This window comes from Peromyscus eremicus, chromosome 8a, assembly GCF_949786415.1.
Source record: "Peromyscus eremicus chromosome 8a, PerEre_H2_v1, whole genome shotgun sequence".
Lineage (NCBI taxonomy): Eukaryota > Metazoa > Chordata > Mammalia > Rodentia > Cricetidae > Peromyscus > Peromyscus eremicus.
In genome coordinates, this window is record NC_081423.1 from 92,266,310 (window position 1) to 92,338,398 (window position 72,089).

Genomic DNA, 72,089 nt, shown 5'->3' on the forward strand with positions numbered 1-72,089 from the left:
AAACAAAGTCAACACAGACAAACTGCAAAAAGATCAATAAAACAAAAACACCAAAACAACAACAAAGAAGTACACAGGGTGTCCATTTTGTGCTGGCCAACTACTTTGGGGCATGGGGTCTGCGCTACCGTGTGGTTGATGTACCCACATGTCCAATTCTTTCTTTAGGGTTATTCCTAGAATTGGAAGTCCTGGGTCAAAGGGCGTGTATGGATATGTGGTTAGGATATTCTACAGAGAGTCGGAACTCTCTCAGCTCTCCAGTGATATTTGGGAGTTTCTGTCTCTTCTTTTCAAGCATTATGGTAAATGTTGCCAAATGTGTCACTCTCCAGAAAGATCATATTTTTCCAATTCTTTCTTTAGGGTTATTCCTAGAATTGGAAGTCCTGGGTCAAAGGGCATGTATGGATATGTGGTTAGGATATTCTACAGAGAGTCGGAACTCTCTCAGCTCTCCAGTGATATTTGGGAGTTTCTGTCTCTTCTTTTCAAGCATTATGGTAAATATTGCCAAATGTGTCACTCTCCAGAAAGATCATATTTTTCCTCCTCTTGAGTTTAATTTGAAAAAAAAAAAAACCTTTGCCAACTTGATAAAAGATATTTATATTCGATTCCTACTTACATTTTTTTTAAAGTAATAAGTTGAAAATGTTCACTTTTCTTGACATTCCTGTTTCATTTGTTTCTCCCCCCTCATAAAATGTATCTTTAAAATCTTCACATAAAGATAAAATTATTTTTAAAGTTAGGCCAGAAAATCCCAAAACTGTAGAGGATAGATAATCATGGGTTGGGAGTTGGGTTCTATGTAACTAAACGATTTTATCCCTTGATGAGTTCTAATTTTATTTTGACCAAAATGTCTTGTGTACATTTCACATATTTTATAATGTAAACTCATGTTGTTTACACTGTCGATAGCTGTCCAGACTCACATAAAAACAATGAAAAAATATAATGATCTGCTTTGAATTCCAGACCGAGAAATGACCTATTTCTGGGTGTGCCTGGACTTTTAATTACCTCTACAAAGAAAAGTAGTCTTTCTTTAGTTTTGTAAGTCATTTTTATGTAGCACCTGGCTGTTTTGTGGACATTGTAGAAAATAATGAATTGTTTAAGTTTTAATTACAGGGCTAATCCCAAGGAACAATTGATTTAAATTTACTTCGTTAAAACAATTAAGGCTGCAGTTAATTTTGTTGACCTCACAAGTTATGTGCCAGACAGGTGTGATGTATTCTTAGCTTAGTTTACCCTTAGTAACCCTGCCTGCCTCCGAATTCTGGTTCTACCTGATGAGCTTTAAGAATAAGAAAGGAGTTTCCGGCACAGCCTTGTCACTCTAGAAAGGAGCAGACTGAGGCCTTAGAATCAATGTATTGCCACAGATAGTGCAGCTGCAAGTAAACACAACTCTCCTGATTCTTCACCCAAAGTTCTTGTCACTGAACTACACACCAGCACTCATAATCCACATTTATACCCCTCCCCCTCCCTCGGAATTTAGTGTATTTTACGTTTTTCTTTTTGTTTGCTTTGTGGGGAGCAGGCTGGAGGGGGGTGGGAGGGGACTGATGATACAATTATCAGAGCTTATTATTCTTTGCCCAAGAAATGGTGATCCATGAATCATGATGGTAGATTTCTTACCAATCCTCTGCCAAAAGATATTTTGCAAATGCTCACAGTCTGATTGCCAGTTGCCTGCAGAGTACAGCTATGAGTTTTAAGCTCTATAATTACTGTTTGCCTTTTATGGACTATTTGCCTTTGAAAGATCTTGCTGGGTAGATAACCTTCGCATATGTCTTTGCCTCTGTAACTTTCAACGTTCTGTTGTGTTTATTGATAATTGAAAATTGGTGTTATTAAATATATTATTTTTCATCAGTAAGGATAGTTGTTATTTTCCCCCAAAAGGTTTGGGGTAATTAAGCTATAAGCACAGTTGCTTTTACTCTTCCTTACTTGCATCCAAAGTCTCATTATCTCTTTGCTTGAACATTTGGAAGTTGCAAAAAATAGCACAGAAGTAGTGGCTGAAGGAGTGTCCTTCCTCCTACATAGCCCGCTAAACAGACTTAAAGGTTGCAGGGTCCTTTACTACCTTTTTGTTTTAAAACTATGCAGAGGGGCTGGGGAGATGGCTCAGTGGTTAAGAGTGCTTATTCAGCGATCATGCGGACTTAACTTCAAAGCCCCAGCACCCACATTAAAGACTGGGCAGGATTATATGTGCCCTCGTCCCTACTATTGGTGGGTGGAGACAGGTGAATTCCAGAGCTCCATGGCCAGCAGCATAGCTGAAATGGCTGCCTTCTGGTCCAGCTAGAGATCTTGTCTTAAGGTGATAAGGCGAGGAAGTGTAGTGATATACCTGCCCTCCTACTCTGAGTGCGTGCATAGGTGTGGCTACCTGCGCACTCACAGACATGTCTCCCACTTGTATAGCACACACACACACACACACACACACACACACACACACACACACCCCAAGCATATAGAACCACACACAAACAAAACAAAAGGGAAAATAATATGCTGAGGATATTGCTCAGTGGTAGAGAAGGTGCTTACTATGTGGCCCCAAGATGAATGGTCCAAAGGAGCATAGTTGGTAGGACGGAAATGGATGTCTCCATGTCCCTTGCTGCTTTCGGTTTCAAAGTCTATGGAGCCTTTGAAGGGTTATCAGAGGCAATTGAGAAAATGTTAGCAGTAGGCTTCCCTCTAATAAAACAGATCTACAAGCATAACCACCCAGTACTGTGTGTGTGTGTGTGTGATTCCTCACTTCCTCCTTGACTACCACTACTGCCGTTGGCCACCCCTGCCTGCCTGGATTTTGTTTCCTCAGACGCTCTTCTCTTCCTCAACTTGTCCAGGCAGTTTGATGTATAGACAACAAGCCCGCTCTTCTCATTTTGAAGAGGAGCTTCCGTGAGTTACTCAGTTAACCGTGCCCAGAGTCAAGTGTTAAATAGGCGTTTGTAAGGTTCCTTGTCCTTGGTTTTGCTTTTTAGAACGTCCATCCTACTTCAGTCAGCTCTGGGGGCTCAGTCTTAGAGGTGGCTCCCTCCATCACGTCCTCCCAAAACTCTGTCACCGTCATGTCTCCCATCCCCACTCCCCCACCATGGTTGTCAGTATTTGCTAGAGTCACTTTTCATGTTTAAGTTTTTAAAATATCAAAGAAACTCTATGGGCAGATACTAGTATCCTTCATTTACAAATGAGTAAATTATCTATATATAATATGTTTTCCCCCATGGACTGATGGGACATGGAGGTGGCAGGAGGCAGGAAGCAGGAGGCAAAACCAGGCCTGTTTCACACCGTTTTCCAGGCTTATAACCAGCAGCCAGAAAACTAGAGCCTCTGTGCCAAATCCTATGAACTAAACCAGATTCCCTGCTCATTTTTGATGGTGCCAAGGGCCTAACCCAGGGCCTCATGCATGTTACACCTGTCCTGTGGAGCTGTAGCCCAACTCCAATTTAAATTTTTTAGATTGGCTGGGTGGTGGTGGCCCATGCCTTTAATCCCAGCACTCGGGAGGCAGAACCAGACGGATCTCTGTGAGTTTGAGGCCAAGTCTGGTCTACAGAACGAGATCCAGGACAGGCACCAAAACTACACAGAGAAACCCTGTCTCAAAAAAAAAAAAAAAAAAAAAAAACCAAAAAAAAAATTTTTTTTTTAGATTGACACTTAACATTTAGGGTATAGTGTATAATTCAATAAATATATACAATGAGTGGTGATCAAACTCAGGTAATTGTCATTTATTTCCATTTCTGTGTACAGAGGATCTTTAGCCTCTGCTTGTCTAATTATTTTGAAATATATATAATACATTTCTTTCAACTATAATTATCTTACGGGGCTGGGACAATGCAAGCAATTCTTCCTGGACTGGAGAGGACGCTCAGTTGGAAGAGGCCTTGGTTGGCAGGCACAAAAACCTGAGTTTGATGGCCAGCACTGAATAAAAAGGGAGTGGTGGTGAGCACCTGTAACTCAGGAGGTTGAGGCAGGCGGGGCAGAAGCTCAAGGTACCACCCTCTGCCACATAACAAGTCTGAGACTAGACTTGGCTCTATGAGACCACATTTCAAAAATAACTAAATAAACAGATAAGTAATAAGCCAACATAATTAAGGAGGAGAAGACACAATTGCTTGCATTTTACTGTATTTTGGTTTTCATGACCAGCTTTCAACAATTGCAGATAGCCACAAAATGATATTTCATGCCACTGGGACAGATATGTAGCATTCAAATTCAGTATTTATAAATAAAATTATAAAATTTGTGAAAGAACTATGGTTGCTTCGTTTCTGTAGCTGGTATTTGCTCTGCAATATTGGGATTGGGTAGTTCTAACAGAGATTCCATGTCCCACAAAGTAGAAAATATTTATCGTTTGTCCTTTTCCGAAGAAGTTTGCTCTGACTTTACTCAGATGAGGAGTGGAGTCAGCAGGGTCTTGTTCTGACAGGGCTCCCAGATTGCATTCCTCTGTGACTTTAAGGGTGACCTGGGTCACCACTGGTCTGTCGTTCCTGCAGCCACCTTTTTGGCCCAGCCTGCAGGAGATGTCTGAGTAGCATTTCTCCTAGCTATGAGAATTTAGGCCATTGCTCCTTTCTGCCCAAACCAGCCACTCCCCCTTTAACCCACCAGGGATCCTTTTCCATTCTGTCTGTGCTTCCTGTTGGCTTTGCATTTCTTTCTTTCCTCTTCTTGAGAAGTTGTCCATTCATTTTCCTCCTCACATTCTCCACCCTCTCCTCCTTGAGCCCATGTGTTGTTTAGAAAGTGCATTCAAAGCTCCCTTCATGCTATCACCTACGTCTGGCTTCAGTGACTTTCATCATGACCTGACCCAGAGGGCTGCATCGATTCCTTTGTGTGAAGATGGAAGTCTTCTTCCATGCTAGAACAGTCTTCATGCTACACAGAGAGGTTTCTGGTTCTCATCGCCTAAAAATGCTGGGATGTTTTCTTACGTTTATCCCTAACCCTAGTGGCTTGTTTGACGGCAGCTCCTTGGTTGTGTTGTGAGTGTCTCTTTGCTTATAGAGTTACTCAGGTCGTATGGACTGTGTATATGGAAGAAGGACAGTTGACATAAAGGTTCTGAAAGTGAAGGAAGGTAAAAGGCACAGGAGGCCGGAGACATTTTGGGATGAGACCAGGTTTGTTAACCTAGGTTGATTAAGTGACATACAGTGAAGGTGCTAGTTCCCAGGATCCCAGAAGGGGGCGCTGCTGGGAGTTCTTTCTGTTTCAGACACTGGACTTCATGATGCCTGTGAATTATATCAATTCTCCCTTTTGCTCAGTGAGGTGATATCCCATTTTGTAGATGGAGAAACTGAGGCCACAGAGGTTAAGAACTTAGATGTCAGACTGACAATGGCAGAGCAGAGGTTTTAGTTAAGGTCAACACAAGTCTAGAACCTGAGCTCAAGTCTATTCCACTTTAGGGGCTCCTCCAAGATGAATTTGTGAAACCCTTTGTACAAAAGAAGTGGCCGCAGATGGAAACTCTGATCTGAGTCCATAGGAGCTTAGATAGATTTGGGCATGCCTGAGCCCAGCATGGTAATTAAGAAGGGTGACCTGTGTCTAGTTTTTTATAAGTTCCTTTTGACATGTCCCTTTAAGTGTCTGTTGAGCGTAGCTTGCTGAGTCTGAATCATTCCGACTGCTCAGGTTGAGTTCCAAGCGTACATTTCCATTTGGTTGAAGGAGGCCGATTACAGTGATCTCCTGACAGATATTGAACAGTGTCTCCTGGAAGTTCACACTAAAGCATTGGTGACACATGGTTCTGTTCGCTGATTATAGTCCGGACTATCGAGAAACTGGGTAGATTCAAACCTTGTGTGTGTCTAAGGGATACTGCTTCAAACCAGAACACAGCTAACCCTTTTGCCTTGGTGATTTCCTTTCTTCCTGGTTATTTCTATGTAAATATATCAAGTGCAATTTCCTTGAAGTTATGAATGAAACTGTATCTCCACTGTTTTCCTCTTGTATTGGACAGTGTGAAGAAACCTGAGATTACATTTGTGTAGTCAAGGAGCTAGAAGAATTTGGGAATGACTATTTATTTATTATTTACTTAATTATTTGAGACAAATCCTCCCCATATAGCCTAAGCTACTTTTGAACTAGGTATGTAGCCCAGGTTAGCATTGAACTCATGACGATCCTCCTGCATCTACTCTCTGAGTGCTGGATGATAGATGTATTCCACCATGTCCAGCTAAGAATCTCCTTTCAAATCAATGACTTCTTTCTTGACTTTTCTTTCAGCCAAAGCAAAGCTGTCATACCCATCCATCAAACTGTGCATAGAAGATGGTTATTTATTCTCTTCCTTTAGTCTCTCTCCTCTAATCACAAATGAGATGACATGAGTTAGGTATAAGAGCAAGGCTAGACTCTGAAGAACCATTGGGAGTAGGTTCATAAAAATCAATGCATGTGCAGAAGCAGCTTTTCTGGAGGTATTGGACAATGATGCATTGAAGACTTCTTTTTGTTTTTTTTTTGTTTTTTTTTTGAGACAGGATTTTTCTTGTAACAGCTCTGGCTGTCCTGGAACTCTCTTTGTAGACCAGGCTGGCCTCGAACTCACAGAAATCCACCTACCTCTGCCTCCTGATTGCTGGGACTAAAGGCTTATTGTCACCACCACCTGGCGTAGACCTCCTTTTTAATTTACCCCTTTCTATACTCCATACCCACTTTGCCATTTGATAAACAAAACAAAACACAGAACAATCCCAGACTCTGGATGTATCTAAAGAGGAGACTCAGGTAATGGGTTTGTTTGGAGCAATTCAACACACTACCTTTTGAAAAGTTGTTATGTTTAAGACATTGTGCTGCCAGGAGACATGTGAGTGGGTGAGTGTGATGCTGGGGAGATGATTCAGCAGTTCCGAGCACTTGCTTCCCTTGTGGAGGACCTGGCTTCAGTTCCTAGCACACACACACACACACACACACACACACACACACACACACACACAGCTCATGATCTCTAGCTCCCCCTCCCTCCAGTGTATCTCATGCCCTCTTCTGGCTTCCACGGACACGTCATGCACATGGTGCACATTCGTGCATGCAGGCAAAAATAACAAACAAATAAACAACTGAATAAATCTTAAAGTACTGTGCAGGGTGGAAGTAGAGATAATACACTTGGAGTCTGCTCTTCTTGTTATTCACTAGGAAACCTTGCAAAAATCTACTTTAAACCCTAGCTTCAGAGTCCTCCCCTTCTCAGTGGCGAGGCCTGACTAATTCATGGTGCTATTAGGAAGATTAAACAGGGTTATGCGTATAATATGCTTTGTTCCATGCTTGGCACTCATTCTTTTCACATGTGGCTTACTGAATGCATGTCTGTGTTGGAGGTACTTTGCTATAATCATCTCTCCATAATCAAATTTGTTTCACTCTTCCTTTCCTGTCAGTCCTTAAAGGCATTCTCATGTAGGAGGAGATAAAAATGTTTAAAGTTAGATTTGTCTAGTGTTGGGGAGCCTTGCGGGTAGCACGGAGACCAGGAGAGTCTTCATAATCGGTATGGGAATATTCATGTGATCTTCAGGGTTGTGAGGATTTGAGGCCCAGATCCAAAGTAGAGGTGGGGAGGAATCTTGACTTCTAATGCCGGTGGCAGAAACCAAATGCTGACAGAGGCAGGGCAAAAGAAAAAGGAAAAGAGGAAATGGCCAGGAAAATACTGGGGAAAGACCTCATTTGTCTTTTGGAAGCACTTCCTTTTCATACCAAGGGAAACACGGTACTGTTTGTAAGTGGAATGTATCCTATACCATGCTTTTTAGGTGTGCTTTCGGATTGTGGAAACTCCAGGAAGTCTGGTGGTTAATAGTTAAACAAGTATATCGTATCAGCCAGGTTTATAGGCACACTGTAATTATATAAGCAAGCTGTTGGTTCAATAATCAACGTCTAGCTGGGTCAGGGAATATTTTCCAGAGCACGGTTGCAGTGTAATTTTCATTTTTTATAACCTACTCACATGCCAGCCTGCCCTTTCAATTTCTTTGTGCCTTTCTCTTTTCTAGAATCATTTGAAAGAGGAGGAAAATCATACAATATACTTCTGAATTCTCACTTTAGAGTGGTGTTCTAGATGATTCTTTGTCTTAGTAAACTTATTCTCTCAAGACAGACATATATATACATGTACATAATTTACCTGTTAAACTATATTTTCTGGAAGTTATCTGTATGTATTATAATTGTACATATATATTATAATTGTACAATTGCAATTGTATCTATATAATTATAATTGTAAAATTGTATATCTATACACTGCATATAGATGATATAAAATGACATATAATTTCTAAAAAATACAGTTCGGAAAATAAATTATATTCTTTACAACTGATAGATTCAATTATTTTCTTTTGGTAGTTCAGCTTCAAACCTGGCTCCAAAGTGGGCTTTTTCTGCAAGAACCCGTGCTCAGTCACCATCTTCTCTTCAACGACTCTGTTTAGTTAAAGTCAGGACAGTGGGTAAAGGGACTAAGATGAACCACTCCCATTCAGAGCTGTGCAAACCATAGGGCTGGCTAGCCTCATCTTACTGAGTAGTTACAGAGAATGCAATGCCCAGCCAGCTACACAGGACACGTTAGCCATATTATTTCTTTCAGGTGGCTTGCGCAGTGATCTCCTGTGAGATTTTGCCCTTGAATGAGCTTCTATTTTTATAGGGAAAGTAGGAGAGGCTCCAGATTAAATTTTGGAAGTGGTTTCAGAGAAGAATTGAGAGATTTTTTGATATATTTGAGTTATAATATTTTTTCCCATCCCAGATTTCAATCTTTTTTTTATGCACGTGCTTGTGTGTGTGTGTGTGTGTGTGTGTGTGTGTGTGTGTGTGTGTTCATGTATATTCATGTGGGGGCTAGAGATCAACTTCAGATGTTGTTCTTTAGGGCTTATCTACCTTGGGGCTGGAGAGAAGGGCTAGTGGTTAAGAGCAGTTGTTGCTCTTGAAAAGGATCCCAGTTTGAGTCACAGCACGCCTGTTAGGTGGCTTACAACCTCCAGCTTCAGGGGATCTGACACCTCGGGCTTCCTTGAACACCTGCACTTGCACATGCATGCACATGTGCATAAATAAAAATCAAATAATTCTTAAAACACCTTTAATTAGAGAAAAGTCTTCCACCTCGTTTTGTGAGAAAATGGCTTTTACTGGCCTGGGTCTCACTGATCTGGCTAAGCTGGCTGGCCAGGCAGCTCCAGTGATCAGCTTGTCTCTGCCTCCCCAGTGCTGGTATTACAAGCATGAACCACTACAACTGGCTTTCTTTATGCGGGTTCTGGGGATAGAACCTTGGTCTTCAAGCTTGTGTGAAAAGTATTTTACCAACTGAACCATCTTCTCAGCCCTTGGATTTTAGTCTTTCTAATGTGATACATCTAAAGATATCAAAGGACGAAGTATCTGGTCAGTATTGAGGGGTGTGAGAATTGGAGGACTGTATCTTTCTTGGTTAGAGGCAATAAGCATTACTAACCAGCTAACCTGATCCTGTCCACCTTGTATACTGCTCAATGGATACAAAGATAGAATCCCATTTCTACCCTCTAGAAGCCTGTTGTCTAGTGGGATGCATTTGTATGTTAGGGCTGCTGGGACAAAGTACCACACAGTGGGTGGCTTGAATTCCAGATATTTAATGTTTTGTAGATCTGGAGATTAAAAGTCTGAAGTCAAGCTGACAGTAGGTTTTGCTTCTTCTGAGGGCTAGGAGGGAGCTCTGTGCCTCTCTGCTAGCTTCTGGTGGTTTATTGGCAAGCCTTCCTATGTAGACTCATCACCCAGATCTCTGCCCTTCGAGTCAAATGGCATTCTCCCTTGTCTGTGTGTCTGTATTCAAAATGTCCCTTTTTATAAGGAAGCTAGTCATACTGGAACAGGGGCCCACCCGATTCCAGGATGACATCATCTCAAGTAATTACATGCAACCACCCTGTTTTCCAGTTAGGTCACATTCTGAGGTGTTGGTAGTTAGGATTTCAGCATATTAAATCTTGGGGGACATAGCTCAGCCTATGACTTGGGAGAACAAATGCCAACAAACCCATGCTATGTGGTGAGACAAACAGGTAAGGTACAGAATGGAATGCTTCAGGATTCTAATGAAATAAGTCTTGTGGGAGATCGGGAAGGGAGGATATTAATTTGGCCTACTAGAATTTGAAGTGTGCTTCTCAGGAGAATAACGAGATAAAACAAGGTTCTTCCTCGCTGGAGGTTGGATGTGTCTAAACTGGGATGTGTTAAATTAGAAAGACAAACGGGCACACACATGTGTGAACACACATGCTGTTGCAATTGATTTTCAAAACTGAGTATTTATTAGTAGTGAGACTGATGAATCACTCTCCGTGGTTGCCACAGGCAACTTTGAGGTATAGAGACACGGGGCAGGGTTTTATGGGTTGAGGAGAGGGCTTCTTTCCCATTGTAACAAGTGGCCATAGTCTCAGTGGAGCAAAGCTTAGGAAATGAGAGTAGGTCCAAGCATTTGTAGACTAGAAACTTCTTTTTAGAAAATGCCTGTAAGCCTTAATAAAAAAAGACTGCATAAGTGTTACCAAGCTTTTGCAATATTGATTAATTTTTGTTTGTGGTGCCGGGGATAGATTCTGTGTGGCCTTGCACATAGGAGACAAGGATACTGCCACAGAGCTTCATCTCCAGCCCTTGACTATTACCAAAAGGCCGTTTGAGTTCTATGTACATGTATTTAAACTAACAAGCAGCTTTGTCACTGTAATGTAATCTGGATAATTAGCATAAGGTTATATAGTAGAATACCAGGAACCCATTTCACAAGAGAGACAAGTAAGAAAGAGTTAGTCATGTGACATAACAAATGCTAAAGTCAGTGGGAAGGGACTTTTCTGTTTTGGGATGAGTTTTTTTTTTTTTTTTAAAGGAATTTTAAAATTTATTTTACATACAAATCACAGATCCTCCTCTCCTCCCTCCTCTCGCCCAACCTGCCTCCCCCACAAACCCACCCCTCATTTCCTCCAACAAGGCAAGGTCTCCCATGGGGAGTTTGCAGAGCCTGGTACATTCAGTAGAGGCAGGTCCAAGCCCCTCCTCCTTCATCAAGGCTGTGCAAGGTGTCTCACCACAGGTAGTGGGCTCCAAAAAGCCAGCACATGCACCAGGGATGGATCCTGATCCTACTGCCAGGGGCTCCTTAAGCAGATCAAGCTGCACAACTGTCTTGCATATGCAGAGGGCCTGGTCCAGTCCCCTGGAGGCTCCACAGGTGTTGTCTAAAGTTCATGAGTGTTCATCATCCATCTACTGTCCCACTGGCAGCTGATGGCAAGTATGGATGCCGGATGGGTAGCCTAGAGAATGTCATAGAAATATGAAGATGGAGCTCATAAATCAGCACATGTACTGTTGGCCACTTAGAGATGCTGTGGAACCAGATCATCAGGGAAGAGGGCAGAGATGGGATGAACAAATGAACTGACATAATAAGCAGACCGGAAGGAAATGGATGAAAAAGAAAAGAAAGAAGAAAGAAGGAAGGAAGAAAGGAAGCAAGCAACCAGTATGCCTGGTTAGACCTATATTTAAATTAGTTGTAATGTGGAGTGTGAGGTGGTCTTGGGATAGGTGAACCAAATAACCAAAGAAGCCAGGCAGAAGGTTAAGGATGAAGAAAGTCAACATGGGAGGAGAATGAACAGCAAAGTCAATTACAAAGCATTGAGCGGGGCTGGAGAGATGGCTCAGAGGTTAAGAGCACTGCTTGTTCTTCCAGAGGTCCTGAGTTCAATTCCCAGCAGCCACTGGCTCGCAACCATCTGTAATGAGATCTGGTGCCCTCTTCTGGCCTGCAGGCATACATGCAGACAATACACTGTATACATAATAAATAAATCTTTAAAAACAAAAACAAGGCTGGGCAGTGGTGGCACACGCCTTTAATCCCAGCACTTGGGAGGCAGAGGCAGGCGTTCGAGGCCAGCCTGGTCTACAGAGCGAGATCCAGGAAAGGCACAAAACTACACAGAGAAACCCTGTCTCGAAAAACAAAACAAAACAAACAAACAAAAAAAACAAACAAAAAAACCAAACCAAACCAAAAGACAAAAACAAAAACAAAGCATTTAGCAGAGACCAGGAGTCCAAGAGATCAGGCTGGAGGTGGGGTGTTGGGCTGGGGAGATGGCTCAGTGGTTAAGAGTACTGTTTCCTCCTCCAGAGGACCTAGGGTTTGGTTTTTAGCCCTCACATGGTAGTTCTCAACTGTCTGTAACTCCACTGCCAGGGGCTCTGATGCCCTCTTCTCCCTGCCATCACCAGGCAGACAAAACACCCATACACATATAATAATAATAATAAAAACAACAACAATGAAGAAACCAGAGTGAAGAATCTAGCCTAGCACAAGCATTTATTACTTATGAACCCTGCATATGAAGAGTGAGCATCTACCTCACCTGTCTCTTTCATCTTCAAAAGCAGGTTGTTCATCTGGCTACTGTGTGAAGATGTATTTAGAAGAAGCCTGGGAGGTAAACGTAGACAGATACACAGAAACAGAGCAGCAGAGACCAGTTTGGGGCTTGTGCCAAACGAGCCCAGACTTACCTTCCATGCTGGGTACCGGTGCACAGTTCTCTAAGTGGGACCCATGGAGTCAGAGGCAGGTGGGAAGTTTTGAACAAAGCAATGCCTACCGGTTTTTCTCTCTTAGGTTAGGGAGTGCACACAAGGGAATGCACAAAGCCTCCCCAAGTCCTGAAGGCCCAGCAAGTGTTCTAGAAATTCTATCAAAAATCTGTCAGGGGGTTGCAGAGAGGCTTAGGTACTGAAGAGTTTTTGGTGCTTTCCAGACAGCGTTTCTGTGGATGGTCCCTACCCTGTAATAGTTGACTACCAAGTGAGTGAGTGCCTCCACTGTGCGGGGCTCTGCGACCACTAAGCACTTAGAGCTTTGAGGTATCTCCCGTGCTTGTAAAAGTCCAGGAAGTAGATGACGACGTTCCCATTTCATTAAGAAGGAAATTGGAAATCAACTGAATAGCCTCTCCCCCATCATACAGTTAGTGGACACAAGGCTAGCATCTGAATCTAGTTTATTTAGATCCCTTCTTGCCTTCCTCATTTCCCTTTTTGATTAAACCTAGGACCTTTAGTATTCTAGGCAAGCATTCTACTACCAAGCTGCATGCCCAGCCCCGATGCGCTTAAATGCCAAAGTTCATCCTTCTTTGTATGCCACTAGTATGTTAAAACAGTGGACAAAATAGAGCATGTTATACGATGGTGAAGGGATAGCCTGTCAGATGCCTGTGGTGTCACAGGGTGTAAAGGAGGTAGAGTAGTGTTAGTGAAATGGCTGCTCCTGCTGAGGGAGAGCAGGTGCAAACCTTTCTGGAGTGTGGTAACAAATGAATGTATGCGGTTGTGTATTTGTGTGTATTTTGTTTTAGCATCAAGTAAAAGAGTCTTCATTCATGAGAGTTTCATTGAGTCCAGTGTAAGAGGCACAGCTGGGCCTGGTAGTTACTAAGTAATTGTTCTCTGACTCTTTCCCTCCACCTTGCTCTCTCTCTCCAGAGTCCTCATTATGCCTTTCTCTGGGATCATTTCTACCCTCTGCCTTCCACTGTGGACCTGAATTTTGCTTACTCATCAGTTGCACATGGGTGAAAACAGCCACTGGCCCAGAACTGATATGACTTTGTAGTTTCTTTAAAAAAATTTTATTATACTTACTTACTTACTTAATGCCATGCCAAATGTGTGGAAAGCCCAGGGATTGAACTCAGATCTTCAGAGGCACTTCAGCAGGTACTTTTACCTAGTAAGTCATCTCACTGGCCCAACTTTGTAGTTTCTGTATTTACTGTTCCTGAGTGACTTATGGTCTGTGGTCTGAGATAGAATTCTATGTGTTTCAAAACAAATCCTGTCATGAATGGCTGCTGTGTGATTGGCTAGGTCTAAATCAAGTATTCATCAAGTGTTCATAAATTGTCACACACACATCACTGTCCACTTAGGGGTGCTGTGGAACCAGATCGTCTGGGTAACTGGGGGGAGATAGGACAAGCAAATGGATTGATACAATAAGAAGGCTGGAAGGGAATGCGTGAAATGAAATGAAAACAACCACAATGCCTGATTAGACTCACATTAATTAATTAATTAAAATTGTCTATAAATTTCATTTTTGATCTTATATTTGTGAGTGTTTTGTCTGCATGTGTGTGTGTGTGTGTTACTCCATATATGTGCCCGGTTACATTTATTTATTTATATATATTAAAATTGTCTTTAATTTTATTTTTGATCTTATATGTGTGAGTGTTTTGTCTGCATATGTGTGTGTTACTCCATATGTGTGCCCAGTCACATTTATCTATCTATTTATTTATTTATTTTTATTAAAATTGTCTTTAATTTCATTTTTGATCTTATATGTGTGAGTATTTTGTCTGCATATATGTGTGTGTTACTCCATACGTGTGCCCGGTACCTGAGCGCATCTGAAGAAGGAATAGATCCCTTGGAATTAGAGTTATGGGTGGTTGTGAGCCACCATGTGGGTGCGGAACCAAAGACCCCTGCAAAAGCAAGAAGTGACTTACCCTCTGAGCCATCCCTCCAGCCCTAATGGTTAGACTTACGTTAAATAAAGTGGCATGAGTGTTGTGAGCTCTGATGTTTTATCTTTCTTTTCTAAGGAGTTATTAAGAGTAAGAACTTACTTATGAAGTTGAAAGTGTCAATAATAGGACTTGGCTATTGAAAAGATATATTTCCTTAGATTGACTCATGTTCGCCACTGTGTGTAGAAAAGGCCATGGGTACAGGCACAATCATTTATTCTGTTGCCAGTTGCCTTTATAAGGAGGCCATTAAAGTCATAAAAAGAATATTAGTAGGGTTGGGAAGATGGCTTGCCTTGAAAGGTCTTGAGCCCCAGAACCTAGGTAACAGAGCCAGGCCTGGTGGCACATGCTTGTCATCCCAGTGATGGGGAGGAGGTAGAGACAGGTCTATATCTAGGGCTTGCTGGCCAGATGTCTTGGCCCACTTGTCAAGTTCCAGGCTAGTGAGAGATGCTGTTTCAACAGCTATTGATAATGGCACCTGGAGAATGACATCCAAGGTTCATCAGTGGCTTTCATGTGAATACATATACGTGTGCACACATCCACATGCACACACACACACCAATAATATCATCTGATCAATCAACTAAGGTCATGCCCTTGACCAAAGAAAATAAAACAGAAAATCTCACTGGTGTTTTCCGATGCTGAAGTGACAAGTGCAAGGTTGTCCAGTGGTGTGAGAATTGTCTAAATAGTCTGCGCCGTAGATACCAGACAAGATAGAAAGACAAGACACTGGAATCATATACTTACATCTTAGAAAGCATGTGGGCAGGACACCTTATTTTAGAGATGAAGCCATTCTAACCAAGAGAAAGTAAGTAGAAACGCCAAGGTATTGGTGAGGCCTCAATGGAAGGAAAACAGGTCTTCTAAAATTCACACCTAGACTGCTGGATCTCAGGAACATCTTGATGCTGAATCAGACTTTGACTGACTAAGGAACCCTTGTATGTCTCCTGTAAAAGCAGAAGCTAAATCTTGGGGCTTAAAAGTAAAGAAGGAAGAGAGTGTCAGGGACAGTAGAAATCAGGGTCTCTTTTGATTCAGTCATCAGATAATTGGAGGGGTCCAGTCTGTCATTCTGTCATGCACTCATCAATTCATTCTTCCCCTGGACATTTATTATCTGGTTCTCTTTGTGGTTCTTGGAGAAGCACTGAGGAGTATGTAGAGAAGAATCTCTCCTCCCTCCGTGTGTGTGTGTGTGTGTGTGTGTGTGTGTGTGTGTGTGTGTGTGTATGCAAAGTATGAGTGTGTGGGTTTGCAGAGGCCAGAGGTCAAAACCAGATGTGTTCCTTTATCACTCCTCATCTTATTTTTTGAGACAGTGAAGCTCACATCCCACAGGGCAACAGATGTGCCTATTGACATTTGGGATTTAATGATAACCCCAAAGAATCAATTAACCATATAGATCTTGCAAGGTGAAGGACAGAACGGGGATTGGAAGGGAAGAGGTAGTGAGAGCAGATCCACTTGGTACGTAGATAAAATGAAACAGCAATAGAGTCTAGAAAATCCTAAAGTTCTGTGTGGCTGGAATGGAGGGACCACCAGGCAAAGCGGTCAGCGGTGAGCTAGGAGTAGGGCTGAGCTATGCCATGAAGTATGACTGACAGGATTTCTTCCAGCAGCTAAGCATAATTTAGTATTTTGGACTCAACTATTCTTCTACATCCCTTAGCAACAGGGTTTTGTTAATATTCTGAGTTTAGTATGGAGAAGAATGCCAAACTGGCTTTGAAGAGCTTTCTGTTGACAAGTCTGCGGCTAACTTTATCAGGAGATCAAGAAAGACACCAACCTTTAGAGGAGAGAGAGTTTGTTTGGGCTGGTAGTTATTGGATGTGGCTGTCTTTAACCAATGTTTGATGATTCAGCTTATAATGGCACTTTGCTGGCTTCTCACCAATTTGCACTTGCCCCTGTTCAACAGGGCATGCCTTGAGGTCTGATTATACGGGCATGTCTCCCACCCTCCTTTTTGTTTTTTGGTGAACTGACTTGACATTTCTGCCTGCCAAGAGCCAGGGAGTTTGCTGGCTCTCCACTGTGTACTTCCTCCATGAGGTCACATTGATGTTGCCTCATTTGAATGTCTGCCATTCTGGAGGTTTCCTGAAGCAGAAACTCAGTCAGTGTGTTCTAGAGCTGGGGACCTTTGGGACCTTTTGAAATCACTCTTCCTCTGGGGGAAGAGGAAGTTCTAGGAAGTCTTACAGAAGTGCAGGAGGGACTTAGGGCGGTAATGAAATGCAAAACCAGGTGTAAGGGGATCTCTTTCAGATTTCATAATGCGTTGAAGATTACTTTTGTGGTACTGTTTTTCAACTTGAGATTTCCAAAGTCTGTATCCATAGCTTTGCTTCATTCTTAGCAACAGACTTAGCAACTCAGAGAAAAACAAACTGACTAGTTGTCTGTATTTTTAAAATTCATTTTTAGATCTATTTATTTCATGTGTCTGAGTGTTGGACTGTATGTATGTGTACATGTATGTGACCTACATGTATGTGTACCACATTCCTGTCTGATGTCCATGGAACTCAGAAGAGGGTGTGGGAACTTTGTGGAAGGTTGTAAACCAACATCTAGGTGCTACGAATTGAACCTAAGTCCTCTGCAAGAGTAAGTACTCTTAACTGGATCTGTAATCTCATCCTCTAACTTCCTCAGGCTTTGGTGTCCTCCTCTGTAACTGGAAGGTCTCTTTATTCTCTGGCTCTAAAGAAATGCTCAATATGGGGGGACACAGAGAAGCTAAACTATGCAAAGAGCACACTGAAATTTACATGCAGAAGCACAGACTCAAGATGCCTTTGTGCTAGTGGGTGAAATATGGTATCCGTCTCACTTGTCTTTCTTTCCAGTTTGACCTGAGGAAATCACTTCCACTTCTTTTATTTTTGGTTGAAGTTTGGAAGAAATGAGCTACTTAAATCATAGTCTACTGGTAACCTGAATTTATACATAACTGAATTTGGTTGGCTTCTTAAAACAGATAAAGTATTATCTGTCTTCAGTCTGCTAAGATAAAAGATAAACCTTGGTGTTAATGCAAGAATGGTGTCTATAATATGACCATACAGTGTGTGTGTGTGTTTGTGGTTTTCTTTCTTTTTTTTTCTTTTGTGTGTGTGTGTGTGTGTGTGTGTGTGTGTGTGTGTGTGTATGTATGTATGTATGTATGAAGTCTTCATAAAAGGACAACATCCCTTCAGGAGTTGGTTTCTCTTTGATGTCCCTAAAGGTTAAAGAATAATGATCTAAAATGTATTTCAGTCTTTGGAATTGATTTAAAGGGAATAAAAAAGATAGGTCACTGCCAACAGTCTTAGATCCTTAGACAGCAAATGTCTCTTTAAAAGAAGCGAACAGCTGTGGGCCTTCTCTGTCCTCTGCAGAAAATGAGCTTTGGAAAGACAATTGCAAATGAACACATCTCATCTAGATTTCATCCTTTTTTCCTGGAGCTTCTGTCCTCACCCCTCCCTTTCAAAAGTAGAGCGCTTTAATTCTGTTTCTCCAGAGGATTCTGCTTTTCTTTCATGGGTAGGCTTAGGCTTAGGGTTAGAGGATAGGGATACAGTTAGGGCTAGGGCTGAGGGTTAGCATATAGGATTAGGATTAGAGGTTTAGGGTTAGGATTAGGAGATGGGGATAGGGTTAGGATTAGAGACTTAGGGTTAGAAGGTCAGGGTTAGGGTTAGGAGTTGGGATTGGGGTTAGAGGATAGGGTTAGGATTAGAGTGTTAGGGTTAGGGGTTAGGATAATGGGTTAGTGGGTAGGATTAGGATTAGAGGGTGAGAGTTAGGATTAGGGCTAAGGATAAGGTTAGGGATTAGGGGTTATAGTTAGGTTTAGGTCTTAGGCTTAGGAGTTAGGCTTAGGTGTTAGAGTTTGAGTTGATGATAGGGTTAGAGTTAAGTGTTAAAGAGTTAGAATTGGGTTATGATTAGGGTTAGTGTAAGTATGAGGGTTATAGTTCATGAGAATTTGATGAAAACTAATGAGAAAAATATCAACATCTGTTTATTAAAGAATTTAAAGAGCTATTTTGTTTTTATCTGGATTGCAATTGTATCCTCAAAATGAAGTTGATCTGGACATAGCAGCTTGTACCTGTAATAGAAGCGCTGATGAGGATGAGTTCTGAGAATCACCAAGGGTCTAAGATGAGCCTGGGCTATATCGTGAGTTCCAGGTCACCTACGCTACAGTCAGACTCTGTCTCAAATCCCAACTCCTACCCCTTCTCCACACCTCTATCAATTTCCCATCCCAATAACTGGTATAAAGTGCTGATCAGCAAATACATTAAAACTTCGTTCCTATCAGGATCTAGGGCTAGCCTAAGTGAACTTGTAATGCTGACTAAAATCATTTTGGTAAATCCAGCCTCCTGTTCTAGTCTTTTGCTTCTCACTAGTGAACCTCTCGTCACATGGGTACAATCCCGTGCATCCTCTTTCTATAGATGCATGTTTTATTGTCATTAAATCATATACCATAAGATTCTCTTTAATACTTCTAAAGCATAGAATCTGGTCATTTTTAGTAATGCAGAAAGCAGTAAAAAAATATCACTATTGAGTTGTAAAACATTTAAAACACAAGTGCCAAAGGAGCCATTAAGCAGGCATTCTTATCCCCTCTCCTCCATGTTTCTGGTAACTATGAATCTGTTTTCTGTCTCTATGGAATTTGAACATTTTTATGAATAAAATCCTATGGCATGTTACCTTTTGCATCTGGCTTCTCTTAGCTTAAGGTTTTTAGGGTTCACGTATATTGTAGCATGGATCAATGCTTCATTCCTTTTGAAGGCTTCATAACATTCCATTGTATTTATAAACCACATTTCTTCTCTTTATATTTCTGATCATTATCTAATATCTAGAGAATTTTGGCAAAGGTAATTCATAAATACATGTGTAAGTATAGCTAATATAACTGAAATCAAGAGCCCATCTATAGGATTTTTCACCATTTAAGTGTAAAATAGTCTGAAATAAAGTAATGGATTTTAAATCTCAGGATGAACCAGGTGGGTTGGGACATCATTAGTCCCAGCACTGGGGAAGCAGAAGCAGGTGGATCTTTGAGCTAGAGGCCAGCCTGCTCTACATAGTAAGTTCCAGGCCAGCCAATGCTAGATTGGGAGACCTTTTCTCAAAAACAACAGCAGCAGCAACAACAATGTCATCTCAGGGATGGAGGGACATTTTCAGGTAGACAGGGTTTCTCAATACATGGAATTAGATAGTGACAGCTAACCACTGACCCTATGATGGTTTTGGCATGAATTTCTTTGATTTATGCTGATTGGATTTGCCCAGTAACCTATAAATTTATAAATCTATACAAGAGTAGATTTATAGGTGTATGTGTATAAAATTTTTTCCCTTAAATTGGGAAAATGCCAACAATTATATCATTAATATTTGTGTGATTAACACTAGGCTCTTTACTCTCTTGTTTGAGACTCCTTGACAAAAACATGTTTTTTTCTTTTTTTTTGTTTCTTTTTCTCTTTGTAGTCCCACATGTCCCTAAGAATTTGTTCTTTATTTTCCTTTCCTCTCACCTTGTCAAATAATTTCTGTTGAGTGTCCTCAAATTCACCATTTTTTCTCTTTGTATCCTGTGTTGCACTACTGAGACCATGTGTTGTATTTCAGGAACATTTTTGCTGCACGTTCTAGTTCTCAAGTTTCTGTGCTTCTCCAACTTTGTGCTGAGATGCTTGTATTCTGCCGTCTGTTTAACATCTACTGTTTGCTCGCTGAGTGTTTTGGTGACAACCGCTCTACTCTGCAGACAGTTCTAACACCTGTATCATCTTAGTGCTTATTGTTTTTTCTCATTCAGTCAGAGATATTTCTGTTTCATGCTCCAAGAGTGATGCTTGATTGAACCCTGGGCATTCTGTATATTATAAGACCTGTTCTTTTCTTTAAAAAAGTATTATTATTATTATTATTATTATTATTATTATTATTATTATTATTTGTGTGTGTGTGTGTGTGTGTGTGTGTGTGTGTGTGTGTGTGTGTGTGTAGGGTTCTGAAGAGGCAAAAGAGGGTTTTATATTCCCTAGAGTTGGAGTTATGGGAGTTTGTAAGTCATCCTACATGGATGCTGGGAACTGAACTCAGGTCCTCTGAAAACATAGCAAGTATTCTTAACCACTGGGAAATCTTGCCAGCCCCCAAAGTGGTGCTTCTTTGAACGTTGCGTTTTAGATATCCTCTGATGTCACTGTAGTGTGTGTGCTGGTTAGTTTATCTCAATTTGACATAAACTAGAGTCATCTGGGACGAGGCAGCCTCAACTGAGGAATCATCTTCAGATTGGCCTGTGGCTGTGGTTATGGGGTACATTTTCTTGATTGATGATTGATGAAGGAGGGTCCAGCACACTGTGGGTGCTGCCACCCCTGGGCAGATGGTTTTGGGTTGCATAAGAAAGCAAGCTGAGCAAGCCGTGAAGAACAAGTCATTAAGCAGCAATCCTTCATGGTTTCTGCTTCAGTATTGGCCTCCAGGTTCCTGCCTTGACTTCCCTCAGTAATGGACTGTTACCTGGAAATGTAGTAGTAAATAAACTCTTTTCTCCTCTGAGCTGTTTTTGGTTAATGTTTTATCACAGGAACAGAAAAACGAACTAAGACAATAGATAGAAGAGGGGACTTGCTTACTGCTGCCTGGTGAGGGTCAAAGCATGGATTTTCTCTCTTGGTTTTACTGATACCCAGAGTGAAGGGTTCTTGTCACTGCTGAGTGGCATTGCTTCAGGCTCCTTAGCAGGTGTTAACTGGTACTTCCATGGTTTGGAGGGGCACCTGGTTACTGCTTCCATCATAGTTTTTACTGGTGCTGTAGAGGACATGGCTCTGTTGTCACTTTGTGGAGACACCTGGCTTCATATGAACTTGTCTAACACTGTTGTTAGTGGAGAGAGGAAGTGACTTTTAAAAATCAATAACTCCTTTGGATTGTACTGACTACCCTAATTTATTGGAAATCCACTTAATTATTATGTTGATAGAATGCTCTAATTTTTCTATTCATTTGATTATTCTCACATTACTTCTTCATGGCTCCCATATCTACTTCCCAAATGTGGATCTTTTTCCAGAACGGGTTTCTCTTGAGGCAGGACTTCCACCATGAGCATATCACTGTGTCCAGTCCTCTGGGTTCTCTTTCATTCTATGACTGCTAGACCTGTCCCCTGAGGTCCTCCCTTTCCTTGGAGCTTTAGTCCTGGCAGTCTTCTCCCTTGAGTAACATTTGTGTTTCTACCTCTGCCACCACTTTGCATGTGACAACTCCAACATAAAATGTGTTTCCTCTTGTCTTCAGTTATATCTTTGTTACTAATTTCCCAACCATTGTCCATAATGGGCCTGGGGCATTAAATCATCTGATGCCTTACTCTATCTTATCCATTTGTCCTTACCTAGGGTTGTATTTAGGACAAAAACCACACATTAAATATACTTCTGCTACTCATAAGCTGTGTAATGTTGAAAGCTTTATCAATTGATCTTCCCTGTCTAGGAAATGGAAATGATGATAATCGGAACTACAGAGACTTGATTTAAGGATAGAATGAGATCATTTGTGTACAGTATCCAAACATTATTAACGCCTTGTAAGGACTCAGTGATTGCAATTCTGGGGCCATCTGTTAATATAGGATGCTTTTCTCTCTACCCTATTGCTCAATCCCCAACCTTGGGTTTCCCTCTCCTTGGTTTTCTAAGTTGCTTCATTGTCTTTTCCTTCCTAAACCATCAAATGTATATTCAGCTTCTTTTCTACTCTTTAATTTGCATTTTTAAAAATGCGGATGTGTTTTGTGTCTTTGAAAAGATTTCTTCATTTTTATTTTGTGTGTATAACTGTTTGTCTGAGTGTGTGCATGTGCACCACAGTGTGCAATGCAGTGCCCTTGGAGGCCAGAAGAGGGTACTGGATTCCTTGGAATTGGACTTACCAGCTGTTGTGAGCAGCCTGATGTGGGTGCTGGGAGCTGAACCTTGATCCTCTTCCATAGCAGCCAGTGCTCTTAATTGCTGAACTATTTCTCCAGATCTCTTCTTTAAAGAAAATCACTTAAATATATTATTATATCCCCCTTACAGTTTTGCTTGTTCCTTGAATGACAGTTTTCTTTTTTCTTCAAATTTTATACATTTATCTGGCCTTAGCTCAAGTGCCAGAGTATTCTGTAGCCTCTCCCTCCTGTCCTAGTTTTCCCTTTTAGAATTTACTTAGAACTGGATTCACCAAACTAGAAACTGTGGCAACATAAGGTGCCATTTCCTTCTTCCCTCTTGGCCAGGTTAAGGGGCCTCTGTGCTTACCCAACCTATGTGTGTCAGTGATAGACTCTGCCCACTCTATAGCCTACTAATCTCTGAAACTGTGTACTCTTTTGCATTCTTCACTACTCAATTGACCAAACTCTGAGTGCTTAATCCTGGGAGTCTGTGAGATAGTAATAGAAGGAAGATGGATAAGGGCCAGTTTTGAACTTGCTCTTGACCCTCATTGCCTTACCTGAACTTCAAGTAAGACATCAATTGTTCCTGTAGCTCACAAACTATTGTGGATGGGGGGAAAGGGTGCAACGACACCACAGTTGAGATCCAGCAAAACTGAGGAAGTAGTAATTATGGAGGAGTGTGGTGAAAACTTCACCAGGGGGCTGGCAGGATGCATCCAGTAGGTAAAGGCTCTGGCTCCCTGCCTGTCACCATAAGGTGGATTCCCAGGACCCACCCACTTGTGGAAGGAGAAAAGTGACTTCTACAAATTGTCTTCTGATCTCCCCCCAGCACATGTGCACACACACGAGAGAGAGAGAGAGAGAGAGAGAGAGAGAGAGAGAGAGAGAGAGAGAGAGAGAGAGAGAGAGAGAGAGAAATCCTGGGAAAAGCAAAGGAGGCAGAGATGCGTCCTATACTGTTTATGAACTCCTTGGAAATGGAGCTGCAGTGTACTACCCTGAGGACACTGAAGGAGGAAGAGATAAAGGATCATATGGTTTTTGAGCTAGAAATCCCATACTATTCTTGTAACATCCGATTCTACGTCTGTATGCAAAATCTTAGTAGCGTTAGCCCTAAACTATTTTTTTAAATCTAATCTAGATTTGTCTTTCTGTGCTATTAAACTACCATTTAGCTACTTTCGTTTGTTTTCCCCCTTCTGTCTCTGTGGTTCTCTGATATAAATTGTGAATGGAGAAGTTGAACAGTGCCATGCTATTTTATGACATCTCATTTGGACATCTCTGGACCCAGCAACATGCTCGTCTGTTTCTGATTGACTTTGTGGCCTTGAGAATGATTTCTGGGCCAATGAAAGCCCCTTGTAAGAAGTTACAGAAAACAAACCTTTCTGATTGGGGGGGGGGGGAAATAACAAAACAAACAAACAAACAAACAAACAAACCACTCAATGAGAGAGTTTGGGTAGCTCTTCCAGAAGGTCTGAGAACCAGAGTAGGAGACAGCAGAGCCGGAATGAAGCCCTGGAACACATAGTCCTAAGGGGTCTGAGGCAGGTTCCACTGTTGTGGTGGGTACACATATCTGCCTGTACCACTGCTAGTAGTCACGGGATGTCACCATACCAGGACTGCTTCTAGGCGAGCCTCCCCAAACCAGACGGCTGTCGTCTTTGTCGGGTGCTAAAATGGATCCCCCTAGTGTTCCACCATTCTGACTTTACAATGATTGTTCCAGGTTCATGCTCTCTTTCAGAGAATGCTGGGAAAGTGAATATCCAGCATGTTAACCTCTGTAACGGGTGGCAGCTTGTCTGCCTCAAAAAGGGGGGGATTTCCCAAACACGAAGGGGACTCCCATGCCCAATACCGCAGTCACAAAGCTGTCTGTCCTGTGTCTGCTGTCAGAGTGTCCCTTAAGGAGTCTCTTAAGTCTCTGGGAAGTCCAAAGTACCTGTGCCTGAGGAACAGATTTTACGAGCTCCCCAACATAGAGGAAGGGAACTTGACTCAGGGAAATCAGGCATCGGAGAGAAAAACTCTTGGAGTCTTAGATTACTTACTGACCTCAAAAGCAGAAGGGCTGGCTCAGCCTTAGCTGGGATGGCAGTGAGCTAATTCTGGCTCACTAAGCAAAAGTGAAAATGGAATGTGGACACCATCGCCTTGATTTGTGAGCAGTTCTCAGAGATCATGAGTAAAAATCCGACATGCATCTTGTTCGCTCCACATTGCAAACCTGAAGAAACAGAGCAATGCTGTCCCCCTCCTCGATCCCCCCCACCCTTTTTATGCCGTACAGAGCGGGGGACTGTTGAATGCTGATGTGAAATGCCTTTTTTTGGGAGTTACATAACCCCCAGGTAGTGACCCAAGGTTGGGACCCTGCCTTTTAGCTCTCTTTCAACATTTTTTTCCCATTGTACTATGAGTACTTCCCCATAAGCATCCCCTTCCCCTTTATGTAATAAATAAGCTGTGCATGAAGCCTGAACCATAAGGAACATTACAAGAGCCTCTGGTGTCATGCGTGGTAATTGTGCTGATGGGATATACACATGGACTTTACTTCTTGGGGATGGCTATCTGGATGAGTGACGTTTTGTGTATTTTATTAAAAAGTAAACCTGGACAAGGCTTCTCTTCCGTAGTTTGAAGAATTGATACTATTGGTTTCGCTTATAAATATATTGACCTCAGGTTTAGTTCAGATTTATTTTACATTATTAAAAGAACCATGTCACATTGCGTAGGAAATCACAAAGGTATCTATATACCTAAGGAGTTAAGAGTTTAAGCCAAGAAAAAAAAATTTTTTTTCCTACCCAGCAACAAAGGTATTTTGGGTACAGAGCATGCTGCCTTGCCAGCTGCTCCTCCTTGGCTGTTATATTTACCTTCACAGCCTTCATCTCTTTTGGTGATTAATAGAAACTGGGGTGTGGGAGGGTGGATCTATCACTTTAAGAATATTAAGTTGATATAATCAAGTCAATAATCGGCAATTGGCTATTAAGCGACAGTCCCCAACATTCCCTTAGGGAACGGGAGTGCTGATACAAGGAGACAGCCTTGATTTATATTAGTCAACAAGGTTTTTTGAGTGGCACATGAGAAACATGAACTTGTGCTAAGTTTGGAGAGATTGAATTGCTGGGTTCACACCCCTGTAACACGGGCTAAGTCAGTGGCAGCAGGGCAGGCCAATGGGGCTAAGCTGATTTTGTACCTCAGTTTCTCCAGTAAGGTCTACGCTAAGTTGTTGTGTGTCTGAGTCTTCAGCTGTATTAGCTTATGATTCCTTCATGACTAAACCATTAGGAACTTGTCATTCCCCCTTCTTACAGAGGAGCAACCCAAAGCTGAGGGGGCTGGGGAATTTTCTTGCAGATCCAGAGCTAGCTAATAACGCCGTGGAGTGCAAACTTAGGTTGGGATGTTGTGGAGACATGTTGCCTCTGACTATCCACTGTTCATCATTTTAGTATTTACCCCTTTCCCCACAGACACCAACACACATTTGAATCCTCCCCGCCTTGCTACAATTACAGAATTTGGTGTTTAGTTGGGGGAATGGGTGCTTCAAAAACACAATTGGTGGACTTCCCAATGACATTTTTTTTTTTTTTGTCCCTGAGACAGGGTTTCTCTGTGTAGCTTTGGTGCCTGTCCTGGATCTTGCTCTGTAGACTAGGCTGGCCTTGAACTCAAGAGATCCACCTGGCTCTGCCTCCCGAGTGCTGGGATTAAAGGTGTGCGCCACTGACGCCCGGCTGACATTTCCTTTTGAGAGATTTAATTAGTATAATTCTCTGTAGCACTCATTAACTTGATACTTGTAACAGGTGTGATGATGTGGGTGATACATACAACGTCTACTTTACTGTAATCTTTGTTTCTGTGTAGAAAGGAATCATATATAAAGGTAGATTTGGGGAACTATGGTGGAAGGCAGTCTAATGAAGGGGTAGGTGCCAGAAGAGGGAAGGGATTCGTGGAGGATGAATTAAAGCAGTGGGTTTGCTTGGGGCCCTGGGGAACTTCCTGAAGGGTGAGCCATGGTGGACTAAAGGAGAAGGCTGTTAATACCAGCACAGCAGGAGCAAGCAGGAGCTGGGACACACAACACAGGGCTCCCAGACGAAGGAGGTTTGCTGAAGTGGAGCCTGTGTCCAAGCCAAGAAATAAAGAACTACCAGATGGTTGAGGTCACTTGGCTGGCCAGCCTGCTTCAACTCCATACTGAGAGGCTGCATCTGGAGCACAGCGGACAGAGGGGACAGGTGACTCTTAGGAAGGGACACAGGGAGTGAAAGGAGTCTTCACTAGCTGCCCTCAGGGTTACAGCACTGTAGCTCTCATGTACCTTGCTGTCTCCAATTTCTAGCCCCTATTCTCCATACTCTCCCATTAAGTCAAGCAATGGTTCTATTATCTCAGGCTGTAGGGAAATACTCTAATAGAATTGTTTATAAACTCAGATTTAGCTCTCTAAATTCCAAAGCTTTGTTTGAGCAATTTGCTTTTCATTATATTCTTTCTAAAAGATATTTATTGTTCTTGTCAGGTAATTCGGCTTATTCAGAAATAGCATTTTTTTGTTCATAGGTGTGTGGTGTGCATGTATATATATGTGCATGCTTCATGTGTATGCACATGTATGTGCATATGGAAGCCCGAGGTTGATGTCAGGAATCTTCCTGGATGGCTCTCCCATTTTATTCATTGAGGCAGGGTCTCTCAATCAGACCCAGAACATGCCTATATTGCTAGTTAATCAGCTTTTCTTTCTCTTCCAAGGCTGGAATTACAGGCGGGCCACCAGGACCTTCTAGCATTTATTGGGCTCTGGAAATCCCATTTTATTCATTGAGGCAGGGTCTCTCAATCAAACCCAGAACATGCCTATACTCCTAGTTAATCAGTTTTTCTCTTTCTTCCAAGGCTGGAATTATAGGTGGGCCACCAGGACCTTCTAGCATTTATTGGGCTCTGGAAATCTGAGCTAGAGACTTCATGCTTGCACAAGAAGTTCTTTAACCACTGAGCCAACTTCCTGGCTCAAGAAATCCTATTATTTTGCTGGTCTACAGTGCCCAAGAGACCCTGCTAGGGATTGATGAGGGGCGGGCCTTCCTGTTCCCAGCCTGGGCTTAGGTGTCTGTGTCCCCTCCGATCTCCTTGTCCCAGTCAGAATGGCTGCCAGGCCCACCCTGGCCCTGCTCTCAACTGCTCTTTGTCTTCCCTAGTATTTCTTTTCCACACCTTCGTCTCAGCTGGAGCTCCACTCTGGATCTCTACAAGTGAAGTTTGTAGCTATCTTCAGGAAATGAGAGGCTCCTGTCTTGTGGGGCTAGCTGATGGTATGCAGGGCTGCCGGATGTCCTCTGGGTGCTTGCGTTCATCTGGACTCTTTACACCGTGGCACAGAGGACTTGTTTACATTGCTAGAGGCATGGGTCCTTCTTTTTCTAGGTTGCCTCATTCTGTCCCCAGAATCCTGGCTTCCCCTGACACTGATGTTGCTAAAAGAAAGACTCCGTGATAACTGAGGGCCTAGAAAGTCTTGTAGGGCTGGTGGGGCTTAGATGTTGCTGTTATCAATCCTTTGTGTTAGGTCAAGGTGGCGGGCAGAGGCCAGTGCTCCTAGGATATAGTCTTTGAAAAGGTCATCAATCCTTTGGTGGCAGTGCCTAAAAGTTATACAGAAACCTGCTTTTCTCTTTCTGTTAGTGCTATCCAGGGCGTGGGATTTGGGGCCAGGCTACCCTTCATACCTACTAGCTGTGTACCTTAATATCTGCTCTTAAATAGGAGCTAATACTAGTACTCAGAAAATAGAATTAATATGAACAATATATGTTATATGATATGCATTATGTAGAATATACCATGTGTCTATTATTTATATATGAGCAGTCTCTAGGGACAAGTTTTTTTTCAGCAAGCAGATGTTGCATAGGGAATCACTGTTATTTTTCTTTATGAAGGTTTTCCGGGGGCACATTTTAAGTTTTATTAGTGTATATTCATTGTACATTTGTGCTGGCTAGTTTTACGCCAACTTGACACAAGCTAGAGTTTTCTGAAAGAGGGGGATCTCAATTGAGAAAATGTCTCCATAAGATCCAGCTGTAGGGCATTTTCTTAATTAGTGATTGATGGTGGAGGGCCCACCTCACTGTGGGTGGTGCTATCCTTGGGCTGGTGGTTCCAGGTTCTATAAGAAGGCAGATTGAGCAAGCCATGGTAAGCCAGCCAATGAGCAGGAACTCTCCATGCCCTCTGCATCAGTTCGTGCCTCCAGGTTCCAGCCCTGTTTGAGGTCCTGTCCTCACTGCTTTTGATGATGAAAAGTGATGTGGAACTGTGAGTGAAGTAACGCTTTTCCTCTCTAAGTTGATGTTGGTCGTGGTGTTTCATCACAGCAATAGTAACCCTGGCTGAGCTATACATACTGGTAGGAATTAGTTACTTCCCTGTTGCTGTGATAGAACGCCAGTAGAAGAAAGAGTTTATTATTCTGGCTTATGGTTCCAGAGGGTAAGAGTTTGTCATGGCAGGGAGGCAGGGCAGCAAGAGGCAGGTACGGTGGCAGGAGCAGGAAGCTTAGAGCTCACACCTTCAACAGCAAACACAAAGCAGAGGATCAGCCAGAAATGGGGCAGGCTGTGGACTCTCGGAGCCTGCCTGCCTGCCAGTGATGCATGTCCTTCAGCAAGGTCACTCCTCCATATAACCTCTGAAAAAGTGCACCAGTGAGGGACTATAGGTTCAACTACATGAGCCTATGGGGGACATTTCTCATTCAAACCCCCGTACTAGGTGCCATTAAGATGTTTTCATTGAATTATGTCATGCACTTTGACCAAATACACCCCTTGTTACCCTTTCTTGTTTCTTCCTGCCCTGTACATTTTTGTTTGTGAATGAAAAGCGAGTCTGGTTAGCATTTCCCGGATGCCTCCGACTGGCACATGCTGTATCTGAACTGATTTTAAAGATGCAGGAATTTCCAAGTAGGAGGTACCCATTGTGGTCATTTGGCTTGCAGTTGAAGCCTGGTTAAGTTAATGGCTGGACTTGGAGCCAATAGCATTTAAAATGGTTGCTTTCCAGAATGCCTGTCTGGGAGCTAAGAAGGGGGTGAAGCTGGGCCCCTCTCGTGGCTGCAGAAACTGCTCTCGTTTCTGTAACTGCTTCTCTCTCGCCGTGAGGGGCCTTTGGGTGTGAGATGAAGCCTTAGAGAACCTGGTCTGCCTCAGCCATCGTGTTTGCCTCTGTGCAGCATTCTGGAAGCAGAGCATGGGAGCTTAAGCCTAGTATTCAAATTCAGAGCAATCAAATCTTTCCTTGGATATGTCTAAAAATTCTGTACTCCGTGACAGTATTGCAAGGTCACCAAATATTTGTGTGTGTGCGCGCGCGTGCGTGCGTATGCGTGCGTGCGTGTGTGTGTAGGTGCATATGTGTGTGAGTGAACATGTGTACAGGTATATGTCACCTGTGTGAATGTGTGGGTGGAGGCAGAAAGGTGATATCAAGCATCTCCCTCCATTGCTCTCCACTTTCCTGAGGCATAGTCCCTTGCTAGCCTGCAGCTCATTGACTCAGCTTACCCAGCTAGCCAGTTTGCCCCAGGATTCCCGTCTCCATCTCCAAGTGCTGGGTTTATTGGTGGGCTTCTATGTTCCCCCACTTTTATGTGGGTAATGGTTGACTAAACTCTAGTCATCACTCTTGTGTGGTAAGCAGTTCTTACCATACACATCTGTTGAGCCATCTCTCCAGATTTCACACATTTTTTTGGCTTTCTTTCTTTCTTTCTTTCTTTCTTTCTTTCTTTCTTTCTTTCTTTCTTTCTTTTTCTCTCTTTCTTTTTTTCCCTCTCCTTCCTTCCTCCCTTCCTTCCTTCCTTCCTTTCTTCCTTCCTTCTGCTATGTGCATATGTATGGTTTGTACACATGTTCAGTCAAGCGGGAACATGTGCATGAGATGGTGCATATATTTGCATGTGCACGAAGAGGCCTGAGGTTGATGTTGGGAATCTTTTTCAGCTGCTCTTCCAGTGTATTTTTTGAGCCAAAGTCTAAATCAAACCCAAAGATCACAAATAGGGCTAGTCTATCAAGCCATCTTGCTCTGGGGATCCCACCTTCTAAGACTAGAATTGCAGGTAAACTGCCAAGCCCACTCAGCATTTACATGGGCTCTGGGGACTTGAACTCTGGTCCTCTTGCTTGTGTGGTAAGCACTTTAATAACTGAGTTATCTCTCCTGAGACTGGAATTACAAATGATGGTTAGCTGCCATGTGAGTGCTGGGAACCTAAACTGAGCTTTCTGGAAGAGGAGCTGGCGCTCATAACCACTGGCCCATCTCTCCAGCCCCTCACAGATGTATTTAAAACAACAAAATCTGTGGCAGACACTAACTAGAGAAACAAGAGTACTTATGGTCAAGACAACAGAATTTCAATAACGTGCACTAGGAACGCAATGCTGGAAAATGTAGACACATGTGGGCATAGAGCAGTGGTTCGCAACCCTCTTAATGCTGTGGCCCTTTTATACAGTTCCTCATGTTGCGGTGACCCCCAACCATAAAATTACTTTCATTGCTACTTCATAACTGTAATTTTGCTACTGTTGCGAACGTAAATAATTTTGGAGATAGAGGTTTGCCAAAGGGGTCATGACCCGTAGGTTAAGAACAGCTGGCATAGAGGGAAGAGGGCTTCATTTAACCTTTCAGGGAAATGGGATGGGTGGAGGTGAATCCTGAAATTCAGAGCTGCATTTGAACTGAATCCAAGGCATTGAGTACGTCTGCATGAGTCAGACTGGGAAAGGAAGCCCGTGAAAGACAAAGAAAGGAGCAACAGTAAGGGCAGAGACTCTCAAACCAGGCTGGCGTCTGAGAACAAGGCTCTGTCCTGGCTGAAGTGAGGAGAACAGTGGCAGAGGGCTGTCCGTGGCATGCTGGTGCTGGCTCATGGCTGCTCCTTGGGAGGCAGTTATTAAACAGCCAGTAATTTTGTAAGCTGGTAGTTAAAGCATTGGCAGCTTGAATGTACAATGGAGGAAATATTTATATCATGGCTGTCAGCAGATTCAAGGCCTTCTCGCCTCCTTCCCCAAAGGGGAGGCATGCATGGCTAGCACAGCATGAAATGCTATCCCTAGGGCCCCTCCTGTAGGTGATGGGCAGAGAGCACAGAAGGGTTGGAAAGGAAGCGAAGTGGTCAGGTTTGCAAATAAGAAAGCCACCTCTGTGTTCTGGGCTCTGTTCTTCAGAAAACAGACTCCAGTGAGGGAGATCTACTAGCAGGAGGTTTAGCCCAAGAGTGTTTTGAACTAGACTCTGAAGGGCAGCTGAGGAAGCAGTTTGGGGCAGGAAGAGGGGTTGAATGATGATACAGCAGTGACAAATCCCTCCAGAAAGCTCCATAGCCCATCAGAGCCCCATCCAGAGATATGAAGTTGGGTACCGCACACAGGCTGCCCTTGTTGGGGAGGGGTCATGGAATGATGGTGAAACATCTTTCTCCTACAGGGTTCCTGGAGGAGAAAGGGGTCAGGTTAAAGGCTATCTGTGGGGAGAGAGTTATCCCCATGTCTGCTATGAGTGGAGGAGGCGTGAGTTTGGCGGATATGTGATAGCCTTGGCATGGGGCTATAAGAAAGTAGGCTGAGGAAGCCATGGGAGAGCAAGCCAGCTACACTTCTCCATGGCCTCTGCAAAGAGACTGATTGAGAGTGGATTAGTCTGATAATCTCTGCTGAAGCTCAGGCCTGAGCACTGGGACAGTGGTGGGGATTGAGGAGGTTGGGATGGTGTAACTCGGGGAAGGCAGAGTCAGTGTTTAGACTAGTTTCCATATTGCAGGGGCTCTCAACTGAGAGTACACGGTTGCCCCCAGGGTACATTAGGCAATGTCTGGAGACTTGACAGGGGAGTTTCGTTTCTATTAGTTAACAGTTCTTGGGGGAAGGGAAGTCATTTTCTTCTGTGGTCCAGCCATTGGTAAGTTGCCCACACTCCTACAAATAACTCCCTATCCATGCTCATGCCAACAACCCTAATTAAACTCAGTGGGTCACAAACAAACAAACAACAACGAACCCAACCCAAGAAATAAAAGATAAGTAAAAATAAAGATAGGAAACTGAGAGGGATTGTTGAGAAGAAGGAGAAAGGGTTTAGGGAGTGAGAGAGGGTGATGGGATGAAAAGGACTAGAGTGCTTTATACCCACGCACTGTCAAAGAACTTTTAAGAAGTCTGAATGTCCCCACTGAGTGCCATAAAATAACTTTTTGGTGAAATTAAAAACTGGTGCTTTGGAAGTGGATGAAAACAAACAGGAAGGAGGGTGCTCTGTGAATAAATGTCCTCCCTCCTACTGGAAGGCTGGGTTTTTCAAGAAGTAGGAGAAAAAGGGTAAATTTAAGGCACTTTGGGCACTGAGGTCTTGGTCAGTGTCAAGTGAGTGCTTCGCAGACACTGAGCTCCCAGTTCAGTCTGCAGCCCCCAATGAGTAAACACAGACAACATGCAAAGGCGTTAGCGGGGTGATGACCCAAATGGTGAAGATGGAGAGGTGAAGCGGGACCTGGGATTTCGTTCCTGGAGAAGCACCGTGCAAAATGCATACGTTGTTTGATTGACATTTGTGCTTTACGCTGCCCTTCATTTCACTGTGAGTTGGTTATTTCAGAGTGATAGCCTGATTCAGCCAGAGGCACAAAATGTCCATGAAATGTCCCAGGACTCCTTGAGACCCTGGCAGTACCGCTGCTGAGACTGAGAGGGTGAAGGGTAGGTGTTGGGCAGAGGTGAAGGTGTAGATGTCTGGGATGGACACCAGTGAGAGAAGAATGAAAGGACAGTGCAGTGATGGCTTGACCAGGAACTACGTTTCAGACTAGGGAGATGATCTGCAAACCTTTTGTCTACAGAGCTGCATAGGAAATGCTGCAGGGTTGGTAGGCCAGAGGGTCTGGGTCGCACTTCCTATGCAGTAGCGTGAAAGCAGGCAGATGACCTGCAATTACATTTGAGTGTTTTATTCCAATAAATCTTTACTTAGCAAAAGAAATGGTGGGCTAGATTTGTCTCTCAAGGGTACTTGACTAACCCTAGACCAAAGTCATGAGAAATTGATTAGCACTGCTGTCTGTGGGAGGTGTGCAGACAGGGATGGAAATCCAGAGGTAAGGTTTATAGTGAAGGAGTCCAGCACGTCACTCCCTGTCTCTTCTGTCCATGTAATACCTTTCTTAACTGATCTGAAATGCCTATGCATGTGTGCTGGCTGGTTTTATGTCAACTTGACACAAGCTAGAGCCGTAGGACAGGAGGGAGCCTCAGCTGAGAAAATGCCTCCTTAAGATCTGGCTGTAGGCAAGCCTGTAGGGCATTTTCTTAACTAAAGATTGATGTAGGTTAAGCCACCCCTGGGCTGATGGTCCTGGGTGGTATAAGAAAGCAGGCTGAGGAAGCCATGGGAGAGCAAGCCAGTAAGCTAACTCCTCCATGGCCTCTGCATCAGGTCCTGCCTCCAGGTTCCTGTTTGAGTTCCTGTCCTGACTTCCTTCAGTGATGAACACTGAGGTGGAAGCATAAACCAAATAAACCCTTCCTTCCCCAGTTGGTTTGGTCATGGTGTTTCACCACAGCAATAGTAACCCTAAGACAATATGTACATTTAAAAATTACTTATTATTTGTTTAATATATATGAGCATTTTACCTGATATATGTATGTGTACCACATGCATTCCTTAGGCTCACAGAGGCCAGAAGAGGGTGCTGGATCTCCTGGAATTGGAGTTACAGATGGTTTTGAGCTAGCCTGTAGGTGCTAGGAATTGAACCTGGGTCCTTTGCAAGATCAGCCAGTGCACTTAACCACTGAGCCATTACTCTAGCCTCTATATGTGCATTTCTAGGTATATAGTTATGCATTTGAATTGCTTATTGATTGATGATAATTGATTTCCTATTAGTTTTGGGAGTGTTAGTAGGAAGAACCTTTCCTAACCCTCTCTCTTACCTCTTTTTTTTTTTTTTTTTAAAGATTTATTTGTTTATTATGTATACAATGTTCTGTCTGCATGTATGCCAGATCTCATTATGGATGGTGGTGAGCCACCATGTAGTTGCTGGGAATTCAACTCAGGACCTCTGGAAGAATGGCTAGTGCTCGTAACCGCTGAGGCATCTCTCCAGCCCCCGTCTCTTACCTCTTTTTATAAATACAATTAGTTATTTTTCTCTTGGGTGTAGCTCTTAGTCACATTTTCTTCTATTTGCCTTTGACCTTGGGTCAGTTCTCTGCCTTGACTGTGTATTAGAATCTCCTGGGGGAAATTTTAGACCTCAGAATACCCAGACCCAATGTGCAACTATTAATCAGAGCTCTAGGGACTGGCCCAGGCATCATTATGTTTTTATAAAGCTCCCTGGTGAGGAGGGGGAGGGGTTCTCGGTGTAGCCAAGGTTGATAGTCACTTCCTGGGATTTAAAGAAGACAAAAAGACATCTTTAACACTTTCTTTAGCTCTTCAAGTAAATTTTGTGTAGGTAAAGGTTAGGGCCCCACAGTTTTAAAAATGAAAACGGGATACTTACAGTTTTAAGGGCTGTCTGTGTTCAGACATTCTTATTTCCTAGAGACAAAATTGAAACTCTTTTTTTTTTTTTTTTTTTTTTTTTTTTTTTTTTTTTGTGGTCCTGTAGAGGCAATAAAAGAAATACCAGGAAGCTTTTGTGACATGGCTTATATTTCTGTGTTTCTAGCCAGAAGCAGTTTTTCCATCACCAAGCCTGTGTATGACAGCCTTTGAGGCTGGTGAAAGCATCCAGGTTCCGGTGATTAATTTATTACTCACAGAAGCCAACTGTACCAGAGGAAATGATGGGGACAGATGTTCCCATGCGGAGAGAGGGGCCTTATACTGTTGTGGCTGTGTATCTATCTCATGAGCTTTCCTAAGTATAGAGCTAAAAAGCTGAAGGGAGATTTCTCTTCAAGGCAAGAAGTAAATTCAAGGGAACATTTATAAAAATAAATTTTAATTAATTTATAAAATAAATTGAAATTAATTTGAATATATGGAGAGAAGTATTGCATTTTGTGAGTTGGATATTTTTACAGGGATCCTCACTGGAATATTGCTGAACACAGTATCCTTTTCATGTTATATGCAAGGGCTGGATATACCTCAGTTGATAAAAAGCTTGCTTATCTCTAGACCATATTAAAAACACAACTACCATCTACAAAGTTCCCCAAACAAAAAGCCCCTAAACTGGTGTGGTGGCACATGCCTGTAGCCCTAGAAGTTGGGAAATAGAGGTAGGAGGCCTAGAAGTTCAAGATTATCTTGGTTGAACAGTGAGTCTAAGGCCAGCTTGAGCAACATGGACTCTGCCTGAAAAACAAAAGAAGTGTGAGGTTTCAGCCTATGGCACCAGATCACTCAAGCATTTAATAGGCCCCATTTCAAACACCTAGTGCTTTTTTTCTTAACCAAGGTTTAGTCATGGGTGTTATTTGGTGTATGTGCAGTGGGCCTGGGTAGGTGCAGTGTTGTGACGAACTTTCCAATTGGAACCAAGCCATTTTGTCTCCTAAGCTTCCATTATGCTAAAGCTGTGAAGGTTCTTTGGTAAGGGACAATGGATAGACTTTAGAATCTTTGCTTTCTTGTTTAAAGATTTAATTTTCACTTTATTTTATGTGTATGAGTGTTTGCCTGCATGTGTATCTGCACCATGTGTATGCAGTGCCCTTGGAGGTCAGAAGAGGGCATCAGATTCCCTGGAGTTTGGAGTTACAGATGTTCGTGGGCTGCCATGTTGGTTCTGGAAATGGAACCTCTGCAAGAACAGGAAATGCTCTCAACTGCTGAGTCGTCTCTCTCCTCCTCCATCCCTTAGGATTCTGTCTAGTGCATGCAACTGGATATTGACAGAAATAGTTGCACTCATCATTTTTTAGTACTTTTCTCGTGAAGATAACTGGACCATCACAATTCTGGATAGTTTAGTTGTTCAGCTATGCCCTGGCTCTGTATGGTGTCCCTGGCTCTGTATGGTGTCCCTGGGTTTCTTGATTCCCTTGGCTTTTCTTTCTTACCACAGGATGCTACTGTAGCCCTGTATATCATGACATCACATTGTCACAACACAGAGCAGGAAGAAAAGTGAAGTTCTTCTCTTCTAGTTCTTGGTATTATTTCTTTAAGCCAGGAAGGAATGTCTTTCCCAGGAGTATGCAGCAAACCCTTCCTCAGGTTTCAAACCTGCAGCCAAAATGTTTGCCTCTTGTTCTGGGTGTTCAACCCTTTGCTTGTAGTGGGTTGCATAGGGATTAATAAGCTTTTCCTGCAAAAGATCACATTATAAATGCTTTAGACTTCGTGGGTCACATTTGACTTCTGTTGCATAGTGTGCTGGTTAGGTTTTGTCAGTTTGACACAAAGTGAGTTACTTGGGCAGAGGGAATCTGGATTGAGGAATTGCCTCTAACAGACTGGCTGGTGTGCAAGCCTGTGGGGCATTATCTTGATGCCCAGCTCACTGTGGGTGATGCCACTCATGGGCAAATGGTCCTGGGTCCTTTAAAAAAGGTAGCTGAGCAAGCTACAAAGAGCAAGCTAGAAGTCAGCAGGCAGCATTCTTCTGAGGCTTCTGTCTCAGTTCCTGCCTCCAAATTCCTGCCTTAAGGACTTGCCCCGGCTTTTCCTCTATGATGAACTGGAACCTATATGCCTAATAATTTTTTTTCTCCCCTGAATTGCTTTAGATACATGATTTTTTTTGTTTTTGTTTTTGTTTTTTTTTTTTTGTTTGTTTTTTTACAGCAACAGAAAGCAAACTAGAACACACACCCTTGACCCTGAGAAGATATAAGGTCCATGAGGAGCACAAGGGGTGTATACTAGGATATGGCACCAGCATGAACTAAGCATATTTTATCTTCTGAATCTAGGGAGGGGGGCTCCCAACGTCCCTTCCCATGCCGTGGCCAAAACTGTGTTTTGTTTTGTTTGAGACAGGGTCTCACTATATAGCTCTAACTGGCCTGGAACTCACTACAGTGACCTAGCTAAACTCACAGAGATTTACCTGCCTCTACTTCTGGGAGTTCTGGGGTTAAAGGTATATGCCACCATCCCTGGCTTTAAACTGTGATCAAAAGCAGTTTTTAATTTAAAAAATTACATGCATATGTGTTTATGTCTATGTATAAGTCTGTATATGTGAGTGAATGTACCTGAACAGTACAGAATAGGTGTCGGAACTCTTGGAGCTGGGTTGCAGGCAGTTGTGAGCTGCCCATTGTGGGTGCTGGGAACCAAACTAGGGTACTCTCTGTAAGAGCAGTATGTGCTCTTAACCACTGAGCCATCTCTCCATCCCCAACCTAATTTTGTTAACAAATTGAATGAGAGAGCCAACAGTTTTTGCTGTGGAATAATCCTTCTGTTCACTGTGAATATATATTACTCTCATTGGTTAATAAAGAAATGGGTTAATATAATTTGTAAGAGCTAGTTAGTAATAAGCCTGAGCTATTGACCAAGCATTTATAATTAATATTAAACCTCTGTGTCAGTTATTTGGGAACTGGGGGACGGTACAGAAACTTCTGCCTACAAGTTTTTGCTTCAGAATCTAATTTGTAAACAAGGTAACTGAATGTGGTGGATAGTATTGATTGTCAGTTTAATGGAGTTTATAGTCAACCCAAGAGACACACAACCTCTATGTCTATGAGACATTCCCAGAAAGGCTTAGATGAGAAGTGAAGACCCACCCTGAATGTGAGCTGGGGTCCCAGACCTGATAAAAAGGAGAAAGCGAGCTGAGCACCAGCATTCATCTCCCTCTGCTTCCTGACTGCAGATATCATGTGACCAGCTGCTGTATTCTCCTGCCATTGTGACTTCCCTGCCATGAATGACTGCACCCTCAAACTGTGAGACAAAACAAAGCCTTCCTTCTTTAAGCCTTCTTTGTCACGGCAAGGAGAAAAGTAACTAATACATTGAATACAGTAAGAAATTAGCTGTGGAGGAAAGAAAATTGGTTTAAGAGCGACAGGTTAGATGCAAGACTGGTTAAAACCCATTAGGGCTCCCGAGGCAGTGATTATTGGGGATATTTTTTGCTATCAGAGAGAAATGATCCCCATCTATGTAAGTATTAATATAAATTAATATATAACCTTGGGAAGTCAGACAATTGGTGCCTTACCCAGGGGTTCTGGCACACCAAGCTGCCTCAGAGTCACCTAGGACTTGCTGCATGCACAAGTGTGGCCAAAGCCCAGTTTCTTATTCAGGAGTGTGTTAGTTACTTCTGCAGTTGCTGTGACCAAATACCTGAGGAAGAACTTACGGGAGCTGAGGGAGACCCATCATGGTAGAGAAGGCTTAACAGCAGGAGTGTGAGGCAGCTGGTCAAGCTGCATCCCCGGTCAGGGAGCAGAGAGATGAATGCTGTCACTTTGTCACTTAGCTGGCCTTTTCCTTTTCTACTTTTTATTCAGTTTTAGATCTATAGTCTATAGGATGATACTGTTCACATTCTGGGTGTCTCTTTCCCCTTAGTTAATCCTCTCTAGACACTTTCCCACTGACATATTCACAGGTATACCTCACTTATTCTCTATATCTTTCCTCTCCATCTCTCTTCTCCTCTCCCCTCCCCCTCCCTTCTCCTCTCCCCACCCGATTCCCTTATCTTCCCTCCTCCTCTCTTTCTTTTCTCTTATGACCTTCAATTTTTTGATTCTCTTGCCTCACCTTCCAGAGCCCTGGGATTGCAGTCATACAGTACCAAGGCCAGTTTTTTTTTTTTTGTTTGTTTGGTTTTTTTTTTGGTTTTTCAAGACAGGGTTTCTCTGTGTAGTTTTGGTGCCTGTCCTGGAACTCACTCTGTAGACCAGGATGGCCTCGAACTCACAGAGATCTGCCTGGCTCTGCTTCCCGAGTGCTGGGATTAAAGGTGTGCCACCACCACCCTGCACCATGCCCAGTTTTATCCTGAACATGCATTTCTCCTTCTTTCCTTCCTTCCTTCCTTCCTTCCTTCCTTCCTTCCTTCCTTCCTTCCTTCCTTTTCTTTCTTTCTTTCCTCTTTTTCTTTTTTTTGTTTCCTTTCTTCTTTCTTTCTTCTCTCTCACTCTTCTCCCTTCTTTTGCTTGCTTGCCTTTTTTTTTTTTTAACCCTGAAGGTACTAGGGATTTAATTTAACCCAGAATTTAAGAATGCCAGACAAGTACCCTAGCACTGACCTGCTGTGGGATAATAATATTGTACACTGTAAAGATTTGTCACTCGAATTGATTTAATAAAATGCTGATCAGCCAGTAGCCAGGCAGGAAGTATAGGCGGGGCGAGCAGACCAGGAGAATTCTGGGAAAAGGAAGGGTGGAGCCAGGAGTTGCCAACCATATGCAGAGGAAGCAAGATGAGAATGTTGGACTGAGAAAGGGTACCAAGCCAGGTGGCTAAACATAGATAAGAATTATGGGTTAATTTGAGTATAAGAGCTAGTTAGTAATAAACCTGAGCTACAGGCTGAGCATTTATAAGTAATATTAAGCCTCCAAATCAATTATTTGGGAAGCATCTGCTGGGTATTTGGGAGTTGCTAGCCAGACACAGAAACTTCTGCCAATGTGTGACACCCAATGTAGGGCAAGAACCCGTGACCCTGAGATTAAGAGTCTCATGTTCTACCAACTGAGCTAGCTGGGCGTATTTCAACATGCATAGCTTAATCTTTGAGATAAGCATATGCTAATGGCAGGATCAACCAGGTAATGTGCCAGCTCTACCCTGGGAAATTACTAATCCCATTAAGTTGACAATCAAAATTAATCACTGCAGGGGTTGGAGAGATGGCTCAGTGGCTAAGAGCACTGGCTGCTCTTCCAGAGGACCTGGGTTCAATTCCCAGCACCCACATGGCAGCTCATAGCTGCCTTTAACTCTAGTTGCAAGGGGGATTGGACACCTTCATACAGACATGCATGCAGGCAAAATATGAATTCACAAAATTAACCACTACAATAAATCTGACATGGTAATAGTTATTTATTTTCTTTCTTTAAGATTTACTTTTTAATGACTTATGTGTGTATATTTATGTCTATGCATGAATATACATACATGCATGCAGATGCCCACACAGGATAGGAGAGGGGTGCTTTGGATCCCCTGCAGCTGGAGTTAAAGGAACTTGTGAACCACCATGTGGATGCCTGGAACTGAACTAGGGTCCACTGCAAGAGCAATTTTTTTTTAAAGATTTTATTTATTATGTATACAGTGTTCTGCCTGCATGTATATCTGATGCCAGAAGAGGGCACCAGATCTCATTATAGATGGTTGTGAGCCACCATGTGGTTGCTGGGAATTGAACTCAGGTCCCCTGGAAGAGCAGCAAGTGCTCTTTACCTTTGAGTCATCTCTCCAGCCCACAAGAGTAATTCTTAAGCATGGAGCCATGTCTCCAGTTCTCCTATGTAACACGATCTTAAAAGGTCTTATTAATAAAAACAAACCCGGATCCTGGTATTGGGGTGAATTCTGAAAAGCAGAGCAAGCCACAGCTAACCTCACCCCGAAAACTCCTTATTAGATTCTGTTTCCACGAATCTTCAGACTGAAAGTTTGAGTCCTCATTTGAATGGATCTCAGCTGAACTGCTGCTGAAACCCTAAAAGCTTAAAGGGCTTCTAGTTCCTGGTCCACATGCCTTAATATACCTTTGTGCTTCCTGCCATCACTTCCTGGGATTAAAGGTGTGTGTCTTTCCTAAGCAATACATGAGATCTCAAGTGCTGGGATTAAAGGTGTGTGTCACCATGTCTGGCTGTTTCCAGTGTGGCCTTGAACTCACAGAGATCCAGATGGATCTCTGCCTCTGGAATGCTAGGATTAAAGGTGTGAGTGCCACCATTTTCTGGCCTCTATGTCTATGTAGTGGCTGTTCTGTTCTCTGACCCCAGATAAGTTTATTAGGGTGCACAATATATTGGGGAACACAATATCAGCACACCCCTACCTTAAAAAAAAGGTGTATTTAAGGCCAGTGAGATGACTCACTGGGTAAAAGTGCTTGTTGCCAAGTCTGATGACCCGAATTCAATCTTTGTGTTTCAAAAGGTGCAAGGAGGGAACTGGCTCGCGTATGTTATCCTCTGATCTATACATGTGACCTGTTGCATGTACCTGCCCACACATGCATACACAAGTATGAATAAATGTAATAAAAATATATAGACAAAATTTACATTCACAATGACTATCCTAGGCCTGTTAAATCAATGTCTTATGGGGGGGGAGAGAGAGAGAGAAGCAAGCTTCTGCATTTAAAATAAATATATACTTTGGAGACCGATAGCACCCTGAGGCTTACTCTGTCTGTCTGTCTGTCTGCCTGCCTACCTACCTACCTACCTACCAATCTATCTATCTATTTATTTGGGAAAGGGTCTCACTATGTAGCTCTGGCTGGCCTGGGGCTCATCAAGTAGACCAGACTGACCTTGAACCCACAAAGCTCTGTCTGCCTCTGCCTCCCAAGTGCTGGGACCAAAGGTATGCGCCACCATGTCTAGCCTTACTTGGAGGTTTTAAGAACTGTGTTCCAGGGCAGATCTTAGCTTGAGTTGTCTGTTATTTCCTCTAAAGCTTTAGAATAAAGAAGCCCTAGCTGAAAACGAGTGTTGCCTGTGCTGAGGCCGAGGATGCTCGCCCACCTCGGCTGGCTCTGTGTTGCCCTTAGTAGCATCTTTGTCCCACTGTTGGCCCCCGATTCTCACCTGGCTTTCATTTCCACTTCGATTCCCTTTGCCAACTGCTTTTTAGAAAATGTAGCATCTCTGGGTTTGGGGGGAAAAGGAAAAGGAGTTTTTCTTCACATTTTGTCCATTACTAGATAAAAAGTCTATTTTTGTGTGTGTCGCTTTTGGGTCAAGTTCATCATGTGTCTTTGCTGTTCTGGATTTTCTTTCTGTCCACTTACATCTTAATAAGTAAGAACCTGGCTCCTCTACACTTCTCTAAAACACTTCTTGCAGGACTAGAGAGATGACTCAGTGGTTAAGAGCACTTTCTGCTCTTTCAGAGGGCCTGAGTTCAGTTCCTATCACTGAGGGCAGGTGACCCACAACTGCCTGTAACTCTAGCTCCAGGGGATCTGATACCCTCTTCTGGTCTCCAAAGACACTTGCGTGTGCGTATACACACACACACACACACACACACACACACACACACACACACACACACTCTTATCCACATAGGAAAATATAAATAAGCCTGTGAATAAATACATAAAAAAAAATCCCTCTTCTTTCAGAAGTTACCAGAACCTACCATATTTTTAAGTTCCCTGACCTTTTGAAACACTTTAAGCAAAACCCTGTAGAGGCTGGCACACTCATTTTAACAACTCTGTGTTGGTTCTGCGCTCCTTTGCTGGTGTGCAACACTGAGCATGAATGCCTGTGTCCATGCCAGGGAGAAGTTGGACTTCACTCTGCTTTTGTTTGCCAACCTCCAGGCAGCAAAGTAGCCAGTCCCCGAACATTTTTACATTAAGAACATGTTCTACAAATTTGGATTTGCTACCATTTTATTTCCCTTTTCATCGTTAAGCCAGTTTTTTAACTCCCAATCCCTTCATTTGCAGAATTCCTTCAGATGAGTTCGTGGTTTTTCTTATGATGTTTTATTAATAGTCTATAGTTGATTCAGATGGGCATCTCCCTTTGTTTTATAAGGTGCGCCTAGCTTTTCCTGTTGCTGTAATCAAACACAGTGACAAAGGTAATTTAGGTTCAAGGTAATGGTCCATCACGGCAGGGAAGTCAAGGCAATAAGAACTGAAAGCAAGTGGTTAAAGCTCCTCCACAGTGAGGAGCAGAGAACAATGAGTGCATGCCAGTGTTCTGCTCACTTTCTTCACTTCATGTAGTTCAGGATCCCCTGGTGAGGGAAGGGTTGTACCACAATTAAGATGAGTCTTCCAGTATCAACTCACTGAAGGCAGTCTCTTACAGATGTGTCTGCTGGTAATTCTGGGTTGTGTCAAGTTGACAGTGCCAACCAGGGTCACTAAATAAGTTATTATTATCCCTTTAGGAACCTGTAAAGAGACGGCTGGAGAGGGGACTCTGCAGTGGAGAGCACTGGTTGCTTTCCCAGAGGACCTGGGCTTGATTCCCTGCACTCATATGGTGCCTCACGACCGCTGGTAACTCCAGTCTCAGGGAATACCCTCTTCGGGCCTCTGCAGGCACCATATGTGTGTGGTGCACAGATTCATATTCAAGCCAAACACCCGCACACATAAAATAAAATTAAATAAAAAAAAAGAATCTGTAAAGTAGATCCTTAAAATTTGAGGAAAGGAAAATATTTAGATAGAAAGGAAATCGAAAAAGGGAGAATTTAGGGCATTTCTGAGAAATCTCTTCACTTACCCCCTCTCTTCCTCTCCTTCCTCCCATTTCCCCTTCCCCCGTTCCAGCTCCCTAAACTGCTTCCCTTTTCCTTTTCTGTTTTTCTTTCTCCCTTTCATATTCAGCAAGCACATTTCATTTATATTAGGCTCTGGTGATTGTACAGTAAAACAGACTGGGTCCCTGTAACTCTTATAAAGAAAACATTTAATTGGGATGGCTTGCCAATTTCAGAGGTTCAGTCCATTGTCATCATGGTGGGGAGCGTGGCGACATGTAGGCAGCCGTGGTACTGAAGCTGAGAGTCCTGTATCTTCACTCAGAGGCAACAGGAAGTCAACTGATAGTCCCACTGAGGGAAGTTGGAGCAAAAGGGACCTCAAAGCTGGCTCCTACAGTGACACACTTCTTCTAACAAGGCCACACTTCCTAATAATGCCACTCCCTTTGGGGGCCATTTTCTTTCAAACCACCACAGCCTCTTACCTTCAAGGTGCTTCCAGCTTAGTACACGGCAGCCATATCTTCAGAACAATATAATAGATTGTTAGATGTAGAGGAAAGGTCAGGGCCCAGCGGTGGAGAGAAGAGTGAAGAAGATGAGGGAGGTGAGAGATATCAGGTCCAAGCGAAATTCCAGTTCCTCCAGCTCCAAAAGACAGTCCGAATATCCAGAAATGAGCTCAGCCTGGACTATAAGAGGATTCCTAGCAGTTAGATAAAAGCCAGCATTCCTGGGGACTTGTGAAGCAGGATCCAGTCTACCAAAGGGAGTCATTTCCCCTACCTCTGTCAGAAGGGACCTGTGGTGCTTATCAGCATCTCAAAGCTCATGCTGGCCTCCTGGCTCCCTCAGTATCACAAGTACCTGTTACACATTTCAAAGGCCATGCTAGCATCCTAGCCCTTCTCACCTCCTCCCCTTACCCTAAACTCCCTCCAGTTCACAGGCTTCTCTCCCCCCAGCTACTCATCCTCCTTATAACCTGGATATTCTCTAGGTTCCTGCTTCCACTGTTTCCACAATGCTTTCTCTCTTCTCGATCTCCTGCTATTCACCCTTCTCTTGTAGATAGCCCAGCCATGTGCAGTCTGCTGGCCATGTTCCTGAAGGCCACTTCTTTCTCTCTCTGCTCTGGACTCTTCCAGATGCCTCTGGCTGTCCTAGCTCCTCTCCTATCTGCAGTAAACTCTCTTATACCATGGAGCTGTTATGTGGAGAATGAGCAGGGATCGAATAAGTGAAAGGGCACTATTTGAGCAGATGTTGAAAGGTGTCCTCATGGTGTGGGCTTGAAGGTGGAGTTACTGGAGCTGGAATAGGAGAAGCAAGATAAACTGATACAGGTGAGGAGGACTGAGAGATGAAGGTAGGCAAAGGGGATCCCCAGTGCGGACGGATGAAGGGTCACTCTATCTGTGTAACAAGGAAGATGACAGTAGATTGGAGAAGTGTAACCCTGGAAGGTGAGCCATCAGCAAGAAACCAGCGGAAAAGCTTAGGTAAGACTCCAGAGACTCAGATTTGGCAGAGAGGAGACACTTGAAGTCAGACACTTCTGGGCTAGGATGGGATGCGCGGCACAGGCTAGAGGTCAGGTCAACCCCTGCAGAGGAGAGAAGGAAGAGCCACTTAGAGAAGTAGGAGGAAGAGATGATGGATTTAAAACACTCCCCACCCCTTTGGACTAGTTGGGAAGGAAGCCCTATTGGCTGATTGGTTGGCTGGTTGATTGGTTGCGAAAGGTCTCAAGTATTCCAAGCTTGCTCCCAGCTAGTCAAGGATGACTTTGGATTTCCAATCTCCCAGCCTCTGTCTCTCTAGTGCTGGCATCACAGCTGTGTGGTATTATTCCTGGTAGGTCTGGGGATCTAACCTAGGGTTCGTGAGCTGCATGCCTAGCCTGAAAAGTCCTTTTCTGAAGTGACATGAAAGGCAGTCCCTTATTCTTTGGCCTCCTGGAATAGCTCAGGACAGAAATACTCCCTTTCTGCCTACGGCTCTTAAAATGACTGGGAGAAAGTTCCTTTGATTTTCTTTTCCCAAGAGGTCACATTCCTGACTCTGCAGCCCTGGCTGACCTGAAACTAGCTAGGTTGACCAGGCTGGCTTGGAACTCATAGACATCCACCTGCCTCTGCCTCTTGAGTGCTGGGATTAAAGGCATGCACTACCATACCTGCTTTGTGTACGTTGGTTTTTAAATGTCTTACCTGCTGTGCTGGTACATCCAGCCACAGATGGTCCAGATGAAAGGAAAGAGTGATACTCGGGGCTCGAACTCACCTTCCTCCCTTTTTCCTTCTGCAGAGATTTCTTCCTGCCAATTTTTACAACAGATTCTCTGAGTTGTTGGGTCAATGATCCCGAGGGGTGGAGGAGACCATGCTGAGACCACTGAATGGCCTCGCTTTGTCTGGCTGCATGTTTTCCCGACTGTTTATGGTTTCTGACAGGGTTGTTTTTGTTCTGGGGAGAGCTGGCTGGAGAAAGCCTTCTGCTGAGAAAGCCATGGGGCTCTACTTCCTTCTGGGGTGATCTCCAAGGCTCCCCCACAGAGCTGTGACTTAGCATCCCAAAGCCATTCCTTATCCGCTGGGGTCATCGGAGGCCTCTGCATCCTTGACTGGAGTCTCATTCTGATAGAGGAAACTTTGATGACTTTAGGAGCTTGACAGGGTACAGGGTTCCATTTCAACCGTCAATCACACTATAGCCCCCTGAGCAGAGGATGAAACGGGGAGGGGGGAGAGAGAGAGAGAGAGAGAGAGAGAGAGAGAGAGAGAGAGAGAGAGAGAAAAGAGAGAGAGAGAGAGAGAGAGAGAGGACACCATTTCCATGACATTCTCTTATCAGTCACACTGCCTTCTATTTTGGGGCATACAATGTCAATTTTAGTCAGAATTTATGTGTAGAAATTCGAAAAGAAAAGTAACATGAAGTAGGGTTTCAGTTCATATTTGGGATAAATTACACACACTGGGGATTATGTATAACATGCCAACATGAAGCTGAGTCCTCATGCTACTTTATTCATGACCCCAGGCATGCTGCTGAATCTTTCAGCAGGCAGGCATTGCAAGCAGCCAGACCTTGGCGAGGAAGGCTGGGAGAACTTCTGCCTTAGTCAGCAGGGAGCTGACTGAGTTAGAATCTCCTCTTACCCTGGGATAGGACTCTGGTCAGCTGATCTGTGTGGCCAGGGTGTTCTGGCAGAGAAGAGATGCTTGGCCAGTCTCTGTGGGTTCCAGCACATTCAGTTCCTCTGTGGAGTGACAGGAGAACGCGTTGTGCTCTTCAGAGTGGCGGTGGCGGTGACTAACGCTCTTTGCTGTAGGGTCCTTGCAAAGGTAGTTTCTTCAGTGAACCATAGACCACCATCTTCGGAACTTTAGACTTCAGCCTCCGTTCCTGTCTGGATGTCATGGGTCTTTTTTTAATTTTTATTTTGTCTATGTTTGTGACCCTGCGTGTGAAGCCTCAACCTCATTTTCCGGTCAGACCTTCACTGTCAATTCTTCATCTATTCCAGGCTTCACACAGGCTTTCCTCAAGTCCTTCCTACCTTTCCACCTCCGGGCTCTCCTGCTTCCTGCATTCCTTCCCCTAGGAAGTCATGGGTTTGAGATCACATATGTAGCTGTCTTACCAGTCAGGAATGCGTGTTGGAACATGTGCAGATGAAATCATGCTATGTCTGGGATTTGCTTCAAAGAGGTCTGGTACAAGTGGGATGTGTGCATGAAGCAAGAACAGCTAAGGATTGATAATTATTTAATGGGAATCTTAGGTACACAAGGGTTCATTACATTGTTCTCTGGTGTGTTTGAAATTTCTAGTAACGAATGGCTGAAAAACAAAAAACGTTTTCTTTATTAACCGAGCCAGAGGTGATGTCTCTCACATGTGTTTGAAGCTTTTTTTGTGGTAGGTTCTTTGGACATCTGCTTCCTGTTACTGTTGTTGACAAGCAAATATAATTCAGTCATTCGATGATCATGCATCCTGATCTGCCGAGGACAGTGTTGGACCACTCCTGTGTCCATGTTCTACATTCCATCTGGGTTAGGATTTACCCTAGATTCTTAAAACGCCCCCCACCTCTCTCTCTCTCTCTCTCTCTCTCTCTCTCTCTCTCTCTCTCTCTCTCTCTCTCTCTCTCTCTCTCTCTGTGTATGTGTGACAGAAAAGGATGTCTGATATCCTGCTTTACCATTTTCTACCTTAGTATCTTGAGACAGTGTCTCCATTTAACAGAGAATGAGGTTGATGACCACAAAGCCCCAGTAATCCCCCTGTCTCCTTCCCACATAGTGCTGGAGTTATATGCCCGCTTATGATCACACCTGCCTTTTTATGTGCATGTTAGAGATCTGAAGTGAGGCCCTCATGCTTGCCATGGAAGGGCTCTTACCCACTGAGCCAGTTACTCTAATGATGGCAGAATCTTAGGGACTCTGCTGTGGATTCCTGGCATCCAGTGTGGTCTCTCAGTGTGTGAGATGCAAAGTACAATGAACAGAATCTCTTTTCAGTATGTGGATACATCCAAAAAGAAGCAGGCAAGGACTCTGGCTTTTCCGTACTTTTTGTGGATGGTGTGCACGGTGCCTGCTGGCTGATTAAATCTGCATGGTCAAAGGTTGGCCGGGCCATTCATGCCTTCGGTAGTGAAGGGAGAAGTATTTGACACCACGGCTGCTGCCCCTGCTGACTGCCGGGTGCACCAGCTGGTTGGGCTGAGTTCCAAGCTGAGCTCTGTGATGCTCAGTGTTTAGAAGCTTTCCAGTGACTTAAAGGACGTGTGTGGGTGCCAAGAAAAATTATTCAGCTTGTGTTGTTTTATGTTGTTCTGATAACCTACAGGAAGTTTCTTCTACATTTTTTACTTTTAAGTACACAGAGATGTGCATATTCCATGCAAGGTGTATCTTCATGCATCTGCTTAGAATTTCATTTTTAGACTAACTTTGAAAGCATTTGGACTGTATGGGTTCACTGATATAACAAAACCATTTTTGTGGACTGATAAGTATTTAAATGACGTGAAACCATCACGATTTTTCATACCATCTTTTCTTCACAAAAATGTGTTTATTTTGTTGATTAAGCACATGACTACTTTACTTAGTAGTAAAGTAAAGAGTCTAGAGTTGGGCTTTTCACCCATTCCCTGTTTCTAGAACATTTGTCTCTTGAAGATGTTCTTGAGGTCTCAATTTCCTCCTCCATAGAATGTATCTGATGGTAGTTGATTATATAATTTTCACAAAGTTCAAATGAGTTATTGCCTGTGTATTTGGTATAGTGCTTTCCTATTATAGGCCTTTAATCATTGCCTGTTATTACTTTATACCTTTTTACATTTTCTGCAAGATTATGTCCTTACTTCAAGAGAGAAGAAATGTTTGGTTTAGTTTTCCAGACTTCTACAGAGCCTGGAGCACAATAGCTCTAGTACTATTTATTGAGTGGATGACTCCCCGAATGAAGGAATGATGGATGTTCCTTCCAGTGGTTAGCCATTTGGAATGATTATGTGAGATTGACAGGATCATGTTCATGCAGAGAGACTGCTTCATTCTGTCTTTGTAAGCATCCCAGCCGAGCAATTTGGAAGAATCATCTCAAACATTTTTTTTTTGTGTGTGTGTGTGTGTGTGTGTGTGTGTGTGTGTGTGTGTGTTGCGGGGGGCGGTAGGGAGGAAGTGATTAGAGGTTGATGTCATGGATCTTCTTCCTTACTTGAGCTCCACCTTATTTTTTGAATCAGAGTTTCTCACTAAACCTGGAGTTCATTGATTTCACTAGACTGGCTGCCTAATTAGCTAGCCTCCTGCCTCCACCTCCTTGGTGCTGAGGTTACCTATGTACACCATGGCTCCTGGCTTTTTACGTGGGTGATGAGTGCATAGCAAGCCCTCCACCCACTGAACTATCTTTTGGCCCACAAACTGCGCTTTTATCATATGTAAATGCCCCCAGTCCCTGGCCCCTTCCAAACACCTGGGCTGGTACAGAAAATGTAATGTGAGTGCTTTTGTTTTTTTGTTTTTGCCAACTTGATATGAACTAGGATCATTTGAAAAGAGGGGACTTCAATTGAGAAAATGCCTCCATCAGATTGGCCCATAGGCAAGCCTACTGGGGGTGGGGCTGGGCTTTTCCTTATGAATGATGGCTGTGGGAGCTTCCAGCCCACTGTGAGCAGTACTTCCCCTGGCCTGGTGTTCCTGGGAGGACTATAGAAGGTATCGGAAGTGAGCCTGAGGAGTAAGCCAGTAAGTGGTGCTCTCTCTTCCTTGGTTTCTGCTTCAGTCCCTGCCTCCAGGCTCCTGCCTTGAGTTCTTGCCCTGATTCCCCTTAGTGATGCACTATAAGCTGTAAGATGAAATAAACCTTTTCCTCTCCAAGTTGCCTTTGGTTATGGTGTTTAACACAGCAATAGAAAGCAAACGAGGATGGAAATCTACTGAAATATGTGTCGGGGCTGGAGAGATGGCTCAGTGGTTAAGAGCACTGACTGCTCTTCCAGAGGACCTGGGTTCAATTCCCAGCACCCACATGCAGCTCATAGCTATCTGTGACTCCAGTTCCAGACGACCTGACACCCATGGCAAAACACCAATGCACACAAAATAAAAATAAATAAAATTAAATAAAAAGAAATATGTGTCTATGTGAAAATATTTAGAGTTTTAAACCATCCTATTGACAAGTGAACTTTGCTTGTTAAGGTGGATTTTGCTGTGGCATAATATGAATACAGCAGGAACATGCATGGTGGTATTTTCATGGATTATAATAAAAGTAGATAACAACTCAAACTGTAGGTCTATCCTGCCTTTCTGGCTTACTACTTTTCTTGGAGTTAAATGTTGCTCAATCAGTTATTTCTTCCTTCCTGCGCATCAGGCAAGAAAAGAGGTCTCGGGAGCTGGAGAGATGGCTCAGAGGTTAAGAGCACTGCCTGTTCTTCCAGAGGTCCTGAGTTCAATTCCCAGCAACCACATGGTGGCTCACAACCATCTATAATATGATCTGGTGCCCTCTTCTGGCATGCAGGCATGCATGCAGATAGAACACTGTATACATAAATAAATAAATCTTTAAAAAAAAAAAAAAAAAAAAAAAGAAAAGAGGTCTCTCTATAACTGGAAAATCATGAGAGTTTCTATCTTCGGTACATAATCTCAGGGAGACAATGTTAGCCTGTGTTATGGTACTTTTCAGGGAGAAATCCTGAATGGGTATTGCTCGTTGTGAGGATCCCAGCCATGTGGAGCTCGTGGACTGATGTTTGTTAGGAAGTGGGCCGTCTGTAACCAGGAAGGCTTGGGATAATCTGGAGGGGAAAAGTAGGAGGATGGTGACCACCATGGGGCTTGCTATGCCATTGTGGTGTGCTTCCTTCCATTGTGTATTGATCTGCGCTTGAGAGGAGGGTTATGCTGCTGCATCGACTATTAAACAATGCATTTAGATTTAGGTGTTTTGACCAGACAATCTGAGAACCCTGGAAGCTCTATACTGTAAAAATATTAATATATGTGTATGTACATCATAATTACTAATGATAAACTTCCAAGTTTTGTGTGTGTCAGACCCTTTCATTGACGTTTAAAGTTAGAGTAGGGAGTTGCTTGCTGTATTCCTCTAGCAAGTTGGAACCTCGGCTTCATCCTACTTTAGTCTGGATCATCACTCTCCATCTCACCAGATTTGCTGCTTCTGTGATTTTGTTTTCAGGTTTTTCTCAGAAAGACCTTTTCTGTGTAACTTGGTGTCCCCCTCCCCGTCTCTGCCATTACCAATTAAGTTCTGGCTCCTTGTCTTATTTCTCTTAGACTCTCTCGATCTCTTTTTCAATGTCCAATCTTGTCCTTCATTTTGACCTATTATTCTGCCAACTGATGGAATTTGGCATCCATCCATGGGCCAAACCACTCTCTTTCGGGACTGAGAATACAACAGTCGACAGATCACTGTTTATGCTTCCACAGAACTTACTTCCCAGTGCTGACAGCCACCAAAGCATTTACACAGACAAATAACTAACATGATTGTAAACTGTTGTGTAATGAAGGGAGCAAACAGACTCTGGCATGGAGAATTCAAAGGGCAGACACACGGTGAGCAGTGTTGAATAAAACTCTCTCGGATTTCGACACGTAAGCTGAAGCCCAAAGGATGAGGAGGCACTAGGAAGGAAAGAAGGGAAGGAATGAGTGTTTTAGGTAGTTTGCAGCAAGTCCTAGAGACACGTCAGCTTGATGGATTAAGGGAGCTGAAACTGAGAGAGTGATCAACACACAGAGCAATTAAGAGAGCCTTGAATGAAATCAGAGAAACAGGCAAGAATCAGGTCTTTATAGCCTGATGTGAGGAGGATGTTTCACTCCAACTTCCGTGGGAAATCAGCACAAGGATGATTGCTTTTGCTTTATGAAGCTCAGGGCAGAAGAAAATAAAATAGAAGGTACAGAAACCAATTAAATGGATGGTGTAGGAGTCCAGGAAAGAGGTGATGGTGGTGGTGGTGGTGGAGGTGGTGGTGGTGGAGGTGGTGGTGATGATGATGATGTTGAATAGAGCATTATTCATTATTAGCAAGAGAGATGGAGAAGAGTGGGCAACTTTAGGATATCTTTTAGAGATAAACCACTGGGATTGCCTGCCTATTGGATTAGACATAAAAACAGAAGAAAAGAGATTCAGGATGGCTGGTTTGAATGAGTATGTGGAGGGTTTGATAGGAAGACAAGGGTCAAGAGGCTGGGGAGATGACTCAGTCAATGAAGTGCTTGCCATGTGATCTTGAGTTTCTGAGGTCAATTCCTAGGACTCAACTGAAAGCCAGGTGTGGTGGTTCATGTCTGTAACTTCTGAGACATGATAGGCAGGGTCATAAGGATCCTGGGGACTTGCAGTCCAGTCAGTTTAGCCAGAATGATTAGACTCTGAAGATGGAAAGCAATAGAGGAAGATAATACTTGATGTTAACTTCTGGCCTCCAAACACATATACGTGGGCAAGCCCACCTGCATATACATGTGCACAGAATGCATATGAATGCACACACACACACACACACACACACACACACACACACACAATTGCAAATAAAAGTTGCATTTGAATGTATAAAATTGCCTGAGATCACTGAGAGGAGTTGCTGCGATTTGAGCAGTGTGAACAAAGCGAGGTCCAGGTTGAAGCTTTAATCTGGAGCTGCCCTGTATAGTTGGAGTTTACAGCTATGGCAGTCTGTACTGAAGTAAGAAGAGAAGGAAGACTCAGTAACTTAAGTGTGAAACATAACACAGGCCATCGCAAGAGCCCGAGAAGAAGCAGTGAGAGAGCTGGGGACAAAACCAGATGCTAGCAAAACATACTGTTTAAAGAGAGTGGCCGCATGTGGCAAAACCTTCGTCTTGGTTTTTTTGTTTGTTTTCTGTTTTTGTTTTGCTTCCTTTGCTATTACCCTGTTATTAAATTGCTAAACTTTACAGGTCCAAATAATATCCACTTATTGTTTCGGGACTCTGTAGACTTTAGTATACCTCCTTGAGCTAAAACAAAGGTTTTGTCCCTCTGTTTCCTCTTCCAGGTACTGTGAGGAAATAAGCCCCTATTTCTTTCTGATTTTAAGAGTTTGGTGCCAACTTGCAGGATTTATGTGTGTGTAGATAGTATGAAATGAAGCTTTTTGTTTGTTTTGATTGTGTGTTTGTTTTTGAAATAGGAACTTTCTGTGTAGCACATGCTAGCCTTGAACTTGGGATTCTTCTGCTTCAGCCTCCCTAGAGCTGGGTTTACAGTTGTGTGCCATTAGTCCTGGCTGGTGAAAGTTGTTGTAATGGCATAGACAAGAGCATAGTTGTTTGCTGGGAGAGGTACAGCAGGCAAGAGGAACTTGGTGGTATGAGGGAGAGTTCAAGGTACTCAAATATTTCATCCAGGGAGGACAGATGCTTCAGCCATGTCCTAGCATCCTTCCTAGGACGAGGATGGATGAATCTGGAGCCTCGTGGAGGGACTGGCTTTTGACCGGAAGAACTTGTCCACCTTTGAACGGAGGATGAAGACGTTATGATGTGTGATGAGTGAAATCTTACTGCATGCCTTTCATATTTGTAGGGAAGTATGAAGTAAGGACTTCATCTGAAGTAGTCCCTCCAGTCTGTTGAGTCACACTCACCTGTGGTTAATGGGTCTGTCTGCTAGCCTCTGTCTTCATTTCTTGGTGCGCTCTGCCTAGATTTTACATGTGGTGTCACACATACTGTATAGACATTCCGCTTTCTTTTGAGACAGTCCTGAATTGGAATGCCTCTTCTAACCTCTCCATGCCTTTCCTACTCTACCAGCTGTTTAGTTCATCTTCTCCTTGCTGTGTCAGAATACCTGCTAAGAGTGCAGTCCACCATGTTGGTGAAGTCAAGGCAGCAGGGGTGTGAGGCAGCTAGTCGCAGCACATCTGCGCTAGGAAAGTGGGAAAAGATAAACGCTCGTGTTCTGCTTTCCTCTCTTTAAAAAGAGATTTTTAAAAAAATTTACTTGTATATGTGTGTAGGTATGTGAAGGTTCCCCAGGAGGCCAGAGTTGAGCTGCCTATAGGGGATGCTGGGGACCCACCTCCTGTCCCTTGAAAGACTGATGGAAGCTCTTCACAACTGAACCATCTCTCCAGCCCCTATTTATCCTTTTTATCCAGCCCATAGAATAATGCTGACCACATCTAGCATAAGTCTTCCCACCTAAATTAACCCAGTTTAGGAACTCCCTCACAGACCTGTCTAGAAGTCTGGTTCCATAGTGATTCTAACTCTCACCAAGTTGACTATTAAGATTAACTGCCACATATCCTTACTTCCTCACATGCTTTTCTTGGAATCAGCCATGAAACACTCTCACCTGGCTGTTTCTTGGCTTCTCTCAGAGTTCTTTATTTACAATTTTCTCCCAATGTAATTGCTTGGCATATATCTATAATCTACAGTAAAATGGCTGTGTCTCCTTCATTTTGGTATCCATACTATCTAGCCCGGTGCATGCTCATAGTAAGAGCTTAATGGGGTTTTAAAAATATAACAGCATCATAGCAGGCAAATGAATTGATTGAGCATGTATTAGTATATTTACATATAGGATAAGAAAAGAAAAAAATCTATTTAGTGGATTGAACTGTTGTCACCCCCTTGCTGACTTTTATGCCTTTGTTGTGTTCACTGATGACACCCAGTTTTCGATGGACTCGAGCATTCAGAATGACAGTGTTGAATCTGAGTCACCCTGAGAGCCCTGAAAGTCCTTGAGAGGAAGGTGTGTGGTTTAGTCAGTTTTGAGTCACCAGGACTTCACAGGAGGCTGAGCCCTCTGAAAGCAGTGGAACACTTAGATACATGTTAGACCCCCAGTTTTGTATGTTTTGAAAATTATCATGATCTGTTCCTCTGGAGACAAGCAGGTCTTCCCATTTACAGGGATCCTCTATTCTCTGACTTGCTTTAGAGAGGGGCAACCTGCTACAGCCCAGATTTGATGTCTGTCTGTTCAGAGCAGAACACCATCGAAATGAGTTGACTTCAGCTTGTATAAAGCTGAGTGACTTAGCATTTCATTCTTCAACTTGTTTTTGTAAGGTGCCAGACATGTTTCACACATTACTAATGCATGCCTACTCTGTAACTGGTTACTTAACAAGCACAAATAAATATGCTTCTTCACAACCAGTTTTTGTAGTATCTTGCAATATTTTGCAACTAATGAAACTTTATAGAAAGACAATGAATGTCTACAGAAATTGTTGACAATAAAATGCTAGAGATTAAGAGCACTATGTGAACAATTGAATATGGTTGTAATTCTAGAACATTCTGTATCTGTGTAAGCATACATGGCTACAAGTTTGTATGTGAAAATTTTGGCTATGCCAAAAAATTTTACTGTGCCAAAACTGTCACATCAATTTTGCCTAGGTTGTGAAATTTGAGTATTTTTAATTTTCTTCTTATGTGTTTCTTGTTTTTCTTAAATTTATTATTATTATTATTATTATTATTATTATAATTATTATTATTCTACTGGGGTTTTGAACTTAGGGCACTGTACTTGCTAGGCAAGTTCTCTACCACTAAGCTATCTCCCAGCCTGGTTTTCTAAATTTTAAATGTATATTTTTCTTTGAAAAGTTGTGTTTTCTTGTGTTGTTATTTTTTGTTTTGTTTTAAGACAGTGTCTTGCTATGTAATCCAGGCCAAGCTTGAACATTCTCTTTAGCTCTGGCTGACATCAGCATGCAAGGTTTTTCTGCTTCCTGCTTCAATATCTCAGCCACTGGGATTGTAGGCATGTATTATTAAATCCACAGTATCTGTTTGACTTTTTAAACTCAGAAATCACCATTTATTTTTAAAGACAACATTTTATTTTTTAAGCATCAGTGTTATAATAACTTTTCTTTCTTCTCTTCAGTTAATGATTCCAAGAAATCTGGAATCCTGGATGTGAAATGTTTTTTAACTAAGAGGATTAGAGAATGACAGAGCATGTTTATGAGTACATATTGGTCATGAGGGAATTGGAGACACTAAAATACAAAGTGTGATCATGGTTCAAGATACTAATTAATTTATTACTTTCTGTCTCTTGGTGTGTGTGAGTGTGTGTGTGACAAGTGTGCATGTAAAGTTCAGAGGACAACTTGTGGGAGTTGGTTCTCTCCTTCTATCATCTTGGTTCTGGGATTGGCAGACTTGACAGCAAGCACCTCTATTCACTGAGCCATCCTGCAAGTCCCAACTCAAGATAGTCAAGGTGTATCTTCCCCTCCTCAATCATATCTGTCTAATTCTCCATCTCTAGCAGATGTTCCAGTGGTTTATGGGGAGGGTGTCCCTCAGTTCTCCATTGTGTGATGTCAGAAAGACATTCTGAATGTAGCTTAATTCTCAAGACCGAAATAGATGGGTCTGAGTCTGATTTAAAAATCAAAGCATGCAAATAAGTGCTCCTAATACCTCGACTCAGAGCAAACATGTGAATTTTGATTTAGGACAAGCAGAATGGCTATTGCTGAATGACAAGCCAGAGTGATGTTAGAACTAAGAGAGGGGCAAGGAATACATGGTATGGTGTGTTATGGTACTTTATGGTAGGGAACAGTATGCTGTTTCATTTTTAATTATTTTCCATGTTCTCTATAATTTTTAATAATGTCAAGTACATACAAATCACTGTACAAATGAAAGAGAACAGAGCAGAACACAGTATTATAGAATCTGTACTAAGTGGGGTGCTGAGTGTCTGCTTGACAGGCTGCCTTGTTTCTCAGTTCTTGTCCTGGTTGAATTCTTTTCTGCCCTCCACCTTTTTTTAATGGTGCTGAGAGTTGAATCCAGGGCTTCCGAGTGCTAGGCAAATGCTGTACCACCATGCTCTGCCCTGGCCTCAGCAGCGTCATATCTGTTCTCGAAAGTGAGCTCTTTTGGTTGACCGTAGAGTTACCCTTTGACTGAGGTGCTAAATGAGATCTCGAGTCATGATTTCATGTCTGTCTGCACAGCAGTTGTCTGCCTGGCACAGCTGTAAGCCACACCCAAGGGCACATGCTTTAAACCGCTCCAGCCCCCACGATTGCCTTTGGCTGCAGCCGGTGCCTTTGTGTTAAACCTTTCAGACAGATAAATGGAGCTGTTGAAGGAGTCCTCATGGAGTAAAGCGCTGGGCAGGTCAGTCTCTTTCTATTGCCACAGCTGTTCCAGATGGTGGTAAAACTTCTTGGGCTCTAAACTCTGCGTTAGGACCAATGAGGCCGAGGTCTCAAGAGCACACTGAAGTGACAGGCTGCCTTGATGTTTGCTCCTTGGCTTCTGAGCCGCAGATTTATGTCCTCTTCATGGCAGTTTGTGTGTCTGTTTCCTTTATTCCTCCAGAGACTCTTACTCAGTACCCCCTTTCTTTAGAAGAGTGAGAGCTGAAAAGGCAGCATGTCTAATTCAGAATTTAGTGCCCCTTAATTGCCTCAGAAGCTTGAAAAGTCAGTGTCTCGGAGCCAGCACAAGGAGGACTCACACCGAGACGAATATTTGTGTTTGGGCCAAGGTCTCAGAGGCAAAAGTGCAATAGGGAGACTGGGAGAACTTGCATTTCCTGAATTAGGGCTTGAGTTCCTGGAAATCTCTTGTGCTTTATAAACTGAAGATAGGAGACCGTTCAATTGAAACGAAGCGAGGTGGTTCTAAACTTTCCTTGGGTCACAGAGTGCTCTGAGACAGCGATATTACAGGAGGAAGGAAGAAAGCTTTAACATCGAAGTTCACAAGGTTTACGTTGCCCTCTCCTCTGGAGTGTAGGTTAATTTAGTAGTCAGTGGGGAGCTTCTCTGTTGGTGAAGCTCAGCGGACTCCCTTCCCTCCTTTATTTCCCGTTGGAAACCCTGCTGTTTCTGACCTCAACCCCTGATGTAGTGCTGGTGGTGAGGGATAGGAGCATTAATCAATCATGATGGACCCATGTCCTTTTCTTCACAGATTGGTTAAGATATGAGTATGTAGTTGATCCTCTCAGGAAAGCTGAAGTGAAGTTTCCTCACGCTTAAAAAGAAGCACACGTAGCATCGCAGACACAACAGTCTTGAGAAAAGGCGAACCAGAAATAAAAAACACAAACCCACAAACCTCTTGTGAGGTGAACTGGGGTTGTATTCGTGTGAACTCACGGGTTTTAAAATGTGTGTGGTTGTCTGTATGTTTGTGTTACTGGTAGCCATTGGTAGATTTATATATGTGTGTTTGTGTATCAGTTACTTGACTCACTACTGTGATGTGTGTGACCGGAAGCTTCCTAAGGAAGGCAGCTTTCATGTTGGCCCACGTCTCTGGTGATGTAGCCCTTGTAACAGGTGGTGACAGGTGTCAGGAGTCACTTAGAACCTCATAGCCATGGTCGTAGAAACTTCCTGATGTCTGAGTGGATCCGGAACCAGAGAGAGAAGGAATGCTTGCACTTAGCTTTCTCCACTTCCCCATTTTATTCAGTCTGGGAACTTAGCCCGTGGGATGGTGCTACCTACATTCAAGCTGAGTCTCATTTAAATCTCTTTGGAGAGAGCATGAAGGACACTCCCAAAGGTGTATCTCCCAGATGATTTCAAATTTAATCAAGTTGGCAATGAAGATGGAGTATCATGGTAAATATATGCAACCTTGAATTTCTGAGCCCGGATTCGTGAAAGGACTAAGAAGAAATGACACCCTCATGACAATGAGAACACCTGGTGTCCAGATCTTGACACTTTTCCTCTGTCCAAGAAGTTGGCCATCATGCAGAAATGCCAGAGTTGGGGCAGGGATCAAAGTGGCACTGGACTAGGGGGCTGTTTTCCTAGCCAGTTCTTCGACTGAGCCTTGACTCTTTGATTCAGTTGGATGCTTTTGAATGATGCGGCCTATATAAAATGACAGATAATCCTTGAATACAATGGCTTGCCTAGTGATTTCTTGAGTAAACTAATGGTGGTATGAAAAGTCACAGGCATTCACTAGAAATAGAACTTTGAGTTTTGAATTTTTACCTTTTCCTCAGATATCGTTATGCTACAAGCTGTTCTCTCTCTCTCTGCTTGCGTATGTATGTTTATGTGTGTGTTTCTGTGCACATTATCTGTGCACCTGTGTGTGGGTCCATATGTGGGTAGAGGGTAGAGGATGACATTGACTGTCCTCATCAGTTTCTTCCCATCCTATTATTTAAGGCAGACTCTTTCACTGAACTTGGAGCTTGTTGCTTCAACTAGACTGGCTGGCCATCCAGCTCCCGGGGTCCTTCTGTCCTTTTCTCCCCGGTGCTGGACTGCTGGACTATAGGTACACATTCATATACCTGTTTTTTTTTAATTTATTTATTTATTTATTTTTTTATACTGATGCTGGGGATTGAACTCAGGTCCTCATGCTTGTGTGACAATCACTTTACCGGTGAGCCTTACCCACTCCCCACCCCTTGTCTCATTATATGACTTTCTCATGATACTGAGCATCAGCAGCCAATACTCTTAACAGTATAGTGTGCTTGTAAGCTGTAATGTTTGGTGGGTTAGGTATATCAAAGGTGCTTTGTAGTTTATGATAGTTTCAATTAGTTATCTTAGTCCTAGTTTCTAGTAGTAGCATCTACAGTGGACTTAGCCGCACACTCGTTGTGGTCCCTCCTTTGATATGTCACTCTCCTGGTCTGAAGTGATGTTATAATACCATGAAGTAGATTAGGCATCCTTATGTTCTCAGATAATGGTGCTTCAAGAGGTACCATGGGCAGAGATGGCACACTTGTATTTGAAGTAGGTGTCAATTCTAGTGATGTGAATTGCTATTCCCATTCCTGGGTAGAGAGCTCTTGGGTGATTGACCTGCCATCAAAGGGCTGAATCATCTCCCTGCTAGAAGAGTCTTTGTATCTATTATTGTTTGGTTGGATGCTCAGCAGTGACAGGAGCTAGGTCCTTGAGAAGATGGAGCCCATAGCACCGTACCCATGCTCTGCCTCTGTCTCTGATCCCACCATTGTGGGTTCTATTGGTGAAATTATTAAGGCCACTCCACGCAGCTAAAAGGAGATTTATTTAATGGTGTAACTTACAAATGAAGGGATAGATAGGTTGAGGGTTCTGGCAAGGATGCAGCGTAGTCCAGCGGTGTTCTCTGAAGAGCTCTGTTGGTCCACCTCCAGTGTCCGGGTTCCCAGCAGCAAGAGAGCTCGGCACATCCCAATCTCGGGTCTTCAGGCCCTCCCTTGGCCCCGCCTTGTAGGCGTGACAGTTACCGAAGCCTCAGTGGGGGTTGGAACTTCCAGACCAAAGCTGGAATGGCTACCCACTACATCTCCCCCTTTTTGTCTAAATAAGAAGGTTCTAACTTAATACAAGACTATATATAAAGGAATGGTTATTAAATATTATCCAGGAGTAATGAGGGATAATGACCTAGATAAGATGGAACTACAATCAATGTGAACAATATCAAGCAAGAAACACATACTAAAATCCAGAGAAGTCTAGAGCATAGGTAAATGGTATGTTACAAAGATCATTCCAAAGGGTGTTCTATCCTAAAGAACCTGAATTATGTTCTATCTAAGATAATATATATATATATACTAATTTGTAACTATAACTGCTAGTCAAAGACCCGAGAAGGAATATAATGGTATCTGAGAAATGGTAGATGGATGCAAGCAACTTTCGGGAATCTTGCAAGAGTAGACCGAGACAGCTGGCAGCCTGGACAGTCACCTAATGTTTCTCAGCATTGTTGGTGCATTCAAATTGGCTACAGGCCTAAAGTATCTGACAGACCATTTTCAGAAGCAGGAATTCTGAAAGACCATCTTACCCTGTCTTGGCAGAGTACAGTGGTCGCTTTCCTTGTGTCCCGCTTGTCCAGAAAGGATAGCATTGCATTCGTACTGTCAGCCGTCGAGGCAAGGGCAGTTCTTTGCCCAGTAGGCCATTTTGTGCCAAGAAGACAAACTTCCAAATGGAAATGTCTTAGAAGCCCAACATTCTCTCGGGATCAAGTGGGTGCAGCCAGGAGCAATTGTGTCTCACGTCGCCTCAATGGGGGTTGGAACTTCCAGACCAAAGCTGGAATGGCTACCCACTACAGGGTTCATTGTGGGAGCTTTGGGAGACTGAGGCAAGGAAGCTGGCTGACACCTACAGGTGAGTTAGGATGTTTTTCATCCATCACCATTGAATCTGCTGATTCATATGGCTTGAGCGACAGGACAGATTGTACCAGGGCCCAGGATGCTGCTCAGTTCACTCTTGCTTTGGATTGCATTTCTGTTGTCTACTCGCTCCTGAGACAGAGCTCTGAAGAGACCTTGTGTGGAAGTGGCTGACATGTCACTGTAGTCCCAAGAAGTGGGAGGGATAAGGGGGTTGGAATGGGGAAGGAAGGAAAGTCAGTGCAGCAGTCACAGCTAGGGACAAGACATTTGTTCCCATCAGATAGCAGGGCCTTTTGAAATGTATCCTAGATCTCTGTGTCCAGAAGACTAGCAGAGCCACTCATCAGCCCCTGTTCATCATCATTCACTGATCACAGGTGGCCCTGCCTGTTTCAGCAGCCAAGATATGCATGTCAGCAGGCCCCACAGTTGCTTTTGGTTGTCAGGGGACTTTTAGAACTGCAATCTAGAGGCAGAAGAGGTACTTGTTATAGCCAGAGGTGAGGGCTTCTCCTGTTGCATTTATTTGGAAGCCGATCAATGATCATGCTTGATCGGAAAGCTCCATTGGGTGCTGAGGTAGAAGGGAAGCAGAAAGAAATTGGGAAGGTTGTGTAGATTATATTCCATGTATATACCACACTTCAGATAGTCCAGTGAGGAAAATGTGGGCCTGGACCCAGACACACCTGGCTGGCTCCACATTATCTCATTGTAATATTGTAGTTTATTTACTTGCCCATTCTAAAGTCCAGTTTCTCATCTGTACAGTGTGGATAACAGCTCATTATGAAACTGCGAGTCTTGCAGAGGTGATATCTGCAAGTTGCTTGCTTTGGGCCTTGTATTAATGCTACTGACAACCCCCTGCTCGTGCACAGCAGCAAGTACACAGATAACTTTGTAGTCTTGTGGAAGGAGGAGATAAAGGATGAGGAACTAGTTTGTGAGAAGATGACACAGTGGTAAAATGTCCAATCTCTCTCTCTCTCTCTCTCTCTCTCTCTCTCTCTCTCTCTCTCTCTCTCTCTCTCTCTCTCTCTCTCTCTCTGTGTGTGTGTGTGTTACAGAAGAAACAAGTAAAGCTATTCTAGGACATTCAAGGTGGTAGGTACAGCCTGGTCCAAAGAAATATAGCCTAGCCTAAGTTAGGTGTTCTGGTTGGTTAATGCCGGTTGGCAGCTTCAATCAAATTCTCAAAGTAGAATTCCTTGGGAAGAATCTCAACAAGGAATTGTCTAGATTGGGTTGGCCTATGGGCATGTTTGTGGGGTTTGTTTTGAGTGCTTTCATAGGTGTGGAAAGAATCAGACTGAAAATTGGCAGCACTGTTCATTCCCTGGTGCGGCACTCTGGACTGTGTGAGAGTAGACGAAGCTAGCTGAGCACTGGACATGCCTGCCCTCATTTCTCTGTGCTTTTGACTGTGAAAGTGGTGTGACCAGCTGTCCCATGCTCTTCCTGCTGTGACTCCCCAACGGTGATGGCACTGGAATTGGGAACTAGCATACACTCATCCTACTCTAAGCTGTTGGTTGTCGGGGTATTTTTGTCACAGCAGCAGAAATGAAGCCTGGACTGGTGTGTTTGGGAAGTAGAACTCCCAGCTCACTGTCTCTTGGTTATTCCTTAGGGTTTGTGTTAGTTACTGTCCTCATCACCATCACCCTGGGGAAGTAAAAGCAGATCAAGGGAGGGCAGGATTTATTCGAGCTCACGGGTTCTTGACAGGGGAGGCATGGTACTGGGACTCTGCACCACAGCAGGCAAGGAAGCAGAGATCTTGGGCCAGAAGCAGGGCTAGCCTAGAATCCCCAAGTGCCACCACTGTGTTTCTACCCCAGCCAGATAGTCCCCACTTCCCAAGGTTCAACAACATTCCAAAACAGTGCCGGTAGCTGAGGACCAGCTGTTCAAACTTAGGAGCCTCGTGTCAGCTCCTTTTTATCTTTAGGCTTCTTTACTTTATTTTATGTGTATGAGTGTTTTGCTCACATGTAGTCTGTGTACCACATGTGTGTGCCTGGTGCCTTCGGAAGCCAGAAGAGGGCATTGCATCCCCTGAAACTGGGGTTATGGATGGTTGTGAGCCACTAGGTGGGTGCTGGGAACTGAATCCAAATCTTCTACAAGAACAACAGTGCTCTTCTTATCCAGAGTCATCTCTCCCACTCCCTTCCTCCCCCGTGACTGTAAACTCTTGAATGTATGTGAAGAGTTTAAATTATAGCTAGTGGGCAGTTTGAGAAGAAGTGTAGACATATTTTTAAGAGACTGGAAATCCAACTTTTTTTTTTTTTTTAGAAGATTCATTTATTACATATACAGTGTTCTGCCTGCATGTATGCTTGCACGCCAGAAGAGGACACCAGATTTCATTATACATGGTTGTGAGCCACCATGTGGTTGCTGGGAATTGAACCTAGGATCTCTGGAAGAGCAGGCAGCATGCTCTTAACCCCTGAGCCATCTCTCCAGCCCTCAGTCTTTGAATCTCAAGGTTTTATTCTCTCTTGTAGCTCATTTAGTTGTTGAAGGAAGTGACTACTACATTTATCCTTCCAGTAGCCTCTGGGAACATCACCTGAACATTCTATAAATTAACCCAAACATTTTAGGAGAGAAATCCAGGAGCTATGGGTAGGCAGTAGAGTGTGACATAATGTCCTTTCATAGTTCAAGGCTTCACTCACTGCTAACACAGAGAGGATGTCAAGAAGATGAGAGATTAGGGGACCATCCTGAGAAGAGTGATTTTTTTTTCACTTGCTTTCCCAGGCATTGACTTGGAACCCCAAAACCATAATGTGGGCACTGGGAGCAGTGGGGGCCTTAACTGATGAAAGGTCTTGTTTGTTTATTTTTAGGAACTGGAGAATGGGGAAGTTCCTTTATGAAGAGATAGGGAATCTCCCTGCCTAAAAAAATGCCCCAAGAAGGTGAAAGAGTCACTGAGACACATTTGGTTTAGTCTGTATATTTTATTCTGAATGTCCACCATGAAGCCAGATGTGAGTCATAGTGACTCTTAGTGTTTAGTTTCCTCTGGGACAATTGCTCCACTAACCGGAATCCAGAAGCTCCAGGTAGAGATTGCTGTCAGGATAAAGGAGTCATTGTATCCATTAAGAGAGCAGAGCCCCTTTCTTTGATGAAGGGCCTCTCACCACACAGGACACATAGGATGTAAACAACCTCAAGACGCAGCATCTTGCAAGCAGCGATCCCAGCCCCAGCGTTCTAATAGTTACCTGACTCCCACTTTCCTGCTAAAATAATCAATGTCAAACAGCACCAGGCCTTTCAGTGTCTTCAGAAAACCCTTGGGAAATGGCCTGGAGTTTACTTAGGATGCCACAGGGCTACTGAAGAGCAGAAATCCTTATGACCTTACCTGTGAATCTGATAACATACTCCTCTTAAATATCAGAGCGTCATTTACTGAGAAGATTATGTGCTTGATTGACTGACCAAATGTTTTCCACTTTTTCGCGGGGGAGTCAAGTCCGGAAAGGTTAAACTATCTTGAGCATAGTCCATGGCAGTAGATGGCTTTTTTTTATTGAGTCTAGAGCCTCTTGGCAGACCTTGGTCATGCCCCCACAGCTCCTGGTAAACAGTTTTATGAGTTGCATGTGGTATCTGGAGAGGCAAGGTCAGAAGGGCAGAAAGCCTGCACTGTGGGCTTTCTCCAGGACAAATGTCTGTGGCTTCTGGAATTTATATATATACAGCACAGACACAGCTAGCTCAGGAAGAGTCCTCCCACAAGTAGGCACATGACGAGGAACAATTTCAGTTGAAGCACTAAAGGCAACTGCGTTCCCTGGGAAAGCCAATTGCCTGTATCTGTAGATGCTCCATGTATCTAGACAGAGTCCTTGAAACAGCAGAAACAATCCCTCATGGCATTACTGTGTTCATTAAATAAGTCATGGGGTCTGCTGAAGAGTCCATGTTACATGAACAATTCATGAACAATTTTCTCACGAGCATTTGTTCATGACACAGTACCAACCCCAGAATAGCAGTGTTGCTAGTGTGCTAATTCAGCCTTTCTTTTTCCTCCATCTGTTTGTCAAGTGTCAATGCATGTGCTGCTTAGCTAGAAAGGCACAGTGTAGGGCTAGGAGATAACCCACTGGCTAAGAGCACTAGCTGCTCTTCCGAAGGACCCAAGTTCAGTCCCCAGAACCCACATAGTGGCTCACAAACATTTATAACTCTAGTTCTAGACCTTCTGACGCCCTCTTCTGACCTCTGGAAGAAACAGGCAGTCAGGCAAATTCTCATACAGCCAAGATAAAAATAAGTAAATCATTTAAAGAAAAACCCACAATATAAAGGAAATCTTATAAGGTTATTATATCCAAGGGTAATTACAAACTTTCTCCATAAATATATATCTATACATGTACACATATGTATACATAAATACATTATTTTTATATGTTTATATGTATATTTTAAAAAATTTAAATAAAGTTTACCTCTGTGTATGTCTGGGCACTATGTGAATACAGTGCCCTTGGAGGCTAGAAGCGGGCACTATAACCCCCAGATCTGAAGTTATAGATGGTTCTGAGCCACCACATAGTTGCTGGGAACCAAACATGGATCCTTTGCAAGAGCAGCAAGTGCTCTTAACCAATGAGCCATCTCTCTAGCCTCCATATTTTTGATTAGACATTGCAACCATATTGGGGATAATCTTTAAGTAACTGTTGCTCGAATTGCTAAATGGCCTTTTAATAAAAAACCTGGAGCCAGATATTGGAGTAAATGCTGAAAGATCAGAGAGACAAAGGAGCAAGCCACCTCTTAGTAGGACTCCTCAGTCTGTTTTCTCATGCCTTATATACCTTTGTCCGCCCAGCCACCACTTCCTTCTTAGTGCTGGGATGAGCAAAGACATGAGATCTCAAGTGCTAGTATTAAAGGCTTGTGATTCTCAAGTATTAGGATTAAAGGTGTGTGCCACCACTTCTTGGCTCTGTTTCTCTTCTAGACTGAGTCAATCTCATGTATTCCAGGGTGGCTTTGAACTCACAGAGATCCAGACAGATCTCTGCCTCCAGAGTGCTAGAATTAAAGGTGTGTGCCACCACTGCTGGCTTCTATGTTTAATCTAGTGGCTTGTTCTGTCCTCTGATCTTCAGGAAAATTTTATTAGGTTACACAATATATCACCACAGGTAACAGTATGTATGAGAAACAATGAATCATATAAGAACCTATACCTTTCATTCCTATCTCTGTGATCATATAGGGAGTGGATCAATATTCTTACAGTAGAGAATTTGTATATTTTCTTCCTGTGTTCAGACTTGGAGATGAATTTATTCACAGGTGTGAAGGTAACTACCTAAAACAGTTTCTAGACTTCTCTTACCCAAGGCTAGAGAATGCTACTTCTTTCGACATATTGAGTTATGGCATTGCCTGAAGTGATATTTGTTAATTACAGTGATGATGATTAATTCAGGAGTACGAACTGAAGGCTTCAGTTTTTCTATAGGACTGGGGAATTTTTTCCATTAAGGGCTACATGAGGATATGAAATAATATTGAAATATTAGTTTACTGGTACAAACCAAACGACATTGAAAATAAGTCATTTGTTTTTATAGATTTGCTTTCTCTTTTCAAAAAACCCCTCATATCTCAGTTCTATGGTTTCCTGAGAGCCATTTCTTAGTAATTGGATGTCATGGACCCCTAACTAAAAGTGTCACCATTAAGAGATGCATGAAGCCGGGAAAACAGATAGCAGAATGAAAGACAAGCTGCTGCGGTCGTTTACCAGGATGCACTTTGAAAACCAGACTCTTACCAATATCTGGCCTCTCTATAGAGAAAGGTGATCAGATGACATTATATACAAACCATGACAGGGCAAAGGTTAGATGGGAGGTTTAGCTGGAGAGTTTGACTCTTGAGATGAAGATTCCTGCCATTTCTTTACAATTTTTGTTTTTCATCGTCATGGAACATGAGATATTCTAGACTGTACCAAAGACCTAGAGAAAGGGCTATATGTCATCTTCTGGTTTTTCTTCCCATTTATTATTGGGTGAGAAAGATCTCGAAGAAGGCCAACTTCTCCCCCTTTGCCCCAGCACAAAATAGCAGGTGGAGTTGAGATGCCCATCGAGTCATGGAGGAAGAGGAAAGAGTGCTCCTGCCTTAGGACGCGCAGAGGACACGACACAAAGAGTGTAATTTTGTTGCTATTTACATTTTGATGAATTCCATATATATTTAAAAGTAAAATAATCTAATGAGCTACCAGCACCAAACTTCAACAATTACCAGCTCATGGCTAATCTTATTTTATTTTAATCTCCAGTTTGTAGTTCTCTCCTGTCATCCATATTATTTGAAGCAAATCCTAGAAGCATATCATTGTAAACATTTCAGTATTTATATCTAAAAATGAACACTTTTAAAACTCTATCAAAACTTGATAGGCATTTTGGGAAGATCAACCACATCCCTAAATTTCTTTGCAATCTGTTTCCGTATTTTTATTTCAGAGTGCTGTTTTTAGCATTCTTGTGACTACACTTCCTTTTGATAAAGGCTCATGAATGGAGTAGCACATAAATAAAGAAGATGAGTGTAGCCAGATGATGGGGATTCCCCAGAGAAGCCCTGCCCGCCTCCTCCTGTTACACTGGGTCTAGACCATAAGTAGAAGGCCTCGCTCGCTGTGATTTACATTTGGGCTGTTTCAAGAGCATGTAGTCAGCACTGAATTGCTGACAGCACAGAACATGCTTTAAATCCACCAAGTCTACAAAAAGTGCCTCAGTCACATGGTAAGGAAATCCTTCTGGTCACTCACATTCTGGCATATTCTTTGACAGGACCAGTGATTCTCTGTCCACCAGTGACTCTTCTTCCTTATCCCCTCTCTTCAAGTGTTGTTGCTCTGGCTGCCTTCTTTCCTCTCATTTTTCTTGTTTTCCTGTCTGCCTTGTTCATCTTGTCTACTTTCATTTTCCTGTAGAACACTCTCAAGCTTCATTTTCCTACTAGAAATCTGCCATATGTTCTTCCAGTATTTCTCATTTAGTAATTCTGAATTGAAACTTGTTGTATTAATTACATTTCTTATTTATGGGACAGAATATAATGATGATGGGGGTGAGGATGATAGTGATGGTGATGATGGTGGTGATGATGATGATAGTGGTGGTGATGACGATAGTGATGATGAAGATAATGGTGATAATGATGGTAGTGATGATGATAATGAGATGATGGTGGTGATGGTGATAGTGATAATGATGATGATGGTTGTAGTGATGATGAATACCTACCACACTGAAGCAACTTAAGGAGAGAGGGGTTCATTGTGAAACACAGTTCAGGGGCTACAGTTCATCATGGTAGGGAAGGAATGGTGGCAGAATTGGCTCATGGCTGTGTTATAGATGCTTGCTCATATCTAGATGACCAGGAAGCAGGAAGAATATGTCAAGAGGCAGGGAGGGGCCAGGTATACTGTACACCATGATCCCTCTTCAGTGACCCACTTTCTTCAGTGATGCCCATGTTCCAAAGTTTCTACAGTTTCCCAAAACAGCATCACCAGATGGGGACCATGTGTTCAAACTGATCAGCCTTTTTTATATCCAAATCATAACACTCGTTATCTGCCTTCTCTCCTTGTCTACCCCCTTTTACTGATCTTTTTTTCTTCCCTGAATTTCTTCTTGCTGGGGAATAGCCGATGATGGTTATGCTAATGATGTTATTGTTGATGATGGTGATGATGATGTTAATGATGATGGTGGTGATGATGATGATGGTAATGGTGATGATGATGGTGGTATTAGTGATGATGATGATGATGGTGGTATTAGTGATGATGATGATGATGGTGGTGGTGGTGGTGATGATGATGGTGGTGATGATGATGGTAATGATGGCAAGATTGATGGTGATGATGATGGTGGTGATGATGATGATGGTAATGATGGCAAGATTGATGATGGTGGTGATTGTGATATGATAGTGATGAAGATGATGGTGGTAGTTGATGATGATGAGGGAGATGATGTTTTGGAGGAGCAGAACTGATAGAATAAATATATACCACAAAGGATTTATTAGATTGTCTTACACAATATGGGCTGAGTAAGCAGTCTAGCTCCCTTCATGCTAGAGAGTCTGAGAATCAGGAAACTGCTCTGTTCATTGGGGCAGGTGCCTCAGTAGTACCAATGTTGCACTGAAGGTCTGGAGGACTCCTAGAGAGCTTCTGGTCCTTCATTTCACCCAAGAGGCTGATGTCAGCAAGGGATGGCTGTAGCAGTGGCAAAAGTCACCAGTGAGGGGTGAAGGTGAGCCCTGCTCCCCACTCAGGTCTCTTCACATCTGCCCACTCTGGGCTGCAGATCTCCTCCCCTTCATTAATCCCTGTGAGGAAGTGCCCTCCCTGACACTCCCAGAGATGTGTCTTTTAGTTGATTCCAGATCTAGTCAAGTTGACAACTAAGATTTCACCATCACAAATAGCAAACTCTTATGTACCTTCAAATCAGCTATCCAAGACTACCCATAATACCACTTCCTCTGAGAGACGTTTTTATTCTCTGTCTGATTTCCTCTCTTCTGCCTTCAGTGTGCATTGCTTGCATCACTCACCACATAAGTTCACTGCTATTTTAGTAACTGGAATTTCATATCTGCTGATGCCTTAAAAGCAGAGTCTGCATAGTAATGCATTTTATCCCTTGTAATGTCTACTTCAGTGAATTACTGACAGTTTCAGTTCAGTGATACAGTTAGCACAGTGAGGAACTTAACTTTGAATTTAATTATTTAAAAAAGTTTTATTATTTTTTAATCATAATTAATGTGCCTATGTGTGGGCATGTGCATATGAGTGCAGTACCCATGGAGTCCAAAAGAGGGTGTTGTATGTCCTGGAGATGAAGTTATAGGCAGTTATGAGCTGGCTAATGTGGGTGCTGAGAACTGGACCCTGGGCTTCCTTTTTTTTTTCTCCCAGTTTTATCAAGACAGGGTTTCTATGTGTAGCCCTGGCTGCCCTGGAACTCCCTCTGTAGACCAGACTGGCCTCAGAGTCAGAGAACAACCTGTCTCCTAAGTGCGGGGATTAAGATGTGGGCCACTACCACCCAGCTATGGACTCTAGTCTTCTTGAAGAGCAGCGGGTGCTCTTAACCATCAAATCATCTCTCTAGATTTAATTCTTATGAGGCAGATACAACTGGCTAGGATGTAGGGTAAATATCAGGAACCTAGAGGGATTTTAAGTATTATTAGGTAGGAAATGATGAAAAATGAAAAACTTTATCTAGACATACCCTGTCATACTCTACGCTAGAAAAGTGGTTCTTGACCCTGACTGGAATCTTAGTTACTGTGGAGCTTAAAGTGTGTGTGTGTGTGTGTGTGTGTGTGTGTGTGTGTGTGTGTGTGTGAGAGAGAGAGAGAGAGAGAGAGAGAGAGAGAGAGAGAGAGAGAATGTGTTTTGAGGTTACGCTCCCAGAAATCCTGAGTCTGTAGAGCTGGAATAGCTCCCATAGTTGGTGGGCACACTGACTCTGTGGTTCAAGATGCGTGAGCTGTTGGGAGATATAATTTTAGCACAAGTAACACAAGGTAGGAAGGTCAGAGGATGTCGTTGGGAGACACAAGATGCCTATGACAGGGCATTCTGCTTACCTCATATTTTAAAAATATAGGCATAAATGTGGAAGTGGGAAAGGAAAGTATTTGTGGAGCACTCCGTCTGCAGGGTGCTGCTGGAGTTCTTTCTGCACATTACGTCAGTATGTACGCTGTGTCAGATGAGTCTGTGAGTGGCCTGGTCAGGCTGACCATCAGCCCCAGTTTGCAGGTTTGGGAGCTGATTTATAGTGAGGAATGCTCTTTAAGATCATACTGTAAATAAGTAGCACAGCTGGTGTCTTGGTTTCCTTTTCTGTTGTTGCGATAGCGTAGTCTGATAAAAGCAAATGAAGAGAAAGAGCTTATGGGAGCTCACAGTTCAAAGTGCAGTCCACCATGATGGGGAAGTCAGGCCAGCTGGAGCTTGAAGCAGCTGGCTA